Raw genomic sequence first — 72,089 nt, 5'->3', positions numbered from 1 at the left:
TGAGACCACGAGAGAAGGGAGTGGGGAGAATGCAATCAAGAATTCAATGTATAGCCTACAATTTTTTTTTAAAAAGTGAGGGCAGAGGTGAGTTGGGAGGGATAGGTAAGAACATAAAAGGGGGGACATTAGTCAAGATATCTGGCATGTTTTCACACACTGATTAACTTTTTTGTACAACTAAAGATAATGCAAATATTAAAAAGTTGAAATCATGCTTACATTATAGATAGATGGATGATAGAAAAATAGATGATGAGGATAGATGATAGATCCACAAAAAGACATACACAATAGAATAGAGAATAGTGGGTTTCCCATACACATATCATGCTGTACATTATGACCACAAAAATACCTAACATTCTGAAAATCCCTTTGTGAGGTACCTGCATCAGGCAGATAGACTCAGTCCCTTCACCCAGATTAAGCCCGAGTATTTCTAATACAATGTGCTTGTGTTGTGAGTAGTAAATGTCTTTAGAAAGAGGAGGATCACCTTGTATGGAGTGCCTACCTCTTTCCCACCTCATTTAGCTCCACCTAACCAGAGAGGGTCAATTGTACCACAGTGCAGGGAAGCAGGAGAAGGGTGCTGGAGCTGAATCGAATCAAGTTCCCCTTCACGGCCATTCTTCACATTTCACATTCTGGTTTCATCCTGAGAGTGGGGCTTCTCTTCCCTGCTTCAAATCTGACTCACAAAGGCATGGCACAGGAATATTTGGATATTATATGACAGAAGCAACTCTGCTTTCCCCCAAATCTGGAATAGATGGAGAAGAAAGAATGTGCAAAACAAGCACCAAACTTGTTCTCTAGTGGCTTAGATGTGTTGGCTCCGGGAGGAAGGAGAAGAAAGCTAGGAGCCAGTCTAGACAGCAGTGAACTGGGCACGCATGCTGGAGAGCAACAGGAGTTCCCCATGAGGTCCCCCTGAGTCCCGAGAAACTGGTGGTATAGGGAACCCTGGTCATCCTCCAGTCCCCACTGGAGGAAAGCTGCCTCTACCTCCTCATTCCTCCACCTGAGAGGCAGCAGGGCTGATGACCTCAATTTATTCAGGAGAAAATACTGAAAGCAGCAGAGGCAATGAGAGGATCATCATGGAAGCCTGGGGGGCGTTTTCCAATGTCTCCCAACGCTGAGTATCATCATTATAACGATTCGGACTCTTATGAACAGACTCTTCTCCGAATGTATTATAAAATAGACATTGGCCTGCAAAAAAAAAAAAATCACATTCAAATATTCAGCTGGGCAGTTCCAGCTGTATCGGAATCGTCATCAAGGTACATTAAAATCCAAAAAGTCATTAAGAATTCCAGTATAATAGCAGTAACGCGTGTTTCTCCCAGGGTAGCAGGTGGCACAATTGAACATTGCATCAGACACATTCCAAGGGTAGACAGAGGTCTTCCGTTGTTTAGGCACTAACTACCTCCAAAGGGAGAAGGAGAGAGGATGCAGGAAGAGCCACTGCGAAACCACAGGGCCACCACCACGTCTGGGAAACCACGGGGCCACCGCCATGCCTGGGAAACCACAGGGCCACTGCCACGTCTGGGAAACCACGGGGCCACCACCACATCTGGGAAACCACGGGGCCACCGCCACGTCTGGGAAACCACGGGGCCACTGCCACATCTAGGCTGACCTGGGAGGGAGGCAGATGAGAGACGCGAGTGTCCAGTGTGCAGAGCTCAATCTGGTGACACACTCACCCCGAAGAACTGCAACCTGGCGGCGTTGGATGGCATGTTGTGCTTCTGAGATGTAACAGAGCGCATTAAGATGCCGCTGGTCGATACACCTCTTACTGTTCCGTGGACAGACACCACGTTCTGAATGATAACCAGAGCTCTGAGGCCCGCGACATGGAACTCACCACCCGCCCCCCCCCCGGGTAAAATTGGGTGCCCTCTTCCTGGACGTCCCTCCTTGCACCCACTGCTAGCAGTGATAGTTTATTCCATACACAGCAACAAGACGGTACTTTGGAAACCTAGGTCCGACCGGAGCCACGCAGCCACGGCCTCCTGCCCAGGGGAAGCTAAGATTCTATGAATGACCCACAGAGTCTCTTATCATAATTCCCACCACTGTGCCCGAGGAGCCCGGCAGCGGGCCTGGTGTCATCTCCCCCCCCCCCCCACCGCCCTCCCCACCTCCCTCCCTGACCTCCCCCTGGCCCCCCGTGACAAAGAAGTCACCACACTGGGCCCCTGCAGTGCCCTCCCCCAGCCCTGCTTTCTTCCTCAGAGGCTATGAATCCACCACACTCTGCGTCTGTGAAGACGGAACGGATCACTCCAGCAGGACACCTGGACATTGAAACGTAAAACAAATGAGAAAGTTCTGTAAGTGGATGCGGGAAGGCCAACGTCGAGAAACCTCAGTGTACCATGAGAAACGTGATGTGCGTTCTCTGTGTTCTTCACATCCCACGTTCAGAGGCCATGAGCCTGGAAATGGAGCCCTAGCAAAGAATGCAGACGAGGGAGGGAGGGAGGGAGGGAGGGAGGGAGGGAGGGAGGGAGGGAGGCAGGGAGGCAGGGAGGCAGGGAGGCAGGGAGGCAGGGAGGGAGGGGAAGGAAAGAGGAGAAGAGAGAGAGGACAGGAGAAGAGAGAGAAGAGAAAGGAAAAGAAAAGAGCTCCCACGAAAGTCTACTTTGTAATCAAGCTGTCAACAATCTGGCAGCACAAAAATGTAGGCAGTAACCAATGTTTTCCAGACAAACACAGCTATGGCCGTAACCCACCCGTACCAACAAAGACACAGATGGCTACTTTGGGCTCCATGGAGTGAGCCCCCCCGCATCCATGTGGACAAAGACCTCGTAGGGCCCCCTATGGTGCCCACGGAAAGCCAACGGGGCGCTGGACTTCCATCCAAGCCCAGCTCGGAGGCATCCCTTCCCCTCTCGGGGGATGACATCAAAAGAACCTGAGTGGCGGTTCGGTTCCTACGTCACACGTCTGACAGCTCCTTTGATGCACACAGTTATATCCTGCCCATTTTGATGAATTAGCATCTTTTCAGGAGGTAATGTCGCTCGCCATTTCTATAATCTCCCTTATCCAATATTAATATGTCCATCTCTGCTTTTTATTTCCCTTAATAATTTCATGGCCCATCTTTCCCATCCCTTCATTTTTAACTGTTCCCCATCATTATAGCTGATCTGTAACCAGCTGTGCCAGGCCAGGACAGTGGTCTCATTGCCGGCTTGTCACTTATTTGCCAAGCTCCATCTCTAACTGGATAGATTATTTACACCAAGACATGAAGCTGTTGCTATTCACAGGTACTGCGACCAGCTGCATGGAAAATTCCAGAGAACTTTTTCTACTCAAAAAAGTTTTATAGAGGGCTGGGAATATGGCCTGGTGGCAAGAGTGCTTGCCGCATATACATGAAGCCCTGGGTTCGATTCCCCAGCACCACATATATAGAAAATGGCCAGAAGTGGTGCTGTGGCTCAAGTGGTAGAGTGCTAGCCTTGAGCAAAAAGAAGTCAGGGACAGTGCTTAGGCCCTGAGTCCAAGCCCCAGGACTGGCAAAAAAAAAAAAAAAAATGTTTTATAGAATTGGTAAGTTCAGCAATATTGCAAGACATAACATAAATATTCAAATGTTAAGTGCACACTTGGTGTGATGACTTATAGGTGTAGCTATAAGGTATAAAGTAGCTATTCTAGCTACTCGGGAACCTGAGATTAAGAGGATTGCAGTTCAAGACTCTCCCACCTAAACTTCACAAATGATCCAAAATAACTAAAAATGGAGCACAGACTTAAATGAAAATAATAAATTATGTAATATACAGGGGGAAAGGAGAAAACCTTTAAAATCTTGGGTTAACCAATGCTTGTTTTTAGACTTGACATAAAAAACATAAGCTATAAAGGAAAACTTGGTAAAGCATGGATATCATCAACATTAAAATGCTTCTGATCTATAAAAGATTCTAATCAGATTAGGAAGTAGAGATAGGGGGACCTCAGTCTGATGGTGACCAGGGTAAAAGCACAGGATGCTACCAGAAAAACAAACTAAAACAAAGTGTGTCTCAAGTGGTATCGTACCTGCCTAGCAAACACAAGGCCCTGATTTCAATCCCTCGTACTACCAAAAGAATAAAAAAGAGAAAGAGGAGAGAAGAAAGGAGGGGAGAGAAGAGGAGAGGAGAAAGGATACAAGAGAAGAGGAGACGGGGCGGAAGACCCTATTCAAAGAGTAAAAAGACAAGCTACACAGACTGGGAGAAAATATTTGAAAACCATATATCCAACAAAGGAAGGACTATTCTCTAAGATATGTAAACAACCCTCAAAGCTCAACAGAAAAAATAAGTCCAAATATACAAAAGATATGAACGACATTCTACCGAGAAGGATAGACAGATGGCATATACACACAGAAAAATATGTTTAGTGTCATTATTCAATCAGGGAATGCAAAATAAAATTATAGTCAAATATCACTATATGCCCGTGAGAATAGTTTTAAAATACCAAATACTACTGAGAGTGTGGAGGCACTGGCTAACTCGTTCATTGCTGGTAGACTGTAAAATATACAGTCACTCTGGAAATCGTTCTCAGTAACCCAACTTGGACCAATTGTCATGGTGCATTCCTGTCATCTCAGCACTCAGGGACTGAGGCAGGAGAATCATGAGTTCCAAGTCATCGTGTGGTGTGTGTGTGTTTGTGTGTGTGTGTGTACATATATGCACACGCGCACACACACACGTATACACAGAGGAGAGAGAGAGAGAGAGAAACAAACTTGCCACTACCATATCACAATAGAAGGCACTGAGCACAGAGCAGGTAAAATGTAGGCCTAATCAAAACTTACCTTCAGCCGGACGCTGGTGGCTCATACCTGGAATCCTAGCTTCTCAGGAGAGGCTGAGATCTGAGGATCGCAGTTGAAAGCCAGCCCAGGCTGGAAAGCCTCCGTAAGACTCCCGTCTCCAATTAGCCACAGAAAACCAGAAGTGCCATTGTGGCTCCAAGTGCTAAGACCGCTGGCCTTTGAGCAAAAGAACTTAGAGACAGAAACAAGGCCCTGAATTGAAGGCCCAGGATTGGCAGGGGAAAAAAATAATCAACTTACATTCATAGCAGCTTTACTTATTCATAATAGCAAAAACAAAATCTACCAAGCATCCCAACCGTCCTTCAGTGAGTAAAGGTTTAAAAAAAACCAAGACATACTCATGCCATGGAATACCACTCACTACTAAAAATAAAACAAAAGGACAATGAACAAACCACTGAGCGGCATCACAACCTCAGCCACTCTCCGGAGAGTCTGGCTGAAGGTCAAGGTCATCCCACAATTTACCTGTTGTGTGGTTCCATCCATATAAGTGACACGTTAGACCTTCAGGGAGGAAGGAAGGGGATGGAGAGGGAGGCCGGTCAACTGTAAAGGGGCATGAAAGCGGCACTTGGGATGGCCTGGACATTATTGACCCTGTCGGCATCAAGACCAAGAGTCCGATTGTGATACTATGCCTTCTTTAAGTTGTTGCCATCCAAGAAATTGGACGTTCTCTTTCCATGGGTGACCTTTCTGTGTCATTATTTATGACTGTGTTTGGAAAAAGTAACTAGAAATAAAAGTTGAGTAAAGAAAAAAAAAAAAGAAAGAAAGAAAGAAAGATTGTTCTAAGTACCAAATCTTTCCGGTTGGAGACGTGGTAGGCTGGCACTCATCACCCGACGCCATCTTAGGAAGCAGGGCACTGAGGGGGGGAGGAAGGAAGTGCTGTGCCTTGCTAGGAGGTGGAAATGTGCTCTGGGTTTCCCTCGGATTCCAACATCCTCACCTGGAAGGAGTTGCCGAGAAAACGCAGAACTTGGCTGCCATCTGTGAACGTGGCAAAGGGATTTCCAACGGAAAGGCACGGGCCGGTGTGCGTGCGGGTTGAGTCATTCGGTACCAACGTTCCACAATTTGGGGACATGATTTGAGGAAGTGGGTCTATTTCTTTGCAGCGACATGAAGGGTGGGGCTAAGCTTTATGGAAGCGTCTATTGTGTCTCATCGCCCTTCTTCCTTCTAAAGCTCTTCCATGAGCTCCTTCTCTAAAAAAGCCATAAGAACGAGGTGATAGCAGCCACTGAGACACGGAGGGGGAGAGAGATGACCTCGGGCCTTCTGGACCTGGGTCATGGAGTTCTCGCACAATCGCTGGCCATCCCTCCCTCCTCCACGAAGGTCAGGGCCAGAGGCTGCGTGAGACATCTCCCGCACCACAGTCGGCAGAGGCAGCAGCATCAAACACCCGGAACGGGCTGTGAGCCTCTTGCTGAGGCCTCTGTGCGCAGCGCTTCTCATCCCAAAACACCACCCCTGGACCTCACCCCCCCCCCTCCCCACTGTGGAAGCAAAGCCTGAAACCTCCCTAAGTCACTTTATCCTCGTCTCCCATTTTCCTTCCTGGATGACTTAGAAAGAGAAACGGAGTCACCTAGCAAGCCACCTAGCAATTCCACTGCCTGTGCCTAAGGACTTGTTAGGATGAATTCTAACATCAGTGAGTCACCTGACTCAAAGTCATTCCCACATGGATTAAATTTGAATCTTTTTGCCACTCGAGAGCAAACATCTCCCCAGCCCACGATAACTCACATCATAGTCATTTCAGCAATTTCCAGTCTTGGGAACCAACAAGCAGCTACCCCTAGTCATCCGAAGGTGAAGCTCTCCAGACTATCACTTCATCTCCTGTCAACTGTTTCTCTAGGAGGGAGAAGGGAAGGAAAAGGCTGTAGAGAGCATTTGCTAACAGATACACTCCCAGAGTTTGAGTTCCAACCACCTTGCTTTGGTGGTCAACTAAAAATACTTGCCATTGTTGATGAGTTGGCCCTTTATAAAGCACAGTAAACTGCAGTTCTTCATTGAAAGCGGGCCACTAAGCTGCTTTCCAGAATAAGAACTACTGGCATCCATTAGTCAGAAGTGACTATTGATATACACATTGCTTTCTAGATTTTTCCAGTATCTACTAGCCCTAGAGATGCCAATTCTTTGCACATGTTCTGAGCTGTTTTCATTCTCTCCCGTCCATCTTGGGTGAGGCTCTGACATCCTTTCCCAAAGCAGGGTCACCCCACCAAAGGGCAGAGGCTAGCTGTCCTCTTCTCTATTGGAATGACTTCATCTCCTCTTTCTCCCAGGCATACAATGTCAGGGGAAGATACATGAGTACAAAAATGCGTAAGATCTCTGGAAACTCCAAGTGAGCTACACAGGCAATTTATCATCATTATAGCCAGGAAGACAACTTTATTCCTCCACAGTCATTCTACGCCTCGTGTTCCCCAAACCCCTTTGGGTCAGCTCTCCAGTGTCACTGCAGATCTAGCTGTGGATGGATACTCGCTGGGCTTTGTTTGGCCATCTCCGTCTCCCACCCCGGACGCCTTGCATGAAACCAGTATCTTCACAACCATCTCAACGTTAACATTATAGGGAGACCATGTATCTTACCATCCAAACCTCTGCACTTGTGAGATTAAAAGGCAGTGCTCTTGCCAGGAGCTGGTGGTTCACGCCTGTCATCCTCACTACTGAGGAGGCTGAGATCTGAGGCTCATGGTTCAAAACCAGCCTGGGTAGGAAAGTCTTTGAGATTTGTATTCCTAATTAGTCACTAGAAAACTGGAAGTGGTGCTGTGGTTCAAAGTGGTAGAGCACTAGCCTTGAGCAAAAGAGCTCAGGGACAGCACCCAGGCCCTGAGTTCAAGCCTTGTTATGACCAACCAAAACAATATAGGCAATGCTCTTACAACACTTTGGATTGGGAATCTCGCTCAGAGGCTCAGCGTTAAAGGCTTGTTCACCAGCCGAATGAGAAATGGGTGGAACCTTGGAGGAGGGGAATGAATGGGAGGTTGTTAGGTCATTGGGGATGTACTCCTGAAGGGACTATTGGAACCCTAACTTTTCCTGCCCTTGTGTCAAGGTGGCCATGACGCGAGAAGCCAATTCTACAGGGAGCCAAAATCAACTTTTTTACCTTTATTAGGTTGTTTATCTCAGGAGTTTTGTCACAGTTGTGGAGAGCTGAGTAATAAAGCTCCTAATAATTATTCTTGAGAGAAGAACAGAAGTCTCCAAGCTAACCAGGATGCGTGGTCACATTGACTATGAGCCACTTGTTACAAACTCTTGTTACAGAAATTTCAGACCATTCATTATCTTACAATGAAGAGATAACAGCTGATTAATTCTGTGGCTGATTTCATTTTCTTTCTCATTACTTGGATTCATTATGCAGGTGTTTCTAGACAAGAGAAAATTCTTCTCTGGTCATTTAATCTTGTTTTTTTCATCTCCTGGGTCATTTTTTTTTTCCCTATGAGAGGTAGCTTGTGCCTAAATCAGTCCCTTCCTATTTCAAATTGAGCATATATATATATATATATATATATATATATATATATATATATATATATATATATCTGGAGGTGGTTTTTGGAATCATGTCATTTCCACGGGATCTTATCTTTTATTTTAAAAATCTAGAGTTGCTATTTTGAGACTCCATTGTATGGCAATGAATATGCTCATTGCTCATTTGTTCTAACAAGAGCATCCTTAATCTCAGGCTTCTGGGTGAGGACACACCTGTGTGGAAACACAATGTTCCCTCTGAAAGTGTGTAAGGGAGAGGAGAGAATTAAGACTGTCAAGAATCGCTTGAGAGTCAGGGGCGCAGGCGAACCCCCTCCTCAATCTCCACCCCGGGAATGGATAGGAAGCCTTCTTTACCTGGCTTTTACATTTTTTTACATGGTAAAGGAAATTTTTGTGCCAAAAACAAAAAAAAATCACTTAAAACACTTTTGTGAAAAACAGGAAATAAGGTGATGAATTTTTTTTCAGAAATCCAAGTGAAGATTCGATTTGCAAAAGAATGGTGCAATTCTCAGAAAGATTAGAGGTAAAAATTCCATCCACAAAAATGATCATCAAATAAAACAACCAAGAGGCTTCTACAAAGGTGGACCTTCCTGTTCCTACCCCCAAAGACACCAACACACAAAACCCTTATGCCATGCAGACAGGAACAAGTAGGAGCCCCTCCGTCTTAGAGGGAACAATTGCTTGAAAATAATTCAAACTAAAACTTCTATCCAGGTAGAGTTGGCTTTTAGTCATACGCAACAAAACATCTATTAGGGAAAGTTTAAGCCACAAAAGAAAATCTTAGCAAACAGTTACACACGCATTAAAAAAAAAGACTTAGCCTTTCAGACTGAGTTCTAAAGATTAAATAGATTATGCAATATTAACCATAGTAAAAAAAAAATGACATGCATGATCACAAACATACCCCTCAATAAGACCTCTCCTCAGAAGACTGGAAATGAATTAACCACAAGTGTTCTTCCCAATTATCCCTTCCTAGATTATTTCTCTTAGATTCTCTCAGCTTTTCTGAACATGCCACACATTTTTCTCCATGCATCTATCCTTTTAAAATACTTTCACTTCCAAAGACACACGTAAGGAAAGTACAACCACGGCCAAAAAGAATTTATAAAGCAAGTTTGAGTAGCGGGCTCTATCTGCTAGCCCCACAACCGAAAAACCGTTGCTCTCTTAAGTCATGGAAACCACGGACGCAGCAGCCTAGGACTGTTCTCTGTTAACAGGGCAAACTCCATCGGATCAACAGGGGCCGACATCTGGCAGGGCCAGGCAGATTGAGGTGGGCTGTCCCAGACTTCCTACAGACAAAAGCCATCTCCTCCCTTCTTGAGAGCTCCTCAGTCTCTCCTAACCACCTCTGTTCTTCCGGCAATTGCTGAGAGCCGTGCAGTCATGGTCAGCAACCCGGTGGGTCACAGCATGGTTTTGTTTTGTTTTGTTTTTTACCACTAACATAAGGTTCTTTTCTGTTTCATTATTGATCATTGTTATTTCGATGGAACTGAGGCAGAGCTAGACAGGTGCTCTAACATTTGAACCACATTCCCAGTTTTCGTGCTTCTTTCTAATTCAGTGATTGCTGTTGTGTTGATATTGTTAAGACGCTACAATTAGCATACTAAAAACACGTATTTACAGGAAGCACAGGAATGGAGGGAGGAAGGGTGAGCAAATGCAGTCATGATATTTAAGGTACAGCAGGTGAAACTTGAAGTGTATCATTTAAGGCTTCGGGCTAGGAGGGAGCGAGGTAGAGGAGAGCAACAGAAGAGGTGGCAGAGATCAAGTCCTGCTGCGTCCTAACCTGACCTCTGGAATTGAACTCCCTTTGTATACTATTTACTAAAATCATAAATGAATAGATTTTTTTGTTAATTTCGTTTAAAAAAATCTCTCTTGGCTGTAGCTGTAGGTGCCGATAAGAAAGGAAGTTCATCAGCGACCCAACAGTATGTAACTAAAACCAAACAATTACTCAACATATAAGAGTCAAAAATTGACCTCTCAGGGGAATACAATAGCTCAAAAGCTAGTTATGTACGTTCATATAAGACAGCTGTCAACATATGGTCTAATATCGACATTACATTTAAAGCCCTAGGCGAACTTTCTTGGGCGTGGCCACGTGGCTACTGTATATGTTCTTGATACATTGTATATTGTATATATGTCTACCTGACCTAGAGAAGGGATAGAAAAACGGGGTGTAAGATATCACAAGAAATGTACACACTGCCCTACTATGTAACTGTACCCTTTTTGCACAATACCTTGTCAAAAAAATTGTGTTCAATTAATAAATAAATTAAATTTAAAAAAAAAAGAAAGGAAGGAAGTTCCTGCGCACCGGGCACTGGCGGTGTCCTGCACAACTCAGCCCACTGCACCCCAAACTCTGCAACCAAAGCCAGTTGTGCCATAATTAAGTCCGTGGCCGCAGGAAACCCGCAGGGCCCCGAGGACCGTCCAGTGGCCTGACGGGAAGAATGGACACGGCTGTCTGCGGCTGCCATTCAGCAAGGGCCCCGTGGGAGCTGGGTTTGGAGGGCTGCTGTCTGGAGGAGTCCAGGAGCCCGCAAGGCTGCGGGAGGAGGCCCTGGGACGAGGAGCCGAGTCCCGAGTCATGCGGGGCAGCCCCAACTGCAGAGCCCCGAGGATCTGCTGATCAACCTGCTGTTGCCTGTTGTTCCTGGGGCTGGTGATGGCGCGACCCTCATTCTTCCTTCAGTTAGCTGAGCTCCTTCAAGGCTATCTCCGTGGAGGAGCCCGCCCATCGACCTCTCACCTTTCCTGATGCAGAATGCCCCACCCCGGTGCTCGGACTGCGGTAGTGACCCGACCTCTGTCACACCGGGAAACCCAATGAGATGCCTTGAACAAAGGACACCCCTGCCCCCACACACACACACTCCCTTACCCCAACCCCCTCCACCCCTGCCACGGACCCCTTCCCTGCCGATTATCAGGGTCCAATCTGTGCAGGCCTTGGAGATTGGGGACCTGCTGCCGGTTCCAGCTCTGCCTGGGACTGAATCCTTCTCTTACAGATGGCTGTTTTCTCTGGATGTCTTCATGTGGTCCTCCTTTGGGGCATGTCTTAGAGAGGCAGATGCCTTTCTCTTCCTTTAAATGGGAAGGAGTCTCACTTAAAGATGTAGATTCCACCCTATGACCTCATGTAACCTTTACCACCTCCTCCTGGCAGGCTTTGTCTCCAAAAACAGCTGCGTTGGAGGATGGCTATGGATGTGGGTGGACAATTCCCCAGCACGCAACGGTGATGCTGGCATTGAGGGGACCGCGGACCCTTCTTTCCTAATATGCACTCTAATGCAGCCATTACCTGGCTTCCCCCCTTCCTACACGCCGCAAAGGAAATCCAAGGGCCTCTTGAAACAGCCTGGTGAAGACAGAGGCATGAGAAGCCGGGGCCTTGAATGTGGGCTGGAAGGGAAAAGCGCCTAAATTAAGATCGAGTAAATTGCTTGTGTTCTGCCAAGCCTCTGTATCGCAGGGTCATGATTACACCTGCTACAATCCCTATTGTGCCGTGACCAGAACTGCAGAATGGTTCAAAACCGGGCCTGAGAGAATCAACCGGGAGCCCTTGACCAGCTCCAAGGGCTTCCCCGCCTCCACTGCAGAAACTTCCAGAGAGCTGGCTTCCTTCCAAGACTCATCCTAGGTCTCAACCCAAATTAAATCACAAACACAAAGGCCACCTCTCTGCTTCGGGATAGGCCCTAGGGAGCCCTGGGAGGAAGAAAGGCACCATACCCGGGAGCTTCCTTTTGTAATTGTATTTGGGTTCAAACCCCGGGCCTCGTCCTTGCCAGGCAGAGGCCCTAACACCTGAGCTGTGACGCCAGCCCCTCGCTCCATTTTTTTTTTTAACTTTCTTTATTGGTCAAGTAAAGTCTCCAGATTTTCGCAGGGCGGCATGAGCCACGACGCCCACGGTGACCTTGGTCTGACATGGGTTGGAAGGGGAGCCTCACGCGGATACTCCAGTTCTCATCCTCCGGAGTCACCGGGATGACAGGCTTGAGCCACGACCCCTAGAAATGCACTGAGGAAAGCTGATGAGAGGGAAGGGCCCGAAGGACGGGCTCGCACTGGCTCCCGGGAGAGGCGGCGGGCACCTCGGCAGGAGCGGGGGCGGGGCCTCCCGTGACCTCCGTGGCCTTGGCCGTGCAGAGGACCACGCGTGTAGGAAGCGCTCATCCACATGTGGCACATGAGCGCTTAGAGATGGACCTGCGCCTCACCCTGCCCACCTGGAAACCACTGTACAGCACGGACAACACGCTGTAGCTTTTAAACCCATGTTGAACTGCTTCGGGCACAACACAAATGGACTTTGGAAAAAAGTGTTCATTCTATTTTCAGTCTTCCCCTCCGGGCCCCAGAGGCCAGCAAAGTGCACCGTCCTGGCCAGCTTCCCTTCCACCCTGCCTCACACCTGGAACAAAGAACATTCCAGCGCCGAGGCCAGACTGGGAAAGGGTGGGAGCTCCCCGGCTTCTGCCAAGAAACCCGGCCCTGCTCTGCGGCCGCAGGAAGCAGCAAAGGCAGAGGAAGCCACCGCAGGTGTCTCGGGGCCTCTGGGTTCATGAACAGCTGAGGACAAAGGAAAACAGACATGCGAACCTGTAGACCCAGATTATTTGGAAAGCCCACTTGTAAAGATCTGAGCGGATAATTGACACGCTGTTCCTCCAACTCAGAGCGACCCTGAGCCGGCCCTCGCTAGTGCGCTGCATCATGAGCCATCTTCAGCCTCATGCAGAGTAAAGTGAGGCACGGAGGGCCACCTTCAGGGAACTGGAAGGATGCTGGAAGAGAAACTTCCCATCAGAGAAATGTAAAACTACTGAATTGGAAAGCACACTCAGATGATCCAAGCATCAGATGAGGGAGGCCCAGGAGACTAAGGTCAGGCTCAAGGTCATAAAACTAAGTGGTCCTGAAGCCAGCACCTCCTCCTGGCCCTGGTCCAGAGATTCACAATCTGTGCTGTGGTCTGCCATCATCTGGGAAAGTTACAGCTGGAGCCAACTAATAAAAACAAGCCATTAGTGTGTAACTCATAGGGTTATAAAAATGCTTTCTGGTCAAAAATTCAAATCACAGTTTAGATCTGAGATAAATTCCATGATTTCTCCCTTGCCAAAACTAGTTTTTATGGCATCTGAATGAGTCATGACTTACCGGTTGCAAGTGAAAAATGTGTTTTCTACATGCTCACAACATATCATCACCTCCAGCACTCCATCACTAAAATATAGTACATGGCAAATTAGTTCCTCATATTTGGGGTAATTTAATTAACAGCCTAATATGTATACTTAGTACAGTACACCGTACATGTATACTTGGCTCATAATTACAGTGCCATTGATTCAAATAAATTCACATTAATGAGCCAACAAACCACTTTAAAACAAATACCAGCCTTACTCTCACATATATGCTTCTTCTATAGATTTATGATTATGGGATACTATCTAATGGAGCAAAACGACACTTATTCACTTGACAATTCCAGCAACGATCAGCTTGAGAAAGCGGAGGGAACGTATCAGGACCTTGGAGAATTCAGAAAACATGCATTTTAGAGACTCGTTCACACAAAGTTTCCCTCAGTCAAGAGATCCTGGGGACAGAGGCACCAGTGGCCTGTAAACCTACCGACTCAGATGGCTGAGGTCTGAAAACTTCGGTTCTAAGCTCGCCTCGGCAGAAAAGTCCGTAAGACTCTCACCTCCAATTAACCAGCAGACAGCTGAAGTAGGGCTGCGACTCAGTTGGGAGAGCATCAGCCTTGAGTTGAACAATCCAAGGAAAACCCTGAATTCAAGACCCACTATCAGCACAAAAGGAAAAGAAGTGTGTCGGGGGGGGGAAGAAAAACAATTCTGAATGTCATAAACTCAATTTTCTAAACTTCAAGTAAAGAATTGCATAGCTGCATGGCAGCAACCAGAATTTTACTTACTAGTAGATAAGCCCGAGACTGTGATGCTCGCAGTTAAACAAGGCCCAGTGGGAGTGGCCAGGGTTTCTTTGCTCTGGCTAACCAGGTATGTTCAACAGAGGAAGGATTCTAGTAAGAAATGCCTTCATGAGCTGGGGCCACTGCCCTTGGGAGGCTGGGACCAACACAGCCTTGCTTTTGACCTTGTCTTTCCCTTGTTCTGGAAGAAGGCTGAACAGTTTGAACCCTGCACAGGCAAGGACAAACGTCTGAAGCTCCCTTCCACCCTTTCTCCAAAGTCCTTCTACCCCCCCCCCCCCCACCAAAGTGGCACCCCCCACCCCTTCAACGAGTGGGCTTCCAGATGAGCTTCTACGGGATGCATCCCTTGCTAAAGCAATTTTCTTTTCTACTCTCAGACTACAAGTCCTCGCCCCCTTCCCAGCTCAACCCACTGGACTGTGATTTTAATTAGTCTGGTTGGCCTCAAAGAACAGGAATTTCACACTTAGCAGCTTTGGCCTCATAACATAACATCATTTATGATTGCCACCAACCCAAAAGACACACATCACCATCGTGGTCAATAAATACCTACGATTTTCACACAGCATCTTCCACTTCTGCAGAGCTACAAGGAGGAAAAGGCAGTCTTCCTTATTACAATCCCCAACGAGATCCATGTTCAACACCCATGACAAACACGGCTATGGGAATCTTTCTCTTCGCTTCTCAAGGAATTTAGGTCTCCTTGAGCCCCAAGACCTGAGCAAAGTCAGTCATGAAAACGGAAAAAAATCAAATGGTGATTCTACTTTTCCTACAAGACACAGAGCTAGCTAGCATTTAAGACATGATTGGATCAGTTCAATGGAAGCTAGCAATTCACGTCAAAGGCAGGAACAGGAAATCCATGTCAGAAGCCCAAAGTTAAGGTCAAAGTTTCTAGAAACTCAGAAGGACAAGGCTCAGAAAGAAACACAGAGGTCTGTTGTAGTTGCTACCATGTTTAAAAAGTGCATTATGATCCTTTCTGCAATGGATGGCGTGCTATTATTGCTAACAAAATAAATATTAATATGTTTTGCACAGAGAATACTTGACATAAAACCTTCCAAGAAACAACGGGGTTTGGAAGCCAAAATAGATCCTTAAATTGGCGGCAATGACACACCATCCTCTGTGATGTTATTCATGGTGCCAGGAGGTCCCAGTGTTATTTGAATAATACCCAGTAACACTCTCTAGTGTTTTCTAGTGTTTAAATATTTCCTATGAGCTATGTTTTTGGTAAATATGTTTACAAAAGCAATGGAGAAAGGAGACGTCAATGCTATGGGAACACTTGCACATGAAATCAGAGACGGAGAGAGAATTCAAATTAGCAAAGTAATATTCATTTCAACAGCAACACCAAACTCAAGGCAGGCAAGTAGACAAAATATTGTCATTGTCACCACTGAAAAGAAAAGACACGGCATGAAGCCTAATGCCTACACTGAAAGTGCTTTTGAATGCACATTTATAATCACCAACTCAACACAGAATGGAAGAAAATTGCCTGTGCCTAGAAGATTCTTTACAAAACAAGGATCAAGAGCATGGCCTTGGGAGGTTGGTGTTTTAAGGGTTTTAAGTTATTTTTAAAGGCTAAGTGATTACAATACGTTTCCACATTTAAATGATCTTTATTTGGTGACTATTTTGAGGTAAAAGTTATTTTATGTTTTCTGTGATTAAATGTCTCTACAATGGAGAGATCACTTTTACATGTTATCAGACAACAACAATAGAGTCCTGGCAATAATAATAAGATGTGTATTTAATAATAAGCTATGTGTTTATTATTAAACTCGAGCAGAAACTTTCTAAAGTTTTAGTACAGTCTCGTTATAAAAGAAATAGGTTGCTTTTCATCATGATGGTCATTCATTGTAGATTAAAATGAGCACGTAAAATATTGCAAAAGATAGAGAGAGAACACTCAGGAGCTACAGCTTCTCATTCTCAAATCCAAAGTCTGAATTTCTGTCAGGGGTTTGGAAACACTGAACATAGTAGCTAAGAAAGAAAGAGAAAGTAAGTGTTAAGTGTGCAAAGTTGATTCTGGTACTCATATAGTAGAAGTTTTGCCAAATTATATTTCTAAAATGTAATAAAAATTATTATGGGGAGCTGGGAACGTGGCTTAATCGTAGAGTACCTGTCTAGCACACACGAAGCCCTGGGTTCAATTCCACATATACAGAAAATGGCCAGAAATGGTGCTGTGGCTCAAGTGGCAGAGTGCTAGCCTTGAGCAAAAATAAGCCAGGGACGGTGCTGAGGCCCTGAGTTCAAGCCCCAGGACTGGCAAAAAAAAAAAAAATTAATATGGAAAGGCATCCCAATGAAATTCAATTAAAGATGAGCAAAATGTATAAAAATAAACGTCACATCGCTTTGATGACATAATAACAAGAAGGTAAGGCATTTCCTCCAATCTGTAGCCATTGTTTAGAGCGAACTTTTATTTACCTAAAGACTTGAAGGAGAATTTAACTCTGCAAATAAACATTTAAGTTAAAACATTCCCTTGGAAACATAGGTTCTAAACTCACAAAATGTACTTTTATTCCAGTGCTAGGAGTTGAACCAGGGTCCTTGCTCATACGAGGCGCTGTTCTACCACTGAGCTACAGCCCCAGCCCTCGGTTTTCTTTGAAATGGAATCCCACTGTGTAGCTCAGGCTGGAGCTGAAGTGGGGGTCCTCCCACCTCAGCCCCCCACCCTCACCCCCATTCTGGTGTACACAATACCACACCAGGCAACAAAATGCATTCTTCTACTCCAAGTCACTTTATAGACTACACCCCCTGACACCGAACATGAACAAAAAAAGAAAGAAAATAATCAAACAGGAACACACACACACACACACACACACACACACACACACACACACACACACACCCTCATAAGCTTACATAACCTCATAGAAAAAAATGTATTTCCTTGAAAATGGTATTTGGAGAGAAGCTTTGAGTCTGAAACACTTCATCTAAACAAGCAGGCAGCGGACTCTTCCTAATTCATCTCTATTTGGTGGTGGCTGCAGATGGAATTTTCCAGAAAGCAGAGAGCTGGGCGGTTGCAAAGAGCCCAGAAGGTTTATTAAGGAGTAACACCTGTTAAGCAGAGAGGAAGCAGGATGAGTGGAGAGAATGGGCAGATACCAAGGACAGTCAAATCTCTGCCTGGGAGACAGAGAGTAGGGGGAATGAAGGCGACTTTCAGGTGACCTTCTGGTATCCCCACTTTGCAGGGACATTGCACAGAGTAGGAAGCATGCCCGATTTTCAGTAGGCATCTGAACAGCATACCTCTGTATCTGCCACAGAGCAAATATGAGTGAAAGAGCCCGAACAACGAACGAGTTGCCAAATTCCCTCAAAGTTCCACCAACATTTTAACATACTGCTTAAAAAAATGTTACATATATAATAAATAGGGTAGGTGTTTACAGACTGGAGTTGGGGACACTCGTTCAAATGGCCGGCTCTTCCTGGAATCTTATCCCTCATTATAAAAACTACAGAAAGGGGCTGGGAATATGGCCTAGTGGCAAGAGTGCTTGCCTCGTATACATGAGGCCCTGGGTTCAATTCCCCAGCACCACATATACAGAAAACGGCCAGAAGTGGCGCTGTGGCTCAAGTGGCAGAGTGCTATCCTTGAGCAAAAAGAAGCCAGGGACAGTGCTCAGGCCCTGAGTCCAAGGCACAGGACTGGCAAAAAAAAAAAAAAAAAAAAAAAAAAACTACAGAAAGTTCCTCCAGCAAATGCCGTGGGATGACGGAAACTTTTTAAGAATGAGAGTCACTTCGGATACGCATGTCTTAGTAAAGCAGTAGTACATGTAGATGGTGAGTGTTAAGTTCTATTTTTGGACTTGGGTTCCTTACTAGAATGGAAAAGTATAGGAATGTTGGCACCAGGTTGCTGACATTAATTGGTGCGCAGCAAATAAAACCATTTATTTTTTCCACCTTTTCCTGGGGTCATCTTATATTTTCAAAGGCTCAAAATGAGAAAATGGGCCATTTATAACAAGTAGTCTCCATTTGAGTCCAGGCAATTAGATAGAAACACAAAAACTGCCCCACAACTGCCTGATTGCAGGTGTAATGAGCTGCCGGTAGGTGCAATTAGACAAGACCCTTCATTCAGAGGCTGAGTGACAGATTAGCCAATTACTCAGTAGCAGACACAAAGATTTTCACATGCACTTTTGTATTCAATGCTATTCAGAGACCTCAAAATTGATAAATAATGGGAAAGACTCATGAACAATCTCATTTCCCAAACTAATTGTTTGTCATTACTAAAAAAGGGACTGATTTGATTTTGGCCCTACTTGTGAACTTGAATTAACAAAAGAGAACAATGCAAACCCTGCTTCAGCCAGATTCCTTTAGAATCCTTTAGGGGAAGAAAGTGGGGGTGCGGGGGAGGCTCCACTAGCACCTCAGACTTCTGAGGCTGCTCTCGGCTTTAGGAGAACGTTATCGCTCTTCCTCACGAGCTCACATCCCTGGGGCTCATCCATGGTTTCTCAGGCATGTGTCATTTCTTCAACAAAAATGACTAAGTCATCTATGTGTCAGAGACTGAGATCTAGGAGTGAACGGGACATGATCGCTTCCCAGAAGTCCATTTTCTCACAAGGCACATGGATTCGTCGATGAGGAGGTGTGATTCGATGCGCTCACTGAGGAGATGTTAGGCTGGATGAGACAAGAGGGCTCTTCAGCATGTCGGCACTAGGCAGGACTGGGCAGAGAAGGCTTGCACGGAAGGCAGTCGGCGCTGGGCTGGGAGCCAACAACCCACGGCAAGGAAGAGGGAGGGATCCAAGAATAGACCTACCTGTCAATCATCAGGGATGAAATACTACCCACTGATAGTCGATGTCATCCCACCATTTCCTTTACAAGAGTAACTTCTCAGGTTGGAGATGCCACACACATAGTGCCTGCCTAGCAAGCTCAACCCCCTTCGGCATAGAAGGCAAGCCCTCTCACCCCTGAGCAACACTCGCAATCCTCTACTTGCTTTTTTGTTTTGAGGGCTGGTCTTGAGGCTTTGACTCACGGCCTCAGCACTGTCCCCAAGTCTCTTTGTGCTCAAAGCCGGTGCTCTACCACTTGAGCCACAGTGCCACGTCTGCCTTCTTCATGGTCTTTCCTGCCTGAGCTGGCTTTGAACTGAGATCCTCAGATCTCAGCCTTGGGAGTAGCTAGGATGACAGGCATGAGCCACCAGCAGCCAGCTCGGTTACCTATCTGAATTACCATAGGACACACTTGAAAAGGAGTCATTGGGATCCACTCCCTAAATCTAGCAGCTGCAGACAAAGGATCTGGGGTCCCCTCTCCTGTCTACTTCAGACACAGAGAATGTCAGCAATCTCATGCAGGAAGTGCTTGCTTCCCTTTGTCCTTGCTCTTAGACCAATGGAAAGCCCTGGTTGTATCATTTCGTCTCTGTGACCGTTACAAGCGCGTGGTCCAACAGCTCCAAGTGCAGTGTGGATCTTCCCTGGTGCCCGGTGCTAGGGCAGGTTCACTCAGTCCATCTTCCTGGGAACTCGTAGCCTTGGTATTCCCATTGACTGGTGCGCAATGAAACTGAATCCGGTTACCTGCGCGCCAAACACAATTGTGGGTCCGAGTTCCTGATTCTGCCTGATTAGGATAGGTTCCTTCACCCTGCTAGAGTGGACGTAGTTCCTATCAATACTTCTCTCCTAAGAGGGAGTGTGTGTCCTGGAAACACATGAATGCCAGCCATCGTATGAACGTAGGAAGCTAGCACACGTGTCTAAGATTTGTGACCAGATCCACTGCTCTCTTTTCCTCTGTGCCTATGCCCTGGCCAGCAGTGGGCACGTGGTCTACCCCGGCCAGCTCCCAGGGGTAAGAGTTGAGGAAGGAAGGACATCTTCAGAACTACCTGTCAGACGTGAGGATGCACTGAACCGAGGCTGACCTGGCTCCTCTTCTTCCATGGGAATAAACTCAAATTCGGTGGCATGAGGGAAAGCCCCATTCCAGCCCCACTTGAAAAGCGGACTACATGGCCACCGTGCTAAAGGCCAGGTGTGGCTAGGAGTCCGAAGTCAATCAACCGAACTCTGACGAGGCTAACGGAACACGTCCCCACCCCATGAGTTACTTTCAAAGCAAAAATGTGCGGGTGGATGGCTGCCCCAGGCTGCGAGGACTCGCTCGGCCGCCGTGAGTCCGTCGACACAGCTGACATCTGCGCTGCGGCCCAGGGAAGACCTCCCCTCCGGCCACAAGCAGATCACACCCCGTCCCCTCCCCGTCCCTCCCAGAGCCATGGACCCCCTGCTGAAAACAGGTGTGAGGAAGCCAAGGGGCCGGAATGGTCTCTATTGTTCTATAACAATTCCTTTCTCATTTTCTACACTGCAGCCTTCGGTCCATTACATGCAATTTCCTGGCATCACCCAAGCTTGAAAGGCCAGATCCCAAGTACAGAGCGTCCCAGCTGCGTGGACCTCGTTTAGACTGAACGTTAACCACAGCCCTTGCACATAATTTATTCCATTGGAGACGGGGAGACACCCGACGTGCTTCCTCTCGGGCGGGGGAGGGGGGGAGGGAGGGAGGGCGCTGGCTGTATTGTTTTCTCTGCACTCCAATTGTGAAAGCATTTCCTTCATGCACTCATCCCTGATGACACAGAAAAAAATAAGGATGCCCAGCATTGGTTTGACACCTGCAGACCCCACAGTGCTCAGACAGACTGACTGACCGATGGACTCTCCGCTGAATGTCCCTTCTACCTCTCAGGAAAGGAGCCCAGGCAGAAGGGGCTTGAACTCACATTGAGGAAAGCGGAGTTCTGTGCTGGAGAACATATTTCACAAGGGTGTTCAAGGAAAACCCAAAGGCCCCAGGGTGCTTACCACCCAGGAGGTGACAGGATGGTGGACACAGAGGCGGAGCAGAGGCCAGCTACATGGAAGTCACCCAGGATGATGGCGGCAGGGTGACTGTGACAGTGGCCTGCTGCTTCCTTGGGGTTTAGCAGCAAAGACCTTTTATGATCCTAATCATATTTGAAATCTCTCCTTAAGTACCTAAAGTTGTGCAGAGGAAAAGAGCACTGGAGTGAGAGCCAGAAGTCTCAAGTCCCCCGCATTCTTCTCCTTCAGCACATCGACTCCTCTGATGTCCCCTGGTCCTACTCTCCAAATGTGGGAATAAGAACCCCAACCACCTATCTCCCAAGGGTGTCAAAGAAGCAAACAGACCAGGCTCCAGAAAAAAATAATGATAACGACAAAAGAAAGAGCGAGGGGAAGGAGGAAGGAGGGAGGGAGGGAGCAAAAGAGGGAAAGTGTATCTAGATCTTTCTGGAATTAAGTAGCATGAAATAAATGGTGATGCAAAGGACACCAACAGAAGAGAAGACACATATATATGTATATATATATATATATATATGTGTGTGTGTGTGTGTATATATATATATATATATATATATTTTTTTTTTTAACCCAAGAAGTTTCTGGAATGGAATGGCCCGCTCAGAATTCATTGAGTGACTCTGGAAGATGGAATGCTGTGATTCCTAAACTTTCTTCACTTGGTACCCTTTGAGTCTCTCGAGTTTTTTTTTTAATTTATTCACTTGGTACCCTTCGAGTCTCTCGAGTTTTTTTTTTAATTTATTTCTTTGTACCCCTATGCCAAAAGGAATATCCTATAGTCGCACTGATTACACACTTAAGTTACAAGCCTTTAATGTCTTAGAAAGTTAGGAGCCACTTAAAAACGAATACACATTAAAAGACTTCATCCTAAAATAGCTCTTTTGTGGTTATGCCTCTTTTGGGTCCCATGAAACTTTGTGACCTTTGGACATTGCTACTGTCATGTTCTGACCCATATTGATTATCTTGCAATACTGGGTTGTTGTGTATTTTTAGTAGAGAATTCTGAGAGCCCAGCTTTGCAAAAACAAGCCATTAAAAGAAGGTAGCAGGAGCCAAGGTTGAAATCAGGATGCGTGCTGCGTGACAGAGCGAGCATCCCCCTGTCTCTGGAAAAGGGAACATTTTAAATATCCTACAAGTCCTACCTGGGTTCCCTACATTGGCCCGGGGCGCTTCAGAGAACAGACCGAGAATCACGGGGCTAGTGGAAGTCCCCTGGGCGGGACAGTCAGCGGTCTGAGTTCATAAGAGCTGTACAACCTTAGATCCGGCAGCATGGTGAGCTTCAGTTCCCCATTTGCTGAAGGGAGCTGAGAATCCCTAAAACCACCAGAACTCTCTACAGACAAGCGGTCTCAATGTGATTCACACAGTGTTCCCAAAGGCTCACACCTGAAAGCCGAACTAAAGAGGCTGAGATCCAAGGATTTAGTTTAAAGCCAGCCTGGGCAGGAAAGTCTGAGACTGTTATCTCCAATTAACCAACAAAAAGCCAGAAGTGAAGCTATGGCTCAAGTGGTAGAGCACCAGCCTGAAGAAGAAAAGGCTCATGGACAGTACCCAGGCCCTGAGTTCAAACCTTGCGACTGGAACAATAACAACAGAAATTAATCTATTTTTTTTTGCTAGTCCTGGGGCTTGAACTCAGGGCCCGAGCACTGTCCCTGGCTAGCATTCTACCACTTGAGCCACAGTGCCACTTCTGGCTTGTTTCTATGTATGTGGTACTGAGGAATCAAACCCAGGGCTTCCTGTATGTGAGGCAAGCACTCTACCACTAGTCCATATTCCCAGCCCCAGAAATTAATCTTATTATTTTCCCTTAATACTATTTCACGGCATTCCCCTTTTGCTTTTCATTTGACCCCATTGCTCACATAGGTTTAATCCCCCAGTCTCTCATCAGATCGGCCATGTCCTTCACGGGACACCTTAGAGCTCATAGGGAAAAGAAAAGCAGACTCACACATCTGGCACCCTTTGTAGAGAATATATAGCTTCATTTCTATAGCCACTTTCAAAATAGACCTCTCCAGATATGTATATTTCTTTTTCTTTGACTTTTCTTCTTTCCTTCCTTCCTTCCTTCTCTTGCTTTGTTTTGTTTTTGTTTTCTGTTTGTTTGTTTGGGTGACACTTGCTAAGCTATCACTCTACTATGCCTTCAGCTCTTTTTGCTTTAGTTATTTTTCAAAACAGGTCTCACATGTTTTTGCCTTGGCTAGCTTGGGCCTTGATCTTCCTTTGTGTGCTTTCCACATAGCTTGGATTGCAGATGTACACCACCGAGCCTAGCTAGACGTAATTCTGGCCTAGTTTTCTCAGCTCTTGGAACAAAGGAAGATGAGAAACTCCAGAACATGGAAACATTTCGTATCTTGACCCTCTTTCCATTGAACCCAGCTAGAAATCTGCAAGGAACATTTGGAAAGGTGGCCATATATGATGGTTAGTTATTTTATTTTTTACATTTTTCTATTATGTTTAAGTAGTTATACAAAGGAGTTGCCATTTCCCAAGGCCGTTTATGAATACCATGCATCTTGATCAATGTCATCTCTTTCAACAGTTTTTTCAACATGCACATAAAAAAAAAATGAGAGTTCTAGTTGAGTAGCAGAGCACTTTCCCAACCTGGGCAAGGCCCTGGTTTCCTTCCACAGCATGGAGGTTGGAAGGAGACGTTAGGGGTTGGGAGAAGAGACTCTTCAAACATCCAGAGTGGAAGTTTAGCTTCATCACAGCCCACTCTCGCCCGACACGAGCAGGTAGAGCCTCAAAGTTCAACCCTGGAGTTTGGGTCCCCGGGACTTTGTTTGTTTTGTTTTGTTTTGTCTTGCTAGGGGCCATAATCCCTGAAATATAGCCCATTTTTCATGGGCATGGTTCTGCATGCTCGCAAACATTTAAAATTATACTTGTGGTGCATGAGAGATTTATAGTGATCTCACCCACAAGTATAAATTGTGTCCCTTATGGTATAGAAAGGCCTAGAAGCAGAAGCGGTGAACAGTTGACTGTGAACACAGGGTCATAAATCTCTACCAGTGGCAGCTTTTAGACAACCCCATCACGAACATGACCTATTTCCATTTAATTTATGGGATTTTTTACAGCCAGATCCAGGAATGTCCTTTGAAAACTAAAAATTTAGGAAGAGGAACCACATGCATTGTTGATTTCCAAGAAACCGCGTGCAGTGGCCAGTGGCTGAGAGTCCACCCGAGGCAGCTGGGGAAATCGCACCTGCCACCACAGCCCACCGCGGGTCCACGGTGCCCAGAGCCACCCTGCCGCGCCAAGGGAGGTCCACAAAGAACCCCCACAAATCCGGATTCAAATCCTGCTGCTCCGCCCAGGCTGACCTACGTTTATAGCCTCTGAACCTCCGTCTCTGCTTGAGTGAGGCGTTTGAAACACTTGGTCGCTTGCTAGCACTACACTGCATTCCAGCTTTGCTATGACTTCCTGGTGTCTTTTCTTCTCCTGCTCCTCCTCTCCTCCACTCCTCCTCCTCCTCCTCCTCCTCCTCCTCCTCCTCCTCCTCCTCCTCCTCCTCCTCCTCCTCCTCCTCCTCCTCCTTCTCCTTTATTGCTATCTGGATTTGAACTCAGAGCCTGGCTTGCTAGGCAGGCGACTTCCCTTTAAATCAAGCCCCCATCCCTGTTTTAGGGTTTGTGTTGGTTTGTTTTTAGATGGGGTTTTGTATTCTTTGCCTAGGGCCAGGCTAGGACCGTGATCCTCCTGCACCTGCCTAGTTCACAGCTGGGATTACAGGCACGTACTGTGGGAGTGCTAGACCTTTCATGGTGCTTTTCAAAACCCTGTTTCACACACAGAAAATCGAGACTCACCGAGTTCAGCTTTTCCTCAACTGTGCAGCTAACCAAGGGCAGGAAGCCGAGCGGGAAGGCAGTGCGACTCCAGTGTTGTTTTTCTCCTGACCATTAGACTTCACTTTGAAATGGAAATAACTGGGTTCACCTTAGAAGACGGAGAAGCAATGGGTAAAGTACAGAGACAGTGCTTCTCATAGTCTCTCTCTCTCTCTCCCCTCCCTCTCTCTCTCTCCCTCAATACAGGGGTTGGGCTCAGGGCCCCATGCTCACTGGGCTGCCTTGTTCAGATTATCTGCTCTACCGATTATGGTGCTCTACCAGTGGGGACACACCCCCAGCCCTCGTGTCCACTGCTTATTTGGGAGACAGAGTCTCAAGGACTCTCTGCTCCTGGCTTCTATCCCAGCTGTGTTGGAGGCGTGAGAGCCACAGATGCCCAGTTCCGTTCTCTTGTCTGAAATACTATGGTGTCGCTTCTACAATCACGTTCAGTAATTCATTGCGTTGACCCAAATTCAGTAGCCAGAACCTGCCGACCTACTGGCCGCTGCTCTGCCCGGAATGTCTTCCTCCCCTCCCCCAGGCCTGCCCCCAGCTTTGCCCCGGAATCAGAAGGCAGCCTCCGCCCCAGCCATTGCTGCACCATCACTCAGCTCTGGGGTCCAGAAAGTGTGGACTTCATCTTCCAAGAAGTGTTTGTATGCCTCTCCTCTGCAACCCCCCCCCCCCCGCCCTCCGCCCGCTAGGACTTCCTCAAAGACCACCCGCTGGGTGTGAAGCACCGGAATTAACCTGAGCTACGTTGTGCACCAGGGCGACTGCAGTGTCAGAACCCACCGTGGGGGGGGGGGGCAGCATGGGGGGGAGGGGACAGTGCAGGGACACCTGGACGGCCATCTGGGAGGCTGGAGACCAGGAAGGCTTCCTGGGAGCGGTGACCTTGGGAAGGGCACACACCAGGAAGGACAGAGGGGAGAGAGCCCAGAGGAGCCGCCTGGGAAGGCATGGCGGGGCCGGAGGGTGCAAACTGGATGGCGCCCTCCATGCTGGTCCCTGAGCGGGAGGGTGTGCCTCGGGGCACAGCTCAGAAGAGGGGGGCCATCACTCTTGGGAGGCTATTGCCACAGGCTGGCCACAGGCCACGAAGAACCCAACATGAAAAAGCAGGAATGGGAATGGAGAGGGGTACAGTGGGGACCAAATGTCTCTCCAAGACACCCCTGCCACCCAACTCCACCGCGACAGCATGTCCGCTCATGCCTGACACGCACACAACTTCTTCCGAAATAGAAGAGATGCAGATCAAGACCACAGAGCATTGCGCTGTACCGCTCAGCTAAGAAATAAGACTGTACGCTAGAACAAAAATGAAAAAGAGAGACTTCGATGAAGCCTTTGGGTGATCAAAATTCAATTTGTGGCCACCATTAGAAAAGTCCAACTCTTTGCTTTGCTTTACTCCCAGTGCCATTCATACAGGGTAAGCATCCTACACTCCAGAAACTTCTTTCAAACACCACTGGGCATAGACCCGATTAGCATGCTGAAGGTATAGTTTTGTGTGGGAAAAGCAAACTTCCACTGAGAAAAAGGTGTTCCATATCTTATGGTGAAAAAACCAAGAATAATAACTTCTCTGCTCTGAGTCTGAGAGTCAGTTCTCACACTGGATAGTTTTTTAATAATGTTGGATCTGCTGTGGGGTTTGGGGGAGTTCATTTAGTTTTGAGCCGTCTCAAGTTGTCATTTTCTTCCTTAGCTCAGATGAATCTTTTATCTGCTGTACCCTTAATATCCCTGCTAATCTTAGTAGAGAAAAGCTTCATAATTCGAAAAGGAGAAATTTAACCAGACATGAGGCTCATTGTTTGCACAATCAGAGCATCTAATTGAGCTGTGGTATTCTAAACCATGCCTGCGTGCGGGGAGATTATTCCTCCTTCATTTCCTACTTTATCAGAAAATTAACCTTCATTTAAAACAACCACGGTCTGAAACACTTTTACAGCTACATTCTCTCTGCCGCTCATAAAGAATTTGAATTTTAATTTTGCCATCCCCATCTTTTAAAACGAGACAAAGTGCTGCTGCCGTAGGGACCAGGTGTTCGCGGTCGAGCAGAGACCAGGATGTGACCCCAGGTACAAAACGCGGCCATGACGGCCAGCCAGGAGGACGCCAGTCACCAGCACTCTCGTTTTCCTCAGCCCTGGTGAACGCCGGAGGCTCTGATGCGGCTCAGGAGTCTCTCCCAGAGCCCACAGACACTGCACCTGACTGAAGATGTGGCCATGCTGAGGAGGTCTCCCTTCATGCAAAGCCCCGCCCGGCCCAGGCCCGCCACGCTTGAATCCGGCAGGGCGACGACTCAGACTTGGCCCCAGGACCAGTGGCGTTAGGTAATGCACTTGACACACAGTGCAGGAAAGTACTGCCACTCATGACACAGCGACAGCAAGCCCAAGGTCATCTGGGGTCATGTCTCATAATATCCTAATAAAATGCTCAAACCGTAACCTCCCCCAAGAAGCTCTGGCCCATCCAAAAGACTTCTTAAGATCTGAGCCATGAGCGTGGAAGGGGTTACGCACCCGCCCTGGCCATCTGACAGGAGCTGTGCCTTTAGAATCGATCTGCCTCAGTCCTAACCCCCGGGGCCTGGGAATGTGGCCTTCTTTGGAAGTGGAGTCTGCAGACAGGACCACGCCATAATGAAATCATTGGGACGGGCCCCCGTCCAACATGACGAGGATCCTTTTAAGAAGAGGCTACAGACGCCCAGGGAGGAGCCACGGGACATCCGAGGGGAGAGGGGAGGAGGGCAGCTGCGAGCCAAGGACACCGAGCAGTCCCAGGAGGCTGCAGGTCGGCGAGCCTTCCTCCCCTGGGCCCTCAGGACGAGCCCGGCCCTGCCGACCTGTGACCTATAGACTCCTGGCGGCCTCCGGAGCAGCGACAGGACACATTTCTGCCCTTTGAAGCCGCCTCCTCTGCGGTCCTCTGAGAAAAGAGCCCCAAAGACGTCTCCAGGCCTTCTGTTCTCCAGAACAGCCCAGGAACATGACGGGGGAGCTGGGTATAAAACAGGGGACCTGCAGCCAAGAACCAGAAGCACATCATATCTGATGCTGAGACGCAGAGCCCGAAAGAATCCTGGTGGTTCACAGGGTCGAGCCCCAGCCATCTTCCCCGTGTAGGACCAGACTTCTCACCCAAGATCCTGACACAATTTTCAGCTGAAATCCTCATCGCTAGGATTTTCCCCTTGAGATCTAAGTCACCCCATGAAGCAACAGCGTCCAGCCTCACCTGTTTCTGTATCAAACACTGGGCCATTTTGGTCTCAGGCTCCCAGGAGGAGACTCTGCCCATGCCACGCTTTGGTCACATTCCAGAAGGCACCTTCCCCAATTGTCCCAAACCAAGAGGGGGTGTGTTCTCAGCACAAGGACGCTGGGAGACATTTGCAAAGCGCCTGTGGCATCTGAGTCACTTGAGCTTGTGGTCCAAATGCAGATGGGGTTTGCTCTCTCTCTCTCTCTGGCCCACTGCATGCTACTTGAGGCCCGACCACTTCAACCACATTCCCAGTTGTTTTGCTTTCCCTCCCCCCTGTCTTCCAGATAAAATGTCACACTTTTACCCAGGGCAGCCTCTGATGGTGATTCTCCTAACTCCACCTCCTGAGTAGCTGGCATTACATGCACGAACCGTCAGTGTGGGGAATTGGGTCTCAGTGACATTTTCCCAGGCTGGTCTCAAATCATGATCCTCCTTTTCCTACCTCCTGGAGAACCATAGTTGTAAAGCCAGGAGCAAAAACTAGCCTTTCATCGTAGCTCTCTCCTTCCTCCTCCATAAAAACATCACAGACGAAGGGACTCTGAGTTTCCACTTCCCCTGGGTCAGGCCCCATTTTGCTCCCTTCCCTGGAAGGGCCGCCCCCCAGTCCCACTCCCCAGCCTTTCCCTCCCCATCTCAGGAGAGTTCCTGACATCCACTCTGCTCTTCTCTGCCACAGGGCCTTGGTCCAACAGGTGGCATTCCCTTCCCTGTTGGCAGTGAGCTCCGGTGCTGCTCCTTGATGGACAGTGGGAAGACCATGTCTGTGTTCCTGCCCTTTCCCTCTCGCGGCTCTGCCGGATCACCAGATCACCTTGAACGAGGAGCAGCCGGTGCCGGCACGCGGTAGCCAGCGCCCGCTCCTCAATCTGCCTTCCTCTTTCTGCGTCTCCACTGGACACACAGGTAGACTGGGCCAGATACGTGCAAGGTAAGCGGCCACCAACCCCTGACATTCCCAGGGAGGCCGGGGAGCCCACACCGGTGTGGCCGCCCCCCCCCCACATGGTCAGGACATTTCTGAGTGGCACTTGGGCGCTATGTGCCTACAGCAAGCCAGCACAGAGCTCCAGGAGCCCGAGACACAGTCTTCAATCTACTTGGCCCTCACACCAGGATGACTTGGAGCTTTACAAGTGTTTTGAAAAACAATCTGCGCTAATGGCACAACGTGTGTGCTAATGCCCTTTAAGGGCCAATTTTTCAAAAGATGGCAAATATATTTGTTTGTCATTTCCATGTGTAGCTTTCTGGGTGGAGACAGATATCACAGTTGGAATAACAAGATCATTTTTCCCTCGCAAGCACCCACATGCGGGGCCGAATGCAGGGTCGGGGGGAAGGCTGCGCCACCCTCTGAAAAACGCCTGGTGCCCACTGCTGGCTCGGGTACAGGGCACATGGGCCGGTGGGCTCTGAAGGGGGTACAGGTCCCCCATGGAGCAATGTGTTCTCATGGCAGCCCCAGTGAGACATGGGCCTCGGCTGTCCACGTGGCAGGCACAGGGCTGTCCACAGATTCAACCATCTCCCCCCACCTCCAGCCTTAGCTACGCCTCAGGCCACTTCCTGAAAAGGTCCTTCAGGGCTGCATCTGCCGCCTCTCTGACGCCTTGCTGCCAACTCCAGGTGCCTGCACCTGCTTCAAGACCGCCTGGTTGGACACCACCACGAGCTGCGACCTGTCCCCTTAGACACACGTTTATCCCCTCTCTTAAACTCTGAGCCGCCCCAGGGTTCGGATAGAAATACCGTCCACCCTCCCCCAGCGCAACGTGGGGTCCAGTCCAGCCCGTGGTCCACATGGAGTCCAGTCCAGCCCGTGGTCCACGCAGAGTCCAGTCCAGCCCGTGGTCCACACGGAGTCCAGTCTAGCCCGTGGTCCACACGGAGTCCAGTCAGCACGGCACAAGGCAGGGATGGCGGAAGCGGCTAACTATGGGGAGGGACCGTCGGGAGATCTGGAGGTCCTGAGAAGATCAGAGGAAGCCTGGAGCGTCTGATGACAGGCTGCTCCATTGCCCCTGCGGATGGGGGAAAGAGAGCTTTGCAGGGCCTGGAAGGGGGGTGCTGAGGGCCCCCCACAGGGAAGAAGAAAGGAGTGCCCCCCCCCCGCGCACTAGCAGGTAGGCCCTGTTGTCCCCAGGAGCTGGCGTCCAGGAAGCCCAGGTGTCTCATGATGCCTGGGTCTTCCTAGCCCAAGGAGACCATGCTGCCCTCCCAGTGAACGGCGGGGAAGGCCGGGTGAACGCAGGGAGAGAGGCACTCGGAAAACAGAGGGGAAGGTGGGCTGGGGAGAGATGGGAGAGAATGACGAAAAGGGTGAGACGGATGCGTTGCGCTCGTCAGCAGATAAGTTTAATGGCGTCAATTGACATTCACCCACCCAGATGTTACCTTATTTTCAGATGACATTCACACCATGGTCACTTGGGATGCACTAGCTCATTTGCTAGCCAAGACTGGAATGTACCGGAGCTGCCACTCAAATCAATTCACCAAGAATCACTCGACGACAGAAGCCCAGAGAGTAAATGTGTTTGATGTGGAAATCCCTGAAAGCGGAATTGTTAGTGTTTCCTCTGGCTTTGTAAATAAAGGGGAAGAAAGACGGTTTTAGCCAGGCACACCATCTCATTCCAGCGATTCCAGTTCCTCGGGGGCGATGTTGGGAAGAGTGTGGCTCTCGTTCCGCACCGGAGACTAAGTTTCCCAGGACTCCGGTTTAATGGAAAGAGCTGGAGGTAGCGGGATGCGTCTTGCCCGCAACTGCCTCAGGAAGTGTAAATCAGGAGGGCTAACATCCAGGTATGGGCTCAAGAAAGACCAGATCAGGGTGTAAAAGGGCTGTAACAGCTGGCCACCGGTAGTTCACGCCTGTCATCCTAGCTACTCGGGAGGCTGAGATCTGAGGATCGCAGTTCAAAGGCAACCCCGGCAGGAAAGTCTGTGAGACTCTCATCTCCAATTAACTGCTCAGAAAAAGCTGAAGTGGTGCTGTGGCTCAAGTGGTAGAGAGCTATCCTTGCACGCAGAGAGGCTCAGGGACAGCGCCCAGGCCCTGAGTTCAAGCCCTAGGACCAGCAAAAAAATAAATAAATAAAAAAGACAGGTGGGGGAGGGAGAGGGAATTGTGACTCGGTGGTAGAATACCTGCCTAAAAAGCACAAGGCCCAGAGTTCAAAACACAAGTACTGCTAAATACATACATATATATATATATATATATATATATATATATATATATATATATATATATATATGATGTTCAAAGTTTCTGCATTTAGTTTCAGGGTTTATCAATGACATTTTCTTTACGAAAGAAAAAGTCACAGGGAGAGAGAGAGAGAGAGAAGAGAGAGAGAGAGAGAGAGAGAGAGAAAGCAAGAAGAATAAGGGGGGGAAAAAGCCTGTTGAAATGGCAACCTGTCTGCTTTAGAAAGGAGCAGTTGGAATTCTTTCCCTCTGGGGGGTTGTCTGTCCTCCCTACCAGCTGGCAGGGTAGTCTGGGGAGAAGAGGGTGCGTCAGGAACCCCCTTTGCGCTGGGCCACAGTTGCCAGGGCCCATCCGTCCAGCCCAGCTTAGCCACCCCAGTTCCCTGCCCTGGAGGGTGGCCAGGCTTCGGCCCGGCGTCTGCTGTGAGCTGTCCTTGAAGGTCAGGCCTTCCTCCCCGCCAAGAGCCAGCAGCAGGTCTCTGAAAGTGGAGAACAACGTGCTGGCGGGCATGCCCTTGCCGGACACAGGCTTTCTGTCCAGGAGGGGGATCTGGGCCCCGGCCGAGCCAGGCTGGTCCTGTCCGAATTTGACTTCAGCCTGAGTACACGTGCTGAGAGCTCAGCCTCCCTGCTCAGAACCTTGCTCAGAGCGTCCCGAATGCTCAGGACACTCTCCTGGGGCTTTCCACAGAAATGAAGCACGCCTGGCCCCGCGCACCCATGCGTCCACACAGTGAACACAAACGCATCCACCTCGCCTTCACTCGCGCTGAACTCCTTAGGGCCACGCAAACGCTTACTTAATAAATAGCTTTATTTTCGACATGAACACCCAGGCAAACACTCTGTGATATACTGCTGTGTAAAAGAAATGTAAGCAAAAGAATATTTACTGCTCTTTCTTCCTAGAACAGTGGAAGTGGAGCCTCCTCTGGGACCAAAATAGGAAGCAAAGTCTCTAAAGACACACTTCCTCGAAGGGAAAATTGACGGGCAAAGCTGAAGTTCCAGGTGCTTACACACGGTGGAGGACAGAGTCGTGTGTGTAAGAAAGCACGGGGCTGAGTGCACAATCAAAACGAGGCGCCCCGGGACCGTCCCCGCTCCGGGTGACACCGCGATGGCACCTGAGACACGCCTGCAGGCCCTTCGCAGAACGCCTTCCGGGAATGACGGCGAGCCCGGGCACGCACGCACGCACACACGCACACATGCACGCACGCACACGCACGCACACGCATGCACGCTCGCACGCAGGCCCTGTGTGTGGCCAGGGGGCCCCCAGCCAAGCCGCCCCAGGCCCACGTTGGACAGACCACCCCCAGAAGCTTTGTGGCTTGATGCTCGCTCCCCGGTTCTGCCCACCCCCTACCAGCGCGCCTTCATGCCAGGACTGTGCCCACCCAGCCACCTGCCGGGCCACGAGGAATTAATGACGCAAATGCACCCAAAGCCAACGGCCCCCTGTGAACGAAGGGAACCACCGGGCTGGTGGCCGTCGCTTCGGCTTCTCCCACGCGGGCCACCCGCAAGGATCCATCGCCCAGCCACAGATCCACCATCCACCCGTTTCCCCTCGGCCTCCATCGCGGAAGCCCCACGGCTGTGGCTCGGTTTCCACCTCACTCACGGCACGCAGCGCGAGACGGTGGCTACAGAAGGTTGAGAGGCAGCGTCGTCCTTCCACTCGCAACGCTTCCAGTGAGGAAACCCTGTATCTAACCAGCGCTCCAGAGGCGGCAGATGTTTGCTCCACGAGCTGGGACAACCCCCACGCATCGTAACAGTGATTCGATCCTCCCGCACAGTAAAGACACGAGACTCAGACAAGTGTCGCAAACACCACCCGACATCACCAGGGCTGAAGAAACTTGTCTCTCTCTCTCTTTTCTCTCACCTTTCTCAGAACCAGCGAGCCTCAGGGGTCAAAGCCCTGCTCTCCTTCCCCCCACTTTCTTTGAATGCACTTCCTATCGGGGCAGGGGAGTCACCCGAGCATCTGAGGAAGCATGGACGTCACGCCCGGGCTGCGTCCCCGTGGCCAGTGCTCCTCCCAGCCTCGGGATGCACGACGTCTTCCTACCAGGCTGTGCTCGGCCCGCGGCGGTCAGGGAGGCCGGCACTGTTGGCGAATCCGCCCGGCCGCCGTTTCAGTCATCCGGAGAGACTGTGTCGATTGGTGGAGTGATCTGATGCGCAACTTGTGGCATTTTCCTTGTGAGGAAAACATGGGCAGCAAACTGTGGTTCCTGGAGAGTTGACCCAGAAATGAGCCACGCTGATGTGTGCTTGCTGCCACCGACACCGAAGGCTCGGTTCCCTCTCCTGTCCATAATTGTGACCCCTCCGGCGCTGGCTTTGTTCTGTGAAAGAAAGCTGTACCTTACAACCCAACGGACTGTGCCTTACAACCCAACGGACTGTGCCTTACAACCCAACGGACTGTGCCTTACAACCTAACTGGCTGTTACTACCGGGGCACCACGTGTGGTAGAAAGAGTGGACCAGGAACCCACTCGCGTCTCATCGTCTCATCTCACCGCTGGCCTGGGGCTGAAGTCTGTTTCTGTCCTGCGTGGCACAATCACTTTCCTTCCTCCCTCCCTTCCTTGGTTAACAGCAGCCCCGTGTCGAGTCCTTCCTCGGAGCCATGTCTCCCCCCGTATCCTTCCTCAAAGCCATGTCTCCCCCCGTGTCCTTCCTCGGAGCCGTGTCTACCCCCCGTGTCCTTCCTCGGAGCTGTGTCTCCCCCCGTGTCCTTCCTCAGAGCCGTGTCTCCTCCTGTGTCCTTCCTCGGAGCCGTGTCTCCTCCCGGGCTTCCCTCTGACTGCCCCTCTCCGTGGTTGAGTGTCCCTCAGGAGAGCACTTGTCACGCTGGCATACAGCCCACTTCTGCCAGCTCCTTCAAACTTGTCCTCGTGAAGAGCCTTTCTCCAAACACTGCACGGCTCAAGATTCTGGGTGCCAGGACCTCAACCCCTGAATGTGGGCCCATGCACTGCGCCCCAAACTGTGCTGCTGCGCCCTGATTGGAGCCCCGCGTTCGTCCTGGCCACACCCAGCCTCCCTGAAGCCAGCAGCACTGCCCCAGCCCACGGCTTGCTATGCGGCTCCCCCACTAGCCTGGCCGCTAGGGAGCTCATTCCCGCCCTTGAGAAGGTCCCCTTCCTCCTCTTCCTCCCTCTCCTCCCCCACATCCTCCTTTCCCTCCTCCTCCCCATCCTCCTCTTCCTCCCCATCCTCCTCTTCCTCCCCCTCCTCCCCCACATCTTCCTCCCCTCCTCCTCCCCATCCTCCTCTTCCTCCCCCTCCTCCCCCACATCTCCTCCCCTCCTCCTCCTTCCTCCTTCTCCTCTCCTTCTTCCTCTTCCTCCCCCTCTTCCTCTTGCCCCTCCTCCTCCTGCCCCTTCTCCTCCTCCTCCTTCTCCTCCCCATCCTCCTCCTCCTCCTTCTCCTCCTCCTTCTCCTCCTCCTCCTTCTCCTCTTCCTCCTCCTCTATCCCAGGCCAGGTTGCAACCAAGTTTTATTTCCTTCACTTTGCCTCTCTTCTGCCTGGTCCCTTCACCAGCAACGTGTGGGGCGAGATCAAGTCACCATGGCTCTTCCTCCACTGCTCAGCAAGTCTGGGCCTCTCTCCTTGCCCTGCAGAGGAGGGGGGTCCATGAAGGTGAGAGGGAGGAGCTAGGCAAAGGGCAGCTCCCAGCCCCCAGCTTCCCTCAGCTTCTCTGTGCTCAAGCCTGGCTCTCTCCGTTCCTCCAGTTCTGACCACAGTGCTGGCATTGCCCCCAAAGGGTCAGGAAATCCCATTGGTATTGCAGGGGCCAGAAAAGTGACCCGGTGTCACTGGGAAATGAGATGTCCGCCCTCCCACACCTGTGGTGATCCCCAGCCTCCGCGTCCGCCCTTCTCATGCCTACCAGGAGCCCAGCCCGAGCCCAGGGCCCCCTGGGATGGCTGTGCTCCCCCCCCCCCCCGCGACCGGGTGTCTCCAGGCCTGGAGGCTGTGGTTTTCCATGGGCTCCATCACGTGCCATCCTGAACAATTGTCTTCATTGCCCAAGTCTGAATTTTTTCCACACCAAAATCCCAAAGGTGTTCCTTTAGAGTATGCTTGACTTCTGCCCTTCATATCAGAAAGCAGGTGACACAACTGGCTGAGTTTCTAAAGTGTGTGTGTGTGTGTTTGTGTGTGTGTGTGTGTGTGTGTGTGTGTGTACATGCTAGTCCTGGGGCTTGAACTCAGGGCCAGGACACTGTTTCTGAGCTCCAGTGCTCAAGGCTAGGGCTCTTCTCCTTGAGCCAGAGAATCACTTCCAACTTTTGGGTGGAGTATCGGAGGCAAGAGTCTCACAGATTTCCCTGCCTGGGCTGGCTTTATGATTCTCCGATCTCAGCCTCCTAAGTAGTTAGGATTATAGGCATAAGCCACCAGCACCTTGCTTAAAACATACATTTTTAAAGAGAAACATGAAAATGTGTGTCTAAGGAGTGGCCAGTCAGAAGAGACGAGAGGAGGCCACCAGGGTGGCTGTAATTATAATCTAGCCATAGTCCTGTCAGTCAAGGATGTGCACCCTACTGGAAATGTTCTCTAAGATGTGCAGTCTCCTTCCCTGTCCCTCTCTTCCCCAGAGATAAAACACATCTCAATGCAATATATACCTTTCTGTGTCCCAGGAAATTCACTATTCATGTCAACAAAAACCCAGGAAAGTGTCATGTGAGTCCACAGAGCACTCCAGGGGTCAGCCGTGAGAGGACCCAGGAAGTCTTCTCTTGTGACCTTGGTTTTTATTTCATTTTGGTTGGGGTGGGGTAAGTTGGACTGTCCTGCTCAATCCATGATCCTCTACCTTTCCTCTGTCTCCTGCTACTCCCAGCCTAGGTTACACGATGCACTGCTTCTACTCTCTAGAAACAAGAAAGCCTTGAGGTGCCAGTGGCTTTGGTACTGCGTTCAGAAAAGTCCTCTCTTCAATGTCATCAAAGAGAAAACACACTAGGGAAGGAAAGAGAAACAGGCAGAACAAAGCAAACTCATTTAAAGTTCAAAGACATGGGAGTTACTCATAGCTCTTGTATAAATATGAGATCTGCACCAATTCATCTCTTCCATAAAGGCAGCTATTTTAGAGGTCATTGTAAGGAAGGATATTATTACTTGCCTTCCCTCCGATAGCCAAGAATATCACAAATATATCTTCTTTTCTTGGGGGTGGAAGGAGCAAAAACAATATTCTTGCCTCTTTTCTATGGGGGAGAAAAAGCAGCTTCTTATTTTTATGTAAAAGAGTTGTCAAGACCCTTATATTTTTCATAGCAGTAAAAGTATTTTTTATTCAACTCAATTGTTTATTAAGATTTCAAATCCAAATCTGCCTCCTTGCCAACTATCTTTGTATTACGTACGTTTCACACTGGTTTATTATAATAGGCTTTCTCATGGGAACAGGCATCATGGCAACTGCTTTGTTATGATATTATAACAATAATTAACATTTCGCACTTACTGTATAGCCAGCCTTTGATCCATATTTTTAACAAAATGTAATAACAATGCTTTTCACACAGCATCTTTCATCCCGGGGCCTCAGAGAAGTTGGCAGCATCGTATTAGAGACTGAGATAGTTGTATTCTCTCCTAAAACCCTCCCAACGCCCCCATGGGGTCCTCAAACAGCAGGCATGTTCCTTGGGGAAAAGGAGGGAAGAAAGGTCAATGAACTGCCAGGCAGCAAGACAATGGCGGGCGGGCTGGGAATAGAATCTAGCTCATTCTCCTTCTTGGTCAGGGATCCCAAAGCTTCAATCGCATCTATTTTTAAGAATAAAAGAGATGGAGAAAGTCATGGCCATTGAAGCTACAGATTGCCACATGGGATTTGGGACTACCTACTTCCTGTAATGAACCATTGGGAACACAACTCGGACCAATTTCAAGATGCCTGCGCACAAATAGGGGGGTGTACCTGCTTTGTGTCACAGCCAGGAGGGCGGGGAGGCTGAAGATGCACCCCCCTCCCCGGGGCGGTCACCAGACACCAGAGCTGCTGCATGCATTCCGCAATCTGTTGAGGAGCCAGCCAAGACAGAGCCGGCCCCACCGGGCCCAAAGCTACCTGCAACCTCCCTGTCACTTCCCTCTGCAGGTCCCCCTCCTAAGTCACAGGCGTCCTCACCAGAAGCAGAAAGGATTTCACCAGGTTCACTTCGGGGGAAGGGGGACGGGGGCCGGACAGTAATTAGTCATGACAGAAACCAAAAGAGCCCAGTTGTCACTTAAAGTCAGAAAGAGCAGGTGGCCGCCACAACTCAACGGGCCTTTTCTGTAGTGAATGCCTGTTGGAAACGGGAACGTTTACCCTATGCCAGCTTCGCTCTAATTTATAAGCTCTTAGGCAAGTGTAAAGATGAAGAGGTAGATGAGATGGAGAACTAGCACGCAAGGAAAGCCAACCCGCTCCATACAGAGAAGCCCTGGGATGTTTCTGGAACGGATGGACAGGAGGTCCTCAGAGTGAGAGAGAGAGATGTGGGTGCCAGGTGATGGGGGGCAGGCATAGCCCCCCTCTAGACCCCATTCCCCCGCCCTTTCCCTGCGCTAGACCACGGAGCCCATGACAGCCCTGGCAGGCAGACTTCACATAGCCTTTTATGGGCGAGGAAACTGAACTTTACAGAACTTTTTTTTCCCCTCAAATTAAGGAATGAATAAAGACTGAAAGCCATGTCACAAGATACACCAAGGTCGTGGATTTATACAGCTTCTGCCGAAAACAACTAGAGCTTCCAAAAGTAGCTGAGGTATGACTGAGGAAAGGGAAGAAAGAAAAGAGGAAGAGGAGGAAGGTGACAAGAAGGAGAAAGAAGAAGGTGAGGAGGAGGAAGAGGAGGTAGGTAAGAAAGAAAAGGAGAGGAGGAGGAGACAGAAAAGTAAGAGAGGAGGAAAAAAAAGAGAAGAGGAGACAGAAGAGGGGAGAAGAAAGGAAGGGAAGATAAGAAGGAAGGGAGGAGAAAGAGAAAAGGGAAGAGGAGAAAGAAGAGAAGAAGAAAGTGGAAAGGAGGAAGAAGATAAGAGACAGAACATGACGGGGTGTAAGAGGAGGAGGGAGAAGGGGAAAAGGAGGCAGAGGAGGAAAGAGGAGGAGGAAGAGGAGAGAAAAACAGAGAAGATAGCACATTCACAAAGAGGGTGGAGGACACTTCCCCCAAGGAAAGGAACCACAAAACCTCTTCAGACAGCAGTGACTGGCTTGTCCTAATCAGATCGCCCGCTGAAGTATTCTCTCAACACCTCCGTGATGGCCAGCTAGGTCCTATCTGGACTAAAACAGTCTATATCATTGTTCAATATTAGGACTGATTCTCTCTCTTTCTCTCTTTCTCTCTCTCTCTCTACACACACACACACACACACACACACACACACACACACACACACACACATCTCCTCCTCTGACTCTGGCTCTTCATCTTAAAGCTCATGTACCCCGAAGCTGGATGATTTACTGAAGGGCTTACTTTCTTCCCATGGACTAATAAATCTTCTCTCTTCTTCCCTCCCTCTCCCCCCCACTTGCCTCGCTTGCACTCTCTCTCTCCTACCTCTCTTTGGATAGTGGCCAGATAGGACATGCGAAATCCCAGAAGTTTGGGCCTGAAGCCTAAACTCCGGGTCTCAGTTCCATATGCATTAAACCATCTATTGTGTCCCCCTCTTTTCTGTTCTCAATGAGAGGAGGAAAGAGAAAACAATATCACTTTGATTTGATTTTACTGAAGAAGAAAAGCCTGTGTCCATTCTTGCCAATTCCTCTAAATTCTAAATGCCCAGAATTGAAATCTCAGGAAAGAAGCGATTGTCTAATCGGCATAATGCCCCGATTTCTACCTCTACTAAAATAAGCCCCGCCACTGTTGGAACATAAGTGACTTCGTGAAGCACATCCATCCCAGGCCAGTTCTTACAGAAAATGCTCCGTTTTAAGATGAAGTCGGCCTGTATCAGCGCTCCACCAACACCCTATGTACGCTACTGGGCTTCCTCTGGGTAGATTTTCATTCTGCATGTAAATAGCAGTCAGAGCATCCACCAGCACAGACCTCTGGAAGGGAGATTTTTTTTTTTTACCACAAAAACAAATTAGAAGAATGTGTGGAGCTCTCCTGTCAAGGCCAGAGTTGAGGTTTAAATCCCAAGCCCATGGCAGTGTGATCTCTTCACAAAATCTCCCCACCCCCACCCACCCACCCCCCCCCCCCCCACCCCGCAGCTTCCTAACCATCTACATTGAAGATGGGAGACTGCGGCCCTAGGAAACCCAAGGAGAATCTCATTTCTTTTAACTCAGGCCAGTTAGCTCAGAGAAGATTTCCAAACTTCCAGAGACATATCCAATGAAACCACACACCAGTGCCCACAGGGGTGGCTGAACGCGATCTTATTTCCTCTTAAAGGGAATGCTTGGCCCTATGAACACACTTGAAAGTGGTTCCCGTCAGATTTGTGGGAGTCATTACAACTGATTCTGGAGATAACAGGGGCATTGTCACAGTCCACCGCAGCGCTCCCTCCCCAGAACGGGCTTGGGGGGGGGGGGGGCGTTTATCTTCAAACCATTGTCTTTCCAGAAAAGCAAGGGCTATGAGGAACAGTGCTCGACATTAAAAGCTTTACCATAAAAGCACGGGAGGAAGCCATGGCTTGTCTAAATAAGAAACAAATGCTCTCCGCAGAGCAATGTGGAAAGGCCCCGTCCCGGAGCACGGAGCTGATTAATGCAATCAGAAGGGAATCAAGCCTGCGGGGAGCTCAGATGCTGGCATGTAGGTGGTGTCCTGGAACAGAAGTCCTGAGCAGTGAGACATCCGAGCGTCCTGTGTTCACAGCTCCGCGAACCACCCGCCGGCTTCGGAAAGGTGTGAAGCTTCTGTCATCCCGACTGTACACGGGCTGCCTCTCCTCCCGGGGTGGAGGCGGGAGCGGACGGCCTGCCCTGAGGGCCCGAAGGGCTCCGGGGGGGCTCTCGGGGAGCAGTGCTGGGTGTGAGGCCGGCCCGGGGTCCCCCTCGACGGGCTCACGCCCCCTCGCTTCTCCACAGCGCCTGTGGGCAACAGGTACGAATGAAGGTGGGCACGTGCCACCCAGCCAGAAACGGAGAAGAATGGGAAGGAGGACGCTCAGCTGCCTCCAGGAAATGGAGAATCCCACCTCATCCCCACCCCCAGCCCACCCTTGCTCTGAGCGCAAAGGATAAAAACCAGGGGTGACTCTGACCTCCCCGTAGTTGCTTATCAGATAAAACTCTGTTTACTCAAACTCATGAATTAGGGCAAAACCTGGCCGCATGATATGGGAAGCTTCACTCAGTCTAACACGTGTCCATCCGTTAGCAGGTGGCCTTTAGTATCTTTCCTGCCCACTGCCCCCTACACACATACTACGGAAACCGAAGATCCCACGGTTGCTAGGCAAAAGCTCTACTACTGGGTCCTCATCAGCAGGCCTTCCGTTTGTATTTTGTTTCCAAGACAGGGTCTCACTCGCTTCGTTCCTACTGGCTTCAAACGTAACCATTCCTCTCCATCTGCCTCCCGAGTAGCTGGGACGGCAGGCGGGCACCGCCCTGCTCTGCGCTTGGCTCACGTCCTAGTGCTGGCTCCGCTGTGAGCACTCAGTGCTCACGCTGGGCAGAAGGCTGGCTCTGAGGCACGGGGCCCTGCCCCGTAGAGCGACGAAACAAGCAGAAACCACGTCAGCGAGCGCGCGTCCGTTCTTGAGCGGACGCCATCTGACAATTGGCACTTAGCTCGGCATTCTTCTGGGAAAGGAAGCCGGGTCATGGTGACACGAGGTAGGGAGCGCGTGAGCAATCGGAACTCCTCCTCTACCTCCTCCGTGGGGCAGTGGGGTGAAAGACAAAAGGCTAGAGGACACGCGCGTTCCTCAGGTCAGGACAAACGCGATAGGATGGCGGCTCCTCTTTGCACAGAGGAAGAAGATCAACGAGGGATTCTTTTGCAGAATGTTGAAGCTTCCCTATCTAGTTCACGACCTTGGGGAGATGGGGAGTGGTGTGGATTTGGATCTGAGGAATAATAAATTGGTAAGTGACACAGCTTTCAGCCGTATTATGACTGTATTAATTCACCAGTCTCCGTTGTTAAACCCAAACAGAGGCCCTGAAGAGATAGCCCTGTAATCTGAGCAACCATTAATATGCTGAACGTGTGATTTAGAAATCGCCTCATCATTCACTCTGCTATCATGAGCACAACTTTTATTCCTTGGGCATCTTTATAAATTCTCATTTAAAAAAACTGTAATCAATGTGGCACATATCCCTAAAGGAGAGCAGCGTGGTTATTTACAAATAAGTGCCAGTTTCCATTTTAGTTTCGGATCTTTAATTAGAAATTTCTACTGAAGAGAAGAAACCATGCCTGTCTTCCAAACCTCTATGATTCCCCTGATCCAGGACAAAGGGCTTTGCTGTGACCTCTGCATTGAGCGAACAGAAGAAACCCTTATCTCTTAATTTGCTAGTAAGATTTTTTTTTTACCCCAGTGGTACCTTTTCCTTTCCTCCCTACAGTCAGAGAAAAAAAAAACCAACAACTTCCAGTCTAATTTGAGTATAGAAAGACAGCTGCCGAGGACACAATTGAACTTCTGTATGGCCAGAAATTATGGCTTTGTTGGCTGAGCTTACAGTCGATGAAGAGAGAGCTCTTAGGGCTGATTGAATTTTACATAAGTACCGGGGAAAGACAGCCTGACCCAGGCAATGGGCTGCCAGCTTCATCAGCAGCTGAACTTCAGCCATGTAGTATATTTACTCCTCATTGGACTGGGGGCCTTCCAGCACATTCTGAAGCACAGTTGCATTATGGTTGAGCTCACTTCTAGAGAGTCCTGACAGTAGCCCTGGTGCAGACAGTGCTGGGAGGTGGGCCCCATCTGGGCTGTGGGTTCGTCTCCACCCAGCCCACTGGGAGAGCTATGGGGGGGGAGGGTGCTTCCCTCGGTCTGCTGCTATGGGGGAGGGTGCTTCCCTCCGTCTGCTGGTCCAGTCGCCAGTGTTCTGAGAAAGACCACGGGCCGAGCACAGCCCTGCCGCAGGCCCGAGGGAGGCAGAGACCAAACCAGGGCCCTCAGAGTTGGAGCCTGGGCTGGCTGGGAGACTTCCGCCACGTTTCTCTTTAGTCTTCACCCCACTTCTTAGCCCCAAACCTGATCACACTCCGGGAAGGGCAAGGGGCCATGGGAGGGAGGGGGGCTCTTTCCATGCAGGCCCGTCTCCAACTGTGGCTCACGCTGCCCCACTCGGGACAGCCGCTGAAGCCAGAAAACAGAGCGCGTGGGGTGTATGACCGGAAGAGATGACCTGTAGCCAGAGGCAGTTGCCCCCACCCAGGTGGGAGCCCGGCTAGGGGTACACATTTCTTAGTCCGCCAACAGGAAGACGCAGAGAACCCACGTGCGGGGAGGGGTGTGGGGTTGGAGCACGCCGCTGCTCTGAGAGTCAGGACAGTCACCGCCACTCCCAGCGGCTGTCGGGACGAGTCCCGCACCCCGCGTCCGCTGCGCAGGGGCCTCGGCATCCTGGTCACACTGACGTCTCGGTGGCGATCGGGCTCGGTGGGGAGGTTTGGGGATCCGGATGTCATCAGAGGCAAGAAGGAAGAATCAGAAGCAAGCACAGGTTCTGCCTCTTGAACCAATGATTAATTATGCTTCCTTGTGATGCTTAAAAATGTTTAAACTTGTTTAAAAATGACATTAAGGAAGGCTCTTAACCTGAAAGGAAAGGGCTGTTGGAAGTACTGAAATAGGATGGCAGTAAAAAGGAATCCATACGTTTGAAATCACTGTGCAAAAGTCTGCTACTGTAACCATGGCCATGCAAACGTATTTGTTACTCTCTTAGATCCGTAACATTTGCTAAGGGCTTTCCTGTAGCAAAGAAATGTGGCTTTAAAAAAAAATACTCATTAGAATCCTAGAGAAAGACTTGGAATATCCAAATTGATGGCCCTCCGGTACCACCTCTGCACACCGCCCACCGGAGTGCTCCCACCCAGGTCCTTCCTGCCGTAATTAGCTTCCAACTTACAGACCCAGGCTGGGATGGGAAAGGCTCTCCCGAGTCACCTCGGTTCATTAAAACTCTCTTTGAAGTGACTCAAAGTCACGGCAAGGATGCTCAAAGTCATCTCAAAGACCATTCAAATGAAGAAAACAGTTGAAAGCTCCTTCACGGGAGAGAATCCTCTGCGAAGCTCTCCCCTGGGAAGGCTAAAGGCGCTCCCCACCCGATGCCCGACCCCACCCTCATCCCGGGAGGAGGCGCGAGCAGCGTGGCTCTGCCTGGGTGACTGGCACTGGAGACCAGGGCACAAGGGACCTACCACACGGTTCTTTCACTGCACCAGGGCAGGCAGCGATTCTAATGTTAGACGTTGTGTTCAAGAACCAAAGAACATCTGCAAAGCCAACCACCAGGAACAACCAGACAACCCAGACCTCTCCCATTGCCTTCAGGAAGGATGCGATGCGCAGCACAGACATCCCGTGGAAATGTCTCCGTGACCGGCCTGTGGTGTTGGAAACCTAAGCCCGAATGCGTGCAGGACCCTGTAGAGTGACGCACATTCTCTGTGGCTCCGCACGTCGTGGGTCTTCAGGAGCCTCCTCCAGCGCCGAGGCACAGCTCAGAGCGTGGGAAGCAAAGGGGCCTCCAAGGCCATCTTCCCACGCAGGGCCACCTGGACAGCGTGGTCCCCACGGAGGAGATTTCACCATTAGCAACTCCGGGGAGGCGGGAGAAAAAAGGTTCCACAGCACCCACACAACAAAAGGAGAGGCGTCAGAAAGGAAACTTGCAGGGCTGGTGCGTGGAAAAGGGCATTCCAGAGGCACCCAGCTGGAGGGAAGCCCAGAATGGAAGTGTGTGTTCCCACCAGCGCTCAGAACGGGGAGCCACCGACCGGGAACGCCCATGAGCGCTGGCTGCTGCTTCTGTTTTTAGCCCGGTGGGAGGTGGACGTGGGTCCTCCCCTGGGCCGCGAGGCAGATGCCGCAGCTTCCCCACTTTCAGAGGTTCCGCCTGCTGTCCACGCGCCGGCCACACGCCAGGCAGCCACCAGTCGCCCGAGGACCTCGCGTGCCTCGTAGGACACAGCGTTTCCGTGGGCTTGCCGTCCCCGGCCTTGCTCCCACTTGCACAGCTCCTCAATCAAGATGAAGTTATGTCCCGATAAATCTGCCACAAGAAGAAAACATCCTAAGCAGGAAATGCGGCGAGTCCCGCGAACCTGCCAAAGGTTCTGCCCAGTAGCACAACACCCTGGGAAGCACGGGGTACCTCCCCTCACCGTGCTGAGACCAACGGGAGCCGGTCATTACCATTGGAGAGAAGCACCGTGACCTCTTACTAGCCCAGGAAAAGATCCAAATGCAAAGTAGAGTTTCTACCATACTGTCTTCTCACCGCTTTAATGATAAGAAATCATAAGACTAGCCATCTGAATTGCAGTTACTTCCCCAGATCTAAGGTGCAATCGTCAGACAAATAGGAGTCTGACCGGTTCCTCTCGGGAAAGAAGTCGGTCATTGCCAACGGGAAGGCTCTGGTTGGGTTTCCATGGACAGTAGCCAGGACTGTGTGTTCTGTATAGCTCAAGGAGATCACTTGCACTCCTGCTTATTAATAAAATGAACAAAAATGTCATATCCAAAGTGGCCTGGGCAATGTCCTTGAGCCTCTCTGGGCTCAATGCTAGCACTTCACCACTGAGCCACAGCACCACGTCCAGCTTTTTCTATGTATGTGGTGCTGAGGAATGGAATCCAGGGCTTCGTGCCTGCTAGGCAAACACTCTACCACTAGGCCACATTCTCAGCGCTGGCAAAGTATCTTGTAAGCTATAAAGCAACCCTCAGAGGTTGCACTGTCGTTTGTCCTGAGAGTTTATGGGCTGGTCAGAATCCTGGATTATGTATGGTTTCTTTTCCAAGTAGGTGCTAATGTGGCCAATACAGAATTTGTTGTAAGTAGGAGTCTGAAAGCATTCTTCTCACCCATGCTGGGGAGTCGGGAGTGTGTTTTCCTTCGAACTCCTTGGGTCATTCCGTTTGGTACAATGATAATTCTCTCACGAATTTTGGATTTCGCATTTAATAAGCTGACTTTGGCGATTGGCATGCCACCATTAAAGACTGTACCAAAATCTGCTATGAAAGGAAAAGCAGCCATTTGATGGATGTAATCTGCATGCCAACCAAAGCACAAATGTTCCCCCCGGGAGCCTGCTACAACATTGCTTCACAACTCACCAGTTGTGGATGAGCAAACAAATGCATCCACTGCTTCCTAGCTAAACCAGCACTGTCTCTGGCATACAGCACGCCTGTCCCAAAAGACTTGTCCGCGTCCTGTAAGCCACCAGAGCCTAAAACGGGTTCGAATTAGTAAGTAGAACCAGGCTTGGGTGGCTCATGCCAGTCATCCCAGCTACTCGGTAGGCTGAGAGTCATGATTCAAACCTAGCCTGGGTAGGAAAGTCTGTGAGACTCTTATCTCCACCAAACCACCAAAAAGAAAAAGCCAGAAATGGAGGCACGGCTTAAGTGGTAGAGTGTTCTCTTTGAGCCATCAAAACAGCTCAGAAACAGTGCCCAGGCCCTGACTTCAAGCCCCAGGACCTGCATAAAAAAGATAGTAATCATAAACAATAAGTAAAAACAAAATCCACTAAAGCTGTAAGACAAGGCCCAGGGCCTGGGCCCGCTTGTGCTTACGAGAAGAGCTGGCCAAGAAAGAACCTGAGACACTTTGGCTTTGCTCGTTGCACAATTCATTGTGGGAAAGGAAACGAGAAGGAGAGCCTGATGCCGTCAGCCACCAACTTCAGGTGCCATCTGCATATTTTCCTGGCACTATTAATTTGCAATTAACAAGGGCCTTATGTTTTACCCCCTACAAGTCGCCGTCTTAAAGTCTGCGTCTGAGGGAGGGGTTCGGCGGAAGGGAACTGCAGGTGGGTGGTGGAGCCTTCTCAAAAATAAATAATTCTGCTTCTCGCTACTGAATCACTGGTTTGTGAGCTGCCCTTTCGAGCCAACAAAAGGTCATTTGTTATAAGGAGATGGAATATTTCCTTGATGCCACTGCGTGAAGCAGTTCCGAGCGTGGTCGTGCGTTCAGGGGTGGGTCTGTGCCTCGCCACTAGGCAGGCCGGCAGCCGTCACCGCACGACGAGTGGCCCTGTCGAAAGTCGACGGGGAGAGCAGTTTCCTGCCCTCTTGAGTTAGGCAGGGGAGAGCAGAGCTTCTGGAAGCGTGGGGTCTCTGGGGAGGGAAAGCGGGAAAATGGAGTTGGACATCCCCCCCCCCCGCCCCCTGCCACCCTTCAGCTCCACAAGTCACCAGCTGCAGGAACCTGGACAAAGGGCCAAACTCTTGGAGGTTCAGTTCTCCAAACGAGGTGTTTTGAGAATCTCACGATGGGGATTCAATGAAGTCATTGTAAAGCACCTGGCCTCAAAGCGGTTTCATACACAGGGGTGACGCTTTCGATTGCTATATCCCTAACTTGATTTTTCTCCAAGTTTTCTCACAATGCTTTAAGAAACCTGGAGCCACATTTCAGGACAACCACGCCACTTCTGTCCAATTCACTGAAAAGGAAGTGAGCGTCCAGGGGTCTCCCTCGTCCGCACCGGGCACCTGGGCTTTGTCATGGAAAAGGAGAGGCACGTTCCTAAGTCAGTCCCCCCCCCCCAGACCAGCTTCCCCATTAGGAAGGGGAAAAGGCATAGGTTAACACTTAGACCCTAACGATGTTGATCAAAACTGCCTGCCTGTCTTAGTCTCGTTCTCCAAAGAAACAGTCCAACTTGGGGCCGACAGAATTTTAGAGACCGGTGTACTGAACTGAGCTGACCTGCGATCTAAAAAGTAGAGAACTAGAAAGAAGAAACAAACCCAGCCATTATTTTGCTTAACCCCCCGTTCATGAAAACGTAGTCGTAGACATTTGCTACCGCAGACTGAATGTGCTAGCAAACAAAATATCAAAAGTGAACCAGAGGGCTGGGGATATAGCCTAGTGGCAAGAGTGCCTGCCTCGGATACACGAGGCCCTAGGTTCGGTTCCCCAGCACCACATATACAGAAAACGGCCAGAAGCGGCGCTGTGGCTCAAGTGGCAGAGTGCTAGCCTTGAGCGGGAAGAAGCCAGGGACAGTGCTCAGGCCCTGAGTCCAAGGCCCAGGACTGGCCAAAAAAAAAAAGTGAACCAGAAAGGCGCAACCTCTTCTGAAAGAAACAAGGAGAATTGAACGAAGGCCAAATAAATAACCATCGCGTCCAAAGCCACAGGGCCCCACCCCGGCCTCCGCGGCGGTCGGGACGGGAGAGTCGCCCTCGCAGCAGGTGCGAACGGCAGGCCGGCCACTTCGGGAAAGAGCAGCGTCTGGTGGATGGAGGTTGGGCCCCGACTCTTGGAACGTGCACCTACCCCTGGGGCCAAGGCTGAGAGAGACATGACTCATCCCGACTGAACAAGGCCATTTTCTGCGGGCAGCGTGTCCCAGCACGTTCTGCGGGGGGGGAGGGAGGGGGCCCCCCAGATGTCAGCCAGGCTCCGCTCGGCGAAAGGAGGCTGTGCGCTGGCACACGTAGCCACCCGGGCTCTCGGTTCTCCTCTGCCCACCGTGGGAAAGACAATGGGGGACATGGGGACCGGCCATGTGCCCACGTGCCCCCCAGAAACCCAAGGCAGCTCCTGAATTAAAAATGGTTCACAGCGAGACAAATGATCGGGATCCCTTCCCTTCACTTTATTGAGGTCATTTTAATTCTACATGTGCTGATTGACCACCTGCTTTGTATAAGAAGATTCTAGAAATTGAAATGCTTAAGGCTGGTAGGAGGAAAGGTGGGGAGTTGTAAGGAAATAAATTGAACCAAACTGTCAATGGAAATGTTCCTTTCCTACTAAGCTCTCCATTTTGGGTGCAATTCTGCCGTGGAAACCATTATACAAGACAGAATAAATGTAAGCGGGGGGAAATAAGTTAAGCTTTCTAAAGAAGGGCAGAGGAAGAGCTGATTAATTCTCACCAGAACAAAATTAGGGGGGAGAGCCATCAGAGAGGGCAGCTTATAAATAAAGCCCCTGCTATTTACCGCCTTTAAAAAATGATCCCCTACCAGCTCTAAACTGCAAGCATGTCATCTGCGTGCAACTTCTTCAGACACAACTTAGTGGCTTGAAATTAAGTAAAAAATAGATGACCCAAGGGTAATGGGTGATTTGTGTCTGCCAGAAATGATAGGTTGGGTTTGTAGTGCCTCCCAAGTTGGCTTTATTGGAAAACAAGGTGTCTGCCGAGGTGACGCAGCTAGAATGTGGCGTTTAAGGGAGAGTCTAACCTGAAATGCCAATGGGAATGGCGCTCTTCCGCAAGGGGAAGTGGAAATGCAGAGCCGGAGACACGCAGAGGGACTCGGGTAGCAAGACATCTCATTTAGACCCGAGTGACCCTTTGCAAGCCAAGGACAACCAAAGACAGCCAGCAAGCCGTTAGAAACCAGAGGACAGACAAGGAGCTGACTCTCCCGGGTTCTTCAGAAAGAACCAACCCACCCAGACACTGGTAACTCACCCTGATTACCCGGGAGGATGGATCTGAGGTTCCATGATCCAGTCAATCAGCAAGAAGCCAGAACTGGTGGCGTGACACAACGGCGGGCCCCTTGAACGGGAAAAGGCCAAGCAAGAGTGCGGGGGGGGGGGGGGGTCCCTGAGTTCCAGCCCTAGAACGGGCCCACCTATCACGTCCTTGGCTCCAAAGGAATTGACTCATAGCAGTGGAAGTCAAAATCTCCCTCTTGCGGAGGAAACTGTCCCAGCGAAACTCTACATGGAGGAAGCTGAGATCAGGGGTGAGTCCCTTTACCCCGCGACACGGGCCATGAAGACCTGAGGAAGAGGATTTAGTCTGGAACATCAAGGCACTCTACGTGAAGAAATGAGTAGCCGGGTCAGCGAACAGGAAGTAAAGGAAGCGACAATGCCGGGGAGACCCCGGCCCCTCATCATTCCATCACCCCATGGGAGCCATGTTCCTTCTGGGCTGGTAGCTCCCATGGGATCACTCACCCCCCTGGGGCCACCTACAGACCCGACCTTCCTTCCAGTGGTCATGCCTTTCCCTATTCCTTGGAGAATCTTTTCCAGCACTGCACAAAGGCTCCAACCCCTGAACTCCTGGGTCCTCAGTTCGCCTTGCTCGGATTTCCACTCTTCTGTGTTACCGCGATGGATGGCACGCACAGGTCCCTGGGGACGGCCACCCCGGGGGTCACGGCGGGACACCGGCAGGGCCGAGGGCTCGTCACCGGCTCTCCCGGGCACTGCAGACTCCTGGTCTTCCATCATAAACTGTTGTTTTTCTTCCCCCTCGGGGTATTCTGATGGCTTTCCGTCTTTCTTCCGGTGCAGAAGTGTCCTGGGCTCAGGCCCTGGCCTCCGCCTCCCTTCAGCCTCTGCCTACGATGCCCGCGTATGCAGAGGAGTCAAGCATCCTTCCGCTTCCCTCTGGATAGGTCACCCCAGGAAACCCCAACGCCTGTCTATATGTCCGCTTAATGTCAGGAATCTGGGTGTGTGCTCACCGAAACCAGAGGCCCAATCTTACACTCCTTCAGCTTGCAACATCTGAAATCCTCCTCTTTTAACTGGTGAAAATTTGTCTCCAGTTACTCAAGCCAAACACTCTGGCTTTGCTACGGACTCCTCTCTTTTCGTATCCCTCAGGCTTGCCAGTCACCAAATGGCATGGGCATTGCCTTTAACAGGTACTCAAAGCAACTGCAGCCCTTTCTAAAAGGATCTAGCAAAATGCAGCCAATAGGTATTCAAATGTGGCTCTGTCTCCCACCTGTCCTCCTGGGGTCCCAGTACATAAATAGGAAACCTCTGTACTGGTCCCGACATTGCTGTATGATCTGCCCTCTGGTCTTGCCCATTACAATGTGTGTGTGTGTGTGTGTGTGTGTGCGTGTGTGTGTGTGCGTGCCTGCTCATGTCCTCATATTTTGCTTTGCAGAATCTGAGCTCCCTCCCCTTGCAGACTCTGAACTAGCTCTGAAAGACACAAACCAAGTTACTGAGCACTTAGAGTAAGCTGGATCTTAAGGAGTCAGAAATAGCCATTAGACACCGTTGTAAGATCTCCCTGGAAAGGTGAAATGTAATAATAAGGGATCAGGTGCCAGAGGAAGGTGACAGCCACGTCAGGCAGGTCTCTGTCACTTTCCTGTTCCCGGGGACACCTTCTCCGTGGGGTCCCATCCTGCGGTGGACCCCGTGCACCGGGGCCCGGAGAGGAGGCCGCTGGGGACGCGGCCCCTCCCGTAGCTGCCGGAACTGGGTGGGCCTCCCATAAGAGCCTCGTACAGCCGGGGGACAGAGCTCAGCAGCACCTTTTGAAAACCTAGCCGCCTGGAGCTTCCATCTGCTGTTGTTTTCATGCCGTGCTTGGGGCCAGGGCTGTCTCTCTGTTCAAACCTGCGACGGACAAAAGCTTCCTGTGGCCAGGGCCGGTTGGGAAGAAAAAGTCCTTGGCTTGTCCCGGGGCTCTGTCCAGCTCACGACCTTGTGGAGCGCACACCGCCATGCACACGCCCGCCCCTCCCTGCTCAGGACCAATCTGAACCAGCGCCCAGATCAGGACAGCGTGCCCTTGGCAAGCCCGCAACACACGCGGCCCCTGGGCCTCGCCACCAGCCTGCATCGCCCCCCCTCCCCCCCCCCACCCCGTACCCCAGCTCTCCCCTTCACGCCGCGAATTTCAATGGAAGGTTATTCAGGGAAGATTGAAAACACGCCTGCCTCTTGCCAGAGCATTTGCATTTTGGGAAGAGGTTCTTATTTCTTTTTAAGGCTTCGAGTGAGAAGCTTTTAGAAAAAGCTAAAAATATCTGTTAAAGAAGAAAACGCTCTTCAGCTCTCTGTTCTCTCCGGGCAAGAGACTCGGTCGTCCCAAGTGCAGACTCAGCTCGGGGATCTCGAGAGGGCTGCGAGTGCCGTGCAGGGAGAGGGGCGGTCAGGCGTGGATCGTGTAGAATCCGCCATGCACACGGGAAAGGATCAAAGAGACTGCAGATCGCACCACGCAGTGGAGGCCGTGTGCTATGAATTCTTCATCTGACCACGGAGAAGGCAGAGGTGCAGATTAGATCACGTATCCAGCCCCAGTACTGACAGCCGCCCGCCCTTCGGGAGCAGGAAGGACGTCCTCCGCCCCGACGTACCCGCGCCCCGTAGCCCCGCAGAGGGCCACCGGCCCCGACAGCCCGGAAGAGCAACGGCGGCCCGCGGTCAGGACGGGGCTTCTGGGCACCGCGCACGAGAACTCAGAAGAGCCGATGCTCGGTCAACCTGAGGTCAGGAAGGGCCAACGCCTGACACCCTGGAGGCGGAGTGGGGGCTGAGGCGGCCGCGGCTCGCGCAGGGGCCCGCCGCAGTCGGTCTTGCAGCGGGACGTGGCGCCGTTGAGCTGCCGCTTTGCGTCGCGAAGCTCGCCGTTCCGCTCACGCACCCCTCCGGGCGCGCGTTGGCCGCTTTTCTTTCCCTTCCTTCTGTGAAGCCCCCACGGTCCCGGGAGACACGGGGCTTCTGCAGAGGTGCAGCCAGGTCCCCCCCACCCAGGCTTCTCCCCCCCCCACAGGGGGTGCTGGCGGTAGGCCCGGGGCTCCATCCCCAGCAGTCCCCCGAGGCACAGGGTCCCCTCTCACTGTGGCACCCCTGCCCGTCGGGTCAGGCCCTGTCCCGCTGGCTCAGCTCTCCTGTGACCCCAGCAGCCTGGCTCCACATTCGCTCTTCCCTTCCTCTCCCCTCCGCACGGTGGAACTCGGACCGTTTGCTTAGCTCTCGTGACCGAGGGCTTGGAAGCGCGGCATGGCGCGCCCCGGAACTCGGAGGGAAACTGCTGCTCCACCTATTCACTGGACGCCCAAGCAGGATCCCCCCAGTGCCAGCCACGGACACACGGCTTTCCACACGCCGCACACCTGCTCTGCCCGTGTGCCTCGGTCACACCCTCGTGCCTGAGATGTCCAGTGCATCGTAGCACGCGTGAGTGCTCATTCTCTCACCTACCATGCAAGAGACAGTGGACGGGCGTTCTTAATCCTCGTGCACAGGCAAAGGAGCACTGGTGGTGGTAATTACCAAGGCCATGTGACACCAGACTGTGGTGGCCAATCCCTGTAATACTGGCTCAGAGCTGAGGACCGAGGTTCAAAGCCAGCCCGGCCAGGAAATCCTGTGAGACTCTTATCTTCAATTAACCACCAAAAAGCCAGAAGTGGAGCTGTGGCTTAAGCGGCAGAGTGCTAGCCTTGAGCAAAAAAAAAAAAAAGCTCACGGAAAGCGGCCAGGCCGTGAGTAACACACACACACACACACACACACACACACACACACACTCACACACTTCAGCATCAAGGTTGATTTTTAGGTGACATGGTGCTGCTGTAGGTGGAAGTTTACGCAGCATTGTGTCTGTCGGCTCTATAAAGTTCACAGTTCTTTAATGCCACCCATGAATGTGTGGCTGAACAAATTCAAGAATCCTATTTCACACCCTAAATCACCCCCTGAGGAGAGGCAGGTGCTCCCGGCCTGGGTCCAGCCAGCACCACACGGAGACGTGAGGAGCGAGCCTGGTTTACGGCCCCGGGCCCAGACCCTCCCCGGCTGCCCACCAGGCCAGCGCTGCTGGAAAGGCCCACACGTTCTTGCTTTGCTTGGAACCAACATCTTCCACCCCTACACACCTTCCTGGCAGCCTGACGCGTCCACACGATCGCTGTAACCATTCACACTACTTCAACAGCTTCAAACAACAGCTCCAACTCCCTCAACCTCAGTTTCTCTGAAACATTCAGACCGGTCATTGGCAAACTGACCCGACGCCAGCACCAAACAAAGACGGACGACAGCTGTGTGAGTACGTTCTCCTCCCACCGCCAAACCTCCCCACGTGCAGGGGGGACCTAGATGACGGAAATAGCTTCTATCGTGCTTCATGGACCTCATCAGCATTTGTCAGTGACAGTCACTTCCCGCCCCGGCCCTCTCTTACCCCGTGAGGAACTGGGCAGGCCCTCTGGTTATTGCTCCTGCGTGGAAGGGCAGTGCTGAGTCCACTCTCCTGACGGAGCACAGTGGCCATGCAGGCATTCGAGAGTTCTGCAGGGACCAAGAGGAGATGCATGAGTAGGTCAGAGGTTTACGAAGGGCAATGGCTGTTGAGGGCAGTATGCTAGCCGGGGCACCAGAAAAGCCTCCGTCAGAGGCCTAAGAGCCAAGAGCACCCATGCAGAGGGCAGGAGAAGGTGAGAGCCCAATGCAGAGAGCCTCGGGGCTCTCCGGCCTCTCTGGACTCGATGTCTGCACTCCTGGAGGCAGAGCTTCAGAGGCTAACACTAGTCTGCTCCAGGACATCTCTTAGATGCTTTACTGACTAACTGGGTATCCCTGATCCCAGCCCAGTGGCTGCATAAAATCAACCATCACGTCACACCTTTGGAGCCCAGGAAATCAGCATAACTAAGCCCAAGGCGTCTCCTTCCCTGTCCATCCCAACAGCGCTCAGGGCCAGAGAGATGGATCCTCAAATGGAACCTCAGACCCAGAAAGAACGGAAAGATAAGAAGCAAAATTGACTGAAGTTGTCAGCAGGCCACGTGTTCATCACGTCGCTGACCGAACTCATCCTCCTTCCGTTCCCTGCGGCAGGCTGGTGCCTGGCCGCGCATACACCAGGCAGATGCAGTCACACGCAGTGACACACCCCACACACTAATCCTTGTATCAGAACTGCCACCGGCTCCCTAAGAAGCTTAACAAGGGCATGTGCCGACTTCCACCACAACCCGCTAATGGCTCTACATCCCTCCCCAGTATTATAAGCCAATGTTGCCCATCTTATCTCCTAATGAAATCAACGGGAGAGACAGCAAGAGAGCCGGCAACGACCGTGGCAGAGCCAAGGCGCCGTGTGATTTTCTGCTGAGCCATAAATAACCATCGGAAAGCAATAACCAAGCGTCGGCTTCTGCTTAGAAAAATAAAGTTGCAGCTCGCCCAGCAAAACAAACTTCCCTTGCATTTTACTCGAAAAAGAATAATGAGCCCTGAGTAGTTGCGGTTGTGCTAGCGTTGAAAATGCTCGCTCGCCCTCTCGGAGAACACGGTTCCTGGGCCTCTCGGGCAGCCTGTGGTACCAGATCGTAGCATTCATCTTTCGGTTCTTCTACACTGTGTTCATCCAGTCAGCGCTCCAGGCGGAAGGAGCAGAGTTGGGGCCCGCTAGGTTGCCCTGGGTCTTTTAAGTAGCTCGTTAGTTACAAGCACCTCCATTAGTCTTTACTCCCGAGGTGCAAACCCGGCCTCTATACTTACTCACTTCCTCCTTCCTGGCTTCGGGACGTATCTGAGCAGTCGCCTGTTCAATCATCTCATCAGTCCCCCGATCAGTCCCCTGATCACGGGCCACCACTTTTTGCCTCCTAAATTCCATCCCATTCTCATTACCCTGGAGGGAAACAAGCCCTTAAGAGGCCCTGCTTGTGTTCTTTGTCTCACTCATACACACACACACACACACACACACACACACACACACATATATACACACGGGCCACCTTCACAGCGCCCACTCTCTACCCCTGATCACACACAGAGTCCACCCAGTCAGCCCTCAGGCCTGGCTAGCTTGCAGGCCCGCCCACTGCTGCCCCAGCTCGATGCACACCCCCCCCTCCACACACCCCAGGGATGCTGTCAGTCACATCAGCCATTTTCCAAATCGGATCCATCCCGTTCATGGCGGCCAGCGCGGCATCCCGCGGATGGACGACACAGGGTTGCGGCTGGGAAAGGGACGCCAAGGGCCTTACGCCTCCCCCTCAGTTGCATACCTGCTCCCGTCGGGGCCACACGGGAGCCAGGCCTTCGACCAATGGGCCTCCACAAAGCTGCCTTTGTTCTGAGCCCCAGCTCACTTGATGGGGAGTCAGGTGGCCGCGGACACCCGAGGGAAAGGGTCATTGAGCACAGACACAAGTCCTACCCAGTGGACCGTGAGGCCTTCCCCAGAGAAGGAGCAAGGGGCTGAACATGCACCTGGACGGCTTCCAATCCTTTAGCCAAGTGGGAAAGGCCGTAGAACACGCTCACTCTCATTTGTGCACGCGCACACACTCGCACGCACACACCCTGCACCTTCACCCAGTGACGTCTCCATCCACCGTGGTGCCCCGGTGGATGCACTCCCTTCCTGGCAGACGCAGGTGCAGCTGTCCCTGAGCCTGGCGGGCCGTGGCTGTTCTCCTGCGGGCCGGTCTGCCCACGGAGCGTGAAGATAGGATGAGGTCTCAGAAGAGACCTCAGCCAGAGTTGGAAGCAAGGGTCTCGGGATTCGGAAAGGGAAAGCCACTCCGCCTGCTTGGTAGAGATTCAAAATCCCAAGTGAACAACCTCCTCACCACCATCGCTTCACCTTCTGTTCACACTTGTCCTCATTTCTCCCCAATCCTACCCAGGCCAGCCCTTCCCAAACCGCCAGCCACAGAGAGACAAAAGCTCCTGGGATAACCAAGAGGGGGTATCTGAAGACTGGGGTTCCCAGGCTATCCCTCCGTTCAGGCTCAGACGCCACCCTAAGAGGGCACGGGGAGGGAAGACACTCCAGTTTCCTAGAGTAGCATCGACAGAGCTCCGGTCAACGGGCCGAGCGGGAAGGAAGCTGGAAACTAAGTGCAAACCACATTTTGTCTGGTGATCAAATGCGATGTGGCCGCCACATCTGCAGACTTCACTGTGTCCTTGAGACTTACAGGAGATGACTTGGATCTCATTGACATTAGAACACTTTCCACACCCAGAAACAGCTCCACATCTGCCCTAAGACCTTTCCCCTGGGGTTCCCATGGCGGTGAGCAGTCATGTCCCTGTGGGTCAGCCTCCGCCCTCCAGGATGCTACCACACCCACCCTCAAACACCTCAGGGTGGTGGACTTGCTGGCACCCCCAAATGCGACTAACAAATACTAAGGCGCATGTCAGAGGCACAGATGTTGAGCAGAGGTGATGTTTGTACCAGGAAATGTCACGACCATTCATACTTCTGATGAAGTGTTAGACGCTGCCCCCCCCCTCCACACAGTGCGGGGGGCCCCAGGACTTAACACAGACACCTCTTCATCATAGACGTCCCTGCCTGACCTTACTCCAAGCACCCACTTGTCCAGGCCAAATCTTGTCCGTCTACCTCTCCTTCATTGCTCATTTCTTCCAAGCCAAGCCTTTCTTCTCAGGCTGAAAATGCTACTTCTTAAGAACATGACATATTCTAAGAACAGATTACACGGCTCTCTTCTGGGTGGAAGAGGTTGCATTTCAGGTTTGCATTAAAGCAATCTCTCTCTCTCTCTCTCTCTCTCTCTCTCTCTCTCTCTCTCTCTCTCTCTCTCTCTGCTTGTTGCACAAGTTGGATTGAGAAAAACAGACTGCTTGGCTGGCTGAATCCTAGTAGGTGACCTTGGCAGTAGTTGCAACTCGGACTCTGCATTCCTCTTTAAGCTATGATTAGGAGACATCTACCCCACCTGTCCCTGTGCTCTGCTTTCCCAGAAGTGGACTGTCATATTGCCACTTGTAGGCACATCCGAGCAGCCATCCTGATGCATCAAGGGAAAAGGGGTAGTGCTTTCTGTAATGCTGGTTAATTTGGATTGCCCATGCTATGCCTTCCTCCAGCACGCTAGAGAAGCAAAAGTTGACCGTGCCATTAAAGTGACATCAACTGTAAGGGTTCACTTTGATTAAACCTGCCTTACATTGTTCTTTAATGCCAAGGAGCAAATTCCTTAATGATGGATGAGTCAATAGCTCTAAGCCTGGGTATCAGCTTACTAGTAAATCCAGCTGTGTGAGAAGCCATGAGCAGCCCCTTTCTATAAAGAAGGCCTCTCATGCTCGATTCCAAAAGTCCTGGACCCAAAACCAGGAAGAAGAGCAGAGAGCAGCTAAGAAGAAGCTCACCTCTTGGGTTACCTCCAAGCACAGTTGTAAAGATACACACCCTTCTGTTTCCATGATCTTCTTCCTCGGAGGTATTATGTACATAAACAGCAAGAAGACAAGTATCCTCATTAAAACATATTAACACTGTAGTGTCATTCAGACTATAAACATGTTCACATGATATTAACATGCTCACATGATGTAAATATGCTTGCATTCATCCAGGTGAGGAATACCTGGGTATTTGATTTATTGCTACCTGAATTAAATGGCTTGCTCGAAACCCTTTGGAAACCAAAACAGTTGCTGAAATCCACTCTGGAATAGAAGATGGATTCTGAGAGAAAGAGTGGAAGGAGAGAGCAAAGGTTTAGCTAAGTGGAGGGTTTCAAGTGGAAGTGTCATTTGTCACAACAGAAACCCAATCTACCATTTACCAAGAGGGACCAAGGACCAGCTACCTAACTTCAGAGCTCCTCTTTCCTCAGTTTCCCCTTACTCATTCTTCAAATGGTTGCTCATTAAGTTCAGACTCTGCTTCAACATTGCAGGGTAAAAGGAGATTGAGATAAATGATGAGTTTTCTTTACATTCCATTGTAAAAAACAAAACCCTTACCAGTTCTCCCAAAGGTCACATTCATATTTTGGTGAGAAAAAAATACTTTCAGGCAAAGTCTATTTCTAGAATTTTGACAACAGGAAGAGCAATCCTATAGAATTCATGAGTAAACAGATTCAAGCTTCTCTGGGATAATTTCAAAACATGAAACTTATTTTTCTCATTTAATAGTTTATTAAAAAGTCATCATAAAGCATTACCATCAGCTATATAAAATCTGTTATCATATTTCACTCTTTGGAGATTGCATTTAATTTAAATGTTGAGCTGCATTCCTATTTTCCTAAGCCTACATTGTTAACCATAGGCTTCTAGGGGAGAAAGCTGTCCCCCACCTCCTCTACTTAATGAACTATTTCAGAACCATGAAATGTGATTAGTTTATTTCTATTTGATCAGAACACACTACAAAAACCTGATAGCTCACTCCTGAGAACTTCGCACCATTGATGGCAGATGGGGAGGAAACAAGGGTGTTCAGCCACTTAATCGAGTTTGTCATTGTAAGTATTCAAATCCTACACATTTGCTGCACAACATAGTTGTTAAGTGGACTTAATTTATTTTCAACTTTATTGTCTCCACCGTACAATGCAAATAAATTGTTGGAATTGTTTAGAAACATTATCTAATACATATGGAAGAGCTCTTTCTCTCTTCCTCTCGGCCCCTCCCTCCATTTCTCTCCCTTCTTTCCCCTCTGCCCCCTCTCTCCTCCTCCCTCTAATTCAAATTGAGCATCATTCTGGAGTTTGCAAATCTAATATAGTCTTGCCAGTTTCAAGTGGATATTTACATCCAATCAATTAAGCCAGTTTACCACATATGCAACATGAGCATACGCTGAAATTTCACCAGTAGCCGTAATTCCGAGGGTTAAAAATTGCCTCTGGAGACAGAGAAGGCTGAGTACTCAGACGAAACACTAAAAACAACTAATGATGCGGATAGATTTATTAATTCTTAAGAACATCTCTCTGGCCGTCAAGGGGAAGTTGGAAAGAGAAGGAAAGAGAAGTTTTGAGGTCACTTTTGCCTTGAGAGTGAATCTAGGAACTGTCTGGGTACTGAGAAAACCAGACTCGATTAGAGGGGGAAGAGGGAAGAAAGAGCTCCAAGAATCTGTGAAGAAGCATAAGCCTTCACCCAAATTAATGCAAATTAATACTAACTAAAGCAAAATTCACAGCTCGGAGGTTTTTATACATTTCCAGACACTGCTGCCCCTAATACTGGAGAAGTTATATTAATATCAGACAAAATAAAAGGTTGTGAAGCCAAACATCTTTCAGAATCAAGAGGGTCACAACAAAATGCTACAAGAAACTTGTCCGGGAATATTTTTCTCCAGGTCTTTCCTTATTTTGCTTTGTTGACTTATTTTATTTTTGTTTGAGCCCAGCTATTGCTATTTAGGCTCCTGCTTTTCCCCCAAACCTTACACACCCCTCAACAGCTTTCCAACGTTCTCACCGCCGAGGTTGTTCAACCTGACGTGTGGTGGACGATGGATCCTGAACGTGGGTCCTGTGATTCCGCCCCGCGTGGTAACAGCCCTCGGGAAACGCCGTCTCCGCGGAGAGGGGGAAGGGACGGGGACTCGAGATGGCGGCCGGTGAGCCCCGGCCTCCGCTGGTCCCATCGGGTAACGGTCAGCACTCTGGACTCTGACAATCACAACCTTCATCGGTGCACCTCGGTGCCTCTTCGGCCACGCATCCCCCTGTGAGCTCCCCGTTATGCCCCCACCGTTCCGTGTGGGGTCCACTGGTCCCAGCCCTAGGAAATGCTAAGCAACCGAGTGACTGATGGGGATGAAGGCGACAGGACTCTTGGGGTGTCTTCCCGGGGACGTGCCTCCCTAGGGAAACCGGAAACCTCTCCGCCCACAGAACTAACATGGCGGAGCCAGGACATGGGAGGCCCCATCCGTGGGCCCCTGGGCGCGACGCGGGGAGTGCCTTCGGAGGGCTCGGTGTGCCAGCCCGCCCGATGGTCACAGTCAAGATGATGAGTCTCGGTCCCTTCGCGGGGGAGCAAGCGTGCGCCCGCCAGCCTGAGGCTCCCAGCCAGAGCTGTGTGGGTCCTCGTCGCTGCTGGATGACAGCCGGCCAAACCGCCCGGTGTGGCTGACCGCCTCGTCCTCCGAGGACACGCAGGTCTCTGCGCTCACCCCTCTGCGCCCCTCTGGAGCCGAGCCCTGACCTCTGCACCTCCCGCCACCCAGTGTCCCTCTTGTCCTAACACCCCGCCGCCCGCGAGCGTCGCCAGAAATGCCGCACGCCGTGGCTTCTCATCTCACAAAGGGGACAGACGAGGGACAAGGAGGCCAGATGCATGTCCCCAGGGACCGCCCCTGGCCCCGAGTCCAACCCTCTGCCTCCTCGCCCACAACGCCACCGGTGCGCGCCGGTGAAGAAACAGCAGAGCGGGACGGGGTGGTGCGGGAGGCCCGCGGCTCGTTCCGCACCTTCCTTGTGCTCTCGGCCCTGCGCAGGCCAAGCTTAGAGACCTGACTTCCCCTTCCGGGAGCCCACCCGGTCTCGCAAGCAAGTCTGCTGGGCCCAGCCCAGCCGTGGGTCACTGACACCCCACGGGGACGCTGCCGTGTCACGACCAGGGTCAAAGCACGTCAGGAGCTCCTTTCCGCGTGAGCGCTTCCGCGGAGCCCACAGCTCGGGCTTTCTCCAGAGTCGCAGCGGCGGCGCTGGGAGTAAACTGCGCCTGGAGTCCTTCCCCACCCCACCGAGCCGGGCGTCTGCAATCCCACTCGCATGGCCCGGCCGCTCCACACCAACAGCGGGCCTGCGGAGCGAGCGCTGGGTTCCGGTGCCGCTCTAGGATAACAGCCTTGCATGCCACCGGAAACGGGCAGGAAGCCCTTCGTGCAGATTCCAGGCCCGCCTGCTAAGCTTTGTGCTGCTCCTCCCGGGGCGGGAGGCGAGAGTTCTGCCGTTCAGCTGTCCTGAGACGCCGCCCACCGCAGAGGGTCTCTGATTCTTCATAGGCCGCCGCTCACAACCTTTGATTTGCCTGTGTCTTACCCAGAGTTCCAAGCGACTGGCCGTGGGCTGCTTGTCTGGTTTGGTTCGTGTGGCCCATTGCTGCCATGAATGATTTTGATGTTCGGTGTACTATCCAGATAGTCCCAGTAACACTGCTCTAAAACCTTGACAAGTTGATCAAGCTTAGAAGTGACCGAGCGAGTGGATGGGTGGGGCTGGGATTAGGGGTGACACCCATCAAGATGCACCGTACTCATAAACTGGCATGCTGAGTTCAAACCCCTTTGTACGATCAAAGATAATCAAAACCGATATATTATACACATAAGTTGACATGTTGAATTGAAACTCCTTTGTACAGCTATCTAAAGATTAAGAAAAGTGTTTTTGTTTGTTTGTTTGTTTTTGGCCAGTCCTGGGCCTTGAGCTCAGGGCCTGAGCGCTGTCCCTGGCTTCTCTTTGCTCAAGGCTAGCACTCTACCACTTGAGCCACAGCACAGCGCCCCTTCTGTCTGTTTTCTATATATGTGGTACTGGGGAATCGAACCTAGGGCTTCATATATACGATGCAAGCGCTCTTGCCACTAGGCCATATTCCCAGCAAGATTAAGAAAACTGGAAAAAGTTAAATGTAATAAAAGTGACTAGGTGATTCTAAGATCCTCAGAGACAATAGAAATTTTCCTAGTTGAAAAACTAAAAACATAGCACTTAAAAAAATATAAAACCAGTGCATTGCAATGCTTGATTTAATCTGTGCCCTTGGCAAATGGTTGCAACTTTATTTCCTACATAATCTGTTTTGGAAACAAATATGCAAAATAAACAATAGATAAGGATTTTATTTTTAATCTGACAAATGACAAAAGTAGGACCGTCCCTGTGGAGCAGGAACAGGACCCGGGAGCAGCCTTTGTTCTCGATCCGTTTAAACAGCCCTGGTCGTCCTTCTACCACAAATGGAAAATGCCACACTCCCTCAAATCAATGGCCTCTCCCCACAGGCCAAAGACTTCATCCTCTGTGGCCTTTCCCTGAGGCCAAGGATCCTGGTGTCCTCTAAGTGTTTGAGGGTGACGCTCGTCTCTGACATTCTTGCCACACACCCCCGGCACGGTCTCGTCCGTGAGTTACTGTCTGGTGGGGAGAGAAGCCTGTCCCGCCACACATCTTCCATTCTCATCCAAGCAGCCATGAGTGTGCCCTGCCATCAGCCACCTGCCCTCGTTCCCACGCTCGCTGAAGACCAGGGAAGTGAAGACTGTGGGCGGGATCCGACCCTGAGCTGAGGTGCCATCGACTGCCCAACTCCCTGGTCTCCAGACTAACGGGGGTCATGGTAGACCTTTGGGTTCCAAGCATCAGTATCAGCTGAGTAATCCTCAATCCTTTTCCAACAAGCCCTTGCTTGAATAAGTGTCCCACATCCCCTGAGGAGAGTCCAGGGGTATCACTACTGCATCTACCCGCTGTGATACTCTAGGGTTCTCACTGACAGAAACCCAGCTCCTCCTTCAGGAGATGGGTTCTGAGTTTGAGAATTTGCTGAATTCAAGAATAAGAACAAATACTATAACCGTAGCAGTACTCCGTGGTTAACTCATGCCTGATTTCTTGTGACTACATCAATTAAGTGTTCCCCTGCTGCCGGCCACTCTCCTGTCTCGAGCAATGCATGGGCTACCGTGACAGCCCTCTGCAGAGGTCCTGGCATCATTTCGTCTCTCATCGTGTTGCCTCCTCCTCGACTCCGATGGAGAGCTCGCCTCCTGCCTGCTCATCTCCAGACCTTACCATCCGCATCGCTTCTGGGAACCAGTTCTGTCACTTCCTCTCCCATTACCAGCTCTGATAGCGCGTACAGCCAGCCATTCTGCTGCGTCGCAAGTCCTTCCAATGACCTTAGGACACAGCAAGTCCTTTAAATGACCTTGGGATGCTAGCATGTCCACTCTGGCATGCTCAACCCTATAAGCCACTTGGTCCTTCACCTGCCCTTTGCCAGGTGGGGCCACTGCTGGCCAAGCACGCGGCCGAGCCTTAGCTTCATCTCCAGAGATCATGGCCACCGTGTTCAATCCTGTACCAGGCAGAGTGGTGCCCTAGCAATACATTCAAGCATATTCAATTTGATATCTAGGCTCGTCGACCCAACCCAAGAAATTCACTCTCTAGTCTTGCTGGGACCTAGGAACTAGAGCTAACAGCTCCTTCAGCACGCAGTCCCGCCCAGCTGTGCCAGCCCAACTTATCCTCAGGCTGATTCTGCCGGAATTCGGTTCCCCTCCTCCATCCAGTTTCTAGGAAAGAAAATGGAAATGGGGGGCGGGGGAGGGGGGACTACCCAAGAGGCAAGTCGTATCTGCGAAGACGCCCGGCTCACTTGAAGCTCCTTTATGATCGTCCCAAAGGAAATGGACACCATTCCCCACAGGGCGAGGATCACACCACCCTTGCATGCCCAGCGGACTCAGAGAACTGAGGTGTTCCAGGCTGTTATCTCCTCAGGGGCCCCAACCCCAAGCATCAAGGTCCTGTTTCTCTTGCCCATTAGAGTTTTACCCTTGACCGCCTTCCAGCAGCAGGGCCTCGGGGCTTGCACAATGCTGCCCACAAGACGAACCAGTGATGAGTCAGTCAGTCGTCCGGATCTCGGCAACCCTCGGCAACACGCGCCAGGACCACCCAAGCCAGGCCCTCCTCCCAGAGACCATCTGGTCCGGGAGGGAGGCGGAGGAGGCCCCTCGGGTCGGGGAGGGAGGCTGAGCCTGGGCATTTCTGCCTTCGCCAGGCCTGCCCCGCAGCAGCACAGAGGGGCGTCCAGTATGCAGCTCGGCCATGGGCCCCCCCCCCCCGCATGCTCCCGGAGGAGTCTGGGTCGTCGGCACTGGGGAGGGGCCCCAACAGCGCACCCAGCCCTCACTGCTACCCAGACATTGAGCCGAGGAGTGGGAGAGAGGACCTGAAAGGCCAGGCGGAAGGCAAGCCCTGGTAATGATGGCAGGGCCCCGGCCCACCAATGGCTAGGATCTGTTCCCCTGCCGTCTCTGCTACCCTGGTTCCTGTACTTTCCCCTGCCGCCCTACAAGGAACGTCTCAAGAGCTGTGCTGGGGCCGTACCCACCCACCCCTAGGCCCTCAGTGCCTACCCCCCCCAACACCCCCACCAGCACCGGACGGATGCAGGAAACTCACACTGAGCAGAGTATTCATCTTCATGATGACCCCTCGGTGGCCAGTGTGACTTTCTCTCAGGACCGCGGTCCCCGCCAGGCAGCCCAAGGCCCAGCAGGAAGCCTCGGCCTCTACACGCAGGAGCGGGAGAGGAGCGGGAGCTCTTCTGCAAGAGCCACCCCAGCGCTGGGCACTCACCCGAGACCCCTCCACGGGACCCATCCAGACACCAGCTAGCGCCCTGCTTCTTGTGGCCAGGGACAGGAAAGCAAGGCCACATGGGCCTCGTCGAGGTTCACAGGGAGGGACCTGCAAGCCCCACGCGCTAGCTTCTGTTCTTCCCAGGATCCAGGGCCTTTCTGACAGCCAGGAATCATACCAATGCCGGACGCAGGCTATGGGCTTGCCCCTTGTCTACAGACCACCACGGGGTCTTCGGAGAGGAGCAGCTCTGCGCCAAGGCTGGGCGGGCAGGAGGCTGAGGCAGGACTCTCATCCAGTAGCTGTAGCTGAAGCAAGATATGAATTAGAGTTATCCTTGTGCTGTTCACGTCCACAAGGAAACTCAGTCCTGAGCTGAGGACATGCTGTGGGCAGCTCCCAGCATGCTCAGCAAGTGCTTTCTCCTTCTACCAATGAAAGGTTGCACAGAAGGACGCAATCTTCACACAACAAAAATCCCGATTGAATGGCTATCGTCCAAAGACAGAAGAGGAAAGAGAACCCCCCACTGTTATTTCATTTAGAAAGAAAATGCAAATTGTTATAAACAACAAACTGATCAGATTGGGGGAAAGAAGTATTTGTAGGTTGCTTGAATGGGGGCCTTCACGCCCTCCTAATGGCAGAGCTACCACGATGCTAACTGGGAGAATAAACAGATCAAGTCACTTGCAGGGCCAACCGTGAGAGGACATCCACACACCTGAGAAGTTCGGGGCCCAGGAACGTGGGCTCAGCGTGGGCAGTGACGCCTCCTGCCCTGCTCGCATCACCCTCCAGGGACAGGCAAACTCAGAGAACTGTAAGTGTGCTGGGGGGGGGGGGGGGGAACAGCAGACTTGCATCAAGCCCAGTCTTGGGGAGTTCTGGCTTAGTTACTCCCTTTTCAGCTAAGAAGTCTGTTAACCTCATTCACCAATCGGCAATTGTAACGGTGGTATCCAACTGGGGCTATTCTGAAGCTGGATAAAACATTTTATTTCATCAGTTTATATCATTTGTGCAGAATGGTTTCTCCATGATATGTCACGTGTATATGTTATACACTGATCAGATGAACCCACTCTACTGCTCTGCCTTTCCCATTCACCTTTAGTTTCCAAGGGTTTTCAGGGAGTGTTCTCACACTACTTTCACAACAGACACACGTGTGGGGGTATTATTCACCAACTCCACCATTCCCCCTCCTTCCCTTCCTTCCTCTCCCTCCCCACCATTAGAGTCGTGTGTGTGTGTGCGCGCGCACGCGTGTGTGTGTTTCGTAGGTCTGGATTCTGCATATGAGCACAAGCATGTGATATTCTGAGCCTGACTTACATCCTATTGCAAGACAATCTCCGGTTCCATCTATTTACCTGCAAGCAGCGTCATTCTCCTCTATGTTTATGTTGTAAGGCATACCACATTTTCTTCATCCATCATCAGTTGAAAGGCATGTAGGCTGATTCCACAGCTTGGCTGTTATGAATAGTGCTGCAATAAGCAGGGATATAAGTGTATCCTGATTTGCATTGCTTTAGATGAATTCCCAAGAGTGGCCTCGCTAGATCCTGTGGTGGTTCTGGTTGCAGGTTCTTGAGGAAATCGCATAGCGCTACCCGCAGCGGCTGGTTTAATTTCATTCCCGTCCACGTGTACAGGGGTCTCCGCCCCGCCCCACCCCCGCGGGACCTTGTTGTTTGTCTCCTTGACGACCACAGCGACAGCCGTTGCTGAGGATGCTGTCACTGAGGTCAGAGGGGCTCTCAGCCTGGCTGTTGCTGTTTGGGTTCCTCGAGTAAGACAACAGTAAAGAGCCCTGCAGAACCCATCAGGAGATCAGAGCTGCTGGCCTCCGGTGCTCCTCCTGCAAGGTCACCGGGGCAGCCACGCTTAGAGGGACAGAGCCTTCCCTGGAGGCCAGGGCCTAGGGCTGTGCCCCGTGACCTGCTGCCTAGCCACTGAGAATACTTCTCAGTCACCTCGGGGCAGGGGGGCGCAGGCGATCTGTGTGGAACGCAAGTCTCACGCTGGCTGCTCTCTGAACCAGATTCCAGGGGGAAATCATGGTGCGTGACCTCAGAAGACACAGCCAAGGTGGCTGTCATTGGCTTTTTCTCTCAAGACACCTTCAGGTCCCCCGGGCACCTCAGTCGCCTCCCTTAAAGCCCTTCTGGGAGTCTCCCCTCTGTGTGGATGCCAACTGATTCGTGAATTCACAAATCAGGCTTCCATTTCACAGCAGAGAGCCAACATTTGCATTTGCTAAGGGCAAGCATCCAGGCCTGAGATGATTTCCCCCAGCCCACACATCCTCCTCCTCCGCGACCTCTGAGCGGCCACGTGGTAAACGCCAGCAGACCCTGCCGCCCTGTTCTTCCTTCCCTCCTGTGGGCATTTGCCGTTGTCCTTGCAAGGGCCTTGGCAAGAGCAGCCTCCCACATGGACGATGTCAGACGGAGGCGGGATGGCTTCCGAGGCTGAGAGCCCGCGCACGGCCATTGGCGATGGCTTCAGAGTGCGACACCCCGGGGCCAACATCCCGACCAGCTGCCTGAGAGATTTGCCCACAGACAGGCTAATGAAAACAACGGCACATCCAGAGCCAGCTAGCATCCTGGGTCCTTCTGCACAGAGAGATCGAGTCCCCCCAGACTCAGTCTTAGGTATAAGAAGGAAGCATGAAAGTCACCAAAGATGGAAGGAAGATCAGAATGCTTCCTCTCACTCCCAAGCTATTTTGCTCTCTTGTTGCCTTGAACTGAGAACATGACCGTGGCTCACGGGGCCTCCGTTTCCCCACCTGCAACGTTACAGTTTCACTGAAAAGGAATCTCGGGTTCTCTCTGGTTTTGGAATTGAGGGAGATCTTTTCTGTGGGAGGCAGAGTCCCTGTGGGCATCTGATGGGAACAGAGACCTTGTCTCCAGGAACGTACGTGAAGGCTCGCAGACACACAGGGGTATGTGCAGAGTGTGAACAAGGACTCAAGGACCGTGCACCCCCCCTCCCCGCCCCAAGCCTGTCTCAAAAGTGGGCTGCGGAACTCTCAGCCCCATCAAAGATCTCAGAAGACAATTTCTCTGAAAGAGAAGCAAAAATTCCAGAGGCCGGGGACCTGTGGAAATCAGAAACATCATTTCGCAATAAATAGAGTTACCCGGTTGTAAGCTTTTAAAGACTGGGCCGTCATTCTGAATGCCACCTCAGAAATAAAGACAAGATCCTGAAGCAGGTTCATTACCATGATGGGCTCCATAAGCTGGCCATGAGGCCGGGTTCCGCTGGGTCGGGTACCCCGGGACTGTCCGGGACTGGGAGTAATGAGGTCAATTTTTTTCCCAGATGTTCCATGCGTGTTCCAGAACAGGAGGGAAGCTGGCTAGAGACCAAATCAATTTCCACACTCCATAAGACAGTGCCCGGCACTCAGCTTTTATGAGTCCTATGTCAGAAGGGACGGCGGTGCCTTGCCACAGCTGGGTAATGCCGCGCTCAACCCAGCTTACTGAGGACACTCGAGGCTTAGGGCCTCGCCGTCACGTCTGCTCTGTGTGATACGAGCAACAGAGGGAGTGTGGAGGTGACCCATGATCACACAGGTGCATCAGAATTGCCCAGATGGAAATTTACGGTGCCGTAGGTACCAAGTGCATGCTGATGTTAGATTACTTCACTGTAGGGGGCTAAAAGAGCAAGCAAGGCATACACAACTTCGTAGGCAGAAAGGGCCCACAGTTCCCTTCTCAGATCCATTACGACATCCACGTGTCGCCTGGAGAAGTCACTGACTACCCCTGGGTCCTAGATTTCCCTGTAGAACGCCAAGATGAGTCAGAGCATTGAGAATGGTATGACCCTTAGCTTACACCCAGGGGTGGCTTGTGATGAATTACTTCCCCTGACCTCGGAGCAGCTCTGAAAGGTGGACGAGCACATAGAGTGACTCCGCTATGGAGACAGAACTCAGTCTCAGAAATGACGGGCCCAGAATCCCTCTGCTAAATGGTGTGGGGTTAGTCGCCCAGCTCAGGCCTCCTGAAAACTCTCCAGAGCAAGCGGGGGATGGGGGTGGGGGGGCGGCGGGGAGGGGGCAGGATCCAGACAATCGAGGGCATTTTTTGAGAACTTACCCTCAAATGGTTAACTGAATGACACCCAGGCAGACAGAGGACTGGAAGGAACATTTGTGTACACGGTGCTGTTTGCAGTAGAGGGTGTGTAGAAGGAAGGGGAAGAGGGAGGGAGGGAGGGAGGGCGGGAGGGAGGGCAGGGCGGGAGGAAGTGGCACCTTGGTGGCTTTGTGCAATTGTTTTCCAAGACGAACAGGATGCTTTTTTTTTTTTCTTTCCTTCCAACCAATCTGATGTCCTTGTGCCCTGCTGCCCTCGCCATAGATCAGTGACAAAGACAGCTTTTCCAAGGTGATCTGGGCCTGGGACGCCCTCCCCGGCCGTCCCGCCTGGGGCCTTTGATGTGGTGGCCCAGCTCCCCGGGGCCCATTCCCCTTGGCTCCCATTGACTATCAAGTCGCTTTCAGAAGTAAGTTGCCTTCTGAAGTGGTCTCTTTCCAAAGCAGCCTTTTTGAGACCTCCTCTCCTAGACAGCTCAGCTTGCAGCCGCACACACACTTGTGTCTAATATCCATTTGGCTATCAGGCTCCCTTGCGGGCCAAAAGCAGCCCAGGGTTATCCTAATCCAAGTGTCCTGTGCCATGAAGGGTGGGGCTCCGATCCAGAGCCGGACAGCTCCAGGTCAGGAAGCACAGACCTTCCTCCCCTGTCGCGCGCGTGTTCCGTGTGCACCATAGCCACGCTCCATTCCGCGCTGGAGACGATCCTGGGTAAGCCACGCCACACTCCCAAGCCTCTTCCTTCCTCCGTGGCAAGGGGAGCCCTCACGGGGTGGGGAGGGCGAGGGGGGGGCTTGTGAGCTCTTAATGACTACAATGACGACGTGGGAGTAGATTCCTGAAAGGCAGAGATACATGGCTCTGGCTGCTGACGGTCCACCATGAGGGACTGGCAGAGGCCAGGGTTCAGAGGCCAGGGTTCAGAGGCCAGGGTTCAGAGGCCAGGGTTCAGGGGGCCAAAGGGGTTCGCAGGAGCGGCTGGGTGCAGATGTGGCAGAAGCAGGAAGGCTGGAAGGGTCAGTGGGCAGGATCTGGCCCTGGCCTTCTTTCTAGAATGCCCACTTCTGACCTACTGCCCCAGCGTTTGACTATCAGGTTCGAAGGAAAGGAGCCCCGCGACATGGCTCGCGCAGAGAAGAGTTTATTGGGGGAAGAGCAGACTGCCGGCCTGAACAAGGTGGAGGTGTGGGGAGACGGAGGGGAAGGAAGAAGAGAAAGAGAGAAGGAGAGGTGAGTTGAGCCAGATTCTGCAGCGAAAGGCGGGAGGCAGGGCACGGCAGATGCAGACGTGATCCCGGGACCTGGGGACCCAACCTCTCGCCGTCGAGGCAGGCAGGATCGGGGGGTCCAGGAAGTGAGCTCAGCGTCTGGGGGCCCTTGCTGACTCCCAGTCAGGTGATTGACAGTCAGGAGATTACTGGTTCCAGGCAGGTAAAGATGGGGGATGGGGGGCTTGGGGGTGGGGGATGGGCTGGGGCCCCAGACAGACCCGACATCCACAGCTTGGGCTCCCATAAGACAGAATCCCGCACACCAGGCAACTTAAACCACCGAGAGGATTCTCCTCGCTTCCGTCACGTCATGTCTTTCCTGAGCCTCCGAAGGTCATACGAGGGGGCTGCGGTTGATACGTGCGATGCAGTGTCCAGTGCTTGCCGTCCAGAGCCGCCTCTCCCTCATCCTCCCCGACCCTCGCCCCGGACTCACTCCACGTTCACGTTCACGTTCACGTTCCCGTTCCCGTCTATTGCGGGCTCTCGCCGTGTGTGTCCCCTGTTGTCGTTTCCATTCCTCTACCTCCCTCCCACCGCCCACCCCCTCAGGATCTCCTTCCAACGACCGCTCTTGCTCATTCACGGAGATTAAAAGTTGAAGATCAAGGTCCAGCAGGATCCGTTTCTTCCCGGGCCCCCATACTGCCACTCCTTGATGGATGAGCGCCCCTGTGTCTCCCCTTAGGCTAGGAACCCTACCGGGCAAGGCCTCACCCGGGGACCTCAGGGAACGTAGTTACTCCCTCAGCAGCGAGCAGTTCAGCAAAGTCACCCCGGAGTTAGGGCCTCAGCGTCGGAATTGGGGGGCGCCACGCCAACACCCAGCTCCTGTCAGCCGGCTCTGTAAACAACGGCGGTCGGTCCCCAGCCGGTGGCGTGGAGAGGTGAAGAGGAACCAGCTCACGGGCCTGCCAACTCCGCCAGCTGCGCCGAGCCCGGAGCCAGAGCGCGTCCACCAGGTCCGGCCCCTCCGACTTTGCCTCTTAACCCGGGGACCTGATTAGCTGCTGACTGCTGAGCTGCGAGCCGGCGGTGGGGCCCGGCCGGCCTTGCCACCCGCTCCTGGCGGGGACGGTTTCCGCTTTGCATGCTCAGAACTTCCCAGCCGGCTCCAGTCCCGTCAATTATGTACAAATTAGGTCCCCGGGGAATACTCGATCAGAGCATGCAAGAGTTACACGTGTAAATAATACCAGAGGACGGTGCATGGAAATTTCATTCTCAAGAAGACCAAGGGCATCAGAAAGCTCGGGGACCTGCGGCCATTCCCGCCCACACCGAGGACCACGCGGTGACCTCAGCCCCCTTGCCAGTGAGGGAGGGGGGGTCACAGAGACAATGCACTGACCCCATCATTCCCTCAAATCAAAGCACTTGGGCACCTGATTTTTTTTTGAAGGTATTTCTTTGTGACTTCATTAAAACAACCAGAACTGCTTGGTTTCAAACATCTACTCTTGGCAAGAATTGTTCAGTCTTCGAATACAGCCTGCAAGATTTCCCCAAATAGCTACCATAGGAGAACTTGATACCCAGATGAACACACTGCCTCTGCCAGCGCCGTCCTTCAAGGTGTGACTGGGGAGCCCTGGCTCACGGGGTGCAAGGGAAAATGTGCGTGTCAGGATGGGGTGGAAAGGAGCCTTCCAGAAAGGCTGCGTGGTAGAAGCAGAAGGGAAAGGAAAGGGGTTCGTTCTCCCTCTTCCTTTTTTTGTGCTCTCTGAA

This window comes from Perognathus longimembris, chromosome 8 (genome assembly GCF_023159225.1).
Source record: "Perognathus longimembris pacificus isolate PPM17 chromosome 8, ASM2315922v1, whole genome shotgun sequence".
Taxonomy (NCBI): domain Eukaryota; kingdom Metazoa; phylum Chordata; class Mammalia; order Rodentia; family Heteromyidae; genus Perognathus; species Perognathus longimembris.
The sequence above is the reverse complement of the archived record's forward strand: the minus strand, read 5'-3'. Positions refer to the sequence as shown.